This window comes from Theropithecus gelada, chromosome 10 (genome assembly GCF_003255815.1).
Source record: "Theropithecus gelada isolate Dixy chromosome 10, Tgel_1.0, whole genome shotgun sequence".
Taxonomy (NCBI): domain Eukaryota; kingdom Metazoa; phylum Chordata; class Mammalia; order Primates; family Cercopithecidae; genus Theropithecus; species Theropithecus gelada.
Window position 1 is genome coordinate 59,124,301 of NC_037678.1, and position 58,145 is coordinate 59,182,445.

Genomic DNA, 58,145 nt, shown 5'->3' on the forward strand with positions numbered 1-58,145 from the left:
AAAAAAAAAAAAAAAAAAAAAAAAAAAAAAAAAAAAGCAAGCAAGCAGGCAGGCAGGAAGGAAATAAATAAATCAGTTCATTCTTCAACTTTGTTATACTTTATCAAGATTGTTTGGGCCATCTGAGGCCTCATGCAATTCCATAGGAATTTTCCATTTCTGCATGAAAAAAAAATCAGCTGAGATTTTGATAAGGATTGCATTGAATATGTAAACCTCTTTGGGTAATATTGACATCTTAACAATATTAAGTCTTCCTAGCCATGAACACAGATCTCTTTCCATTTAGTTAGGTGTTCTTGAATTTCTTTCAGCAATGTTTTCTTGTTTTCAGTATACAAGTTTGTTCAGTTTGTTTTTGATATAAGTTGTCTTCTCGGTTAGAATTAGAATTTCTCTTATTAGAATTTCTATTAATCATCTATTTGGGCCTCCAACTAGTCCTCTGATACATTTTCTTCTTTCCCATTTCTTATCTTTTCTTTTTTCTTTTTTTTTTGATGTGAAGTCTTGCTCTGTCACCCAGGCTGGAGTACAGTGGTGTGATCTCGGTTCACTGCAACCTCTGCCTCTCGGGTTCAAGCGATTCTTCTGCCTCAGCCTCCTGAGTAGCCGGGATTACAAACGCATACTACCACATCTGGCTAATTTTTGTATCTTTGGTAGAGACAAGGTTTCACTATGTTGGTCGGTCTGGTCTCAGACTCCTGACCTCGTGATCTGCCTACCTTGGCCTCCCAAAGTGCTGGGATTACAGGCATGAGCCACCAGGCCCGGCCTTTTTCTTTTTATTCTACCTGCTGGGAAATGTCCTCAACTTTATCTTTTGACCCTTGTGTTGAATTTTTATCTCCGTAATCCCATTTTAAATGTCCAAAAGCCCCTTCTTGTCTCTTAATGTTTCTTTTCCTTTTATTGCAGCCATGGCTAGTAGAAGATTAGCTTCTGACAAGTGGAAGCATCAAGTCTTCCACTGTAATAGGAAAGAAACAGAATGAATGTGGGTGGGAGGAGACATGCAGATGAGATGGCAGAAAGCTGAAGGTGTTTCTTCTGATGACTTCCACTTTCTCTGTGACATGGATGGTGAGGACATCTGTCAAGACAATGGGGTAGGAGGTTTGAGAAGCATGAAAAGGGAAGTTAGAGCTAAAGCCCCCAAACCCCAGGTGCTTCCTGGGTGCCCTGAGGGTTCAGTTCACATTGAAGCCAGGGACCACCACTCTATCATGGCACCCGTCTCGGTAGGTAGCTTCCCAGTTACGGTGTGGAAAGGTGCCATTTTCCCACCTGCTCGTAGTCTCTGGGAAGCGTAACAAAATCTAACTGTTCAGGTTGACATTTCCCCATCTGAAAGTTTGATGTTTTCATTTCTCTTTTCTTTTTTTTTTTTTTTTTTTTGAGACAGAGTCTCGCTCTGTGGCCCAGGCTGGAGTGCAGTGGCCGGATCTCAGCTCACTGCAAGCTCCGCCTCCCGGGTTTACGCCATTTTCCTGCCTCAGCCTCCCGAGTAGCTGGGACTACAGGCGCCCGCCACCTCGCCCGGCTAGTTTTTTTTTTGTATTTTTTAGTAAAGACGGGGTTTCACCGTGTTAGCCAGGATGGTCTCGATCTCCTGACCTCGTGATCCGCCCGTCTCAGCCTCCCAAAGTGCTGGGATTACAGGCTTGAGCCACCGCGCCCAGCCTTCATTTTTCATTTGAGCACCAGGATAGAGCACATCGGTGCAATCACAGCTCACTGCAGCCTTGAACTCCTGGGCTCAGGTGATCCTCCTGCTTCAGCCTCCTAAGTAGCCGGGACTACAGGCATACGCCATCATTAAAAATAATTATTTTTTTTATAGAGACAGGATTTAGTTATGTTACCCAGATGGTCTTGAACCCCTGGCCTCAAGTGATCCTCCCTCCTTGGCCTCCCAAAGTGGCTAGGATTATAAGCGTGAACCACTGTGCCCAGCCTGATATTATTATTTTAAAATTTAGAGGTTTCATTGAATTTTCTGCCCTTGACCATTTACCAAATATCAAGGATCAGGCCCTTTTAGACACTGATCTCTGGGAGTTCCCACTGTTTACACTTTCAATGTAGACAGATATACCCATTTATCCTTATCTTTTGTTTGTTACCTTAAAAACTATAAGTACCCCTAACTAACAACAAAGAGAACACTTTAGTCTCTTCAGTAATGCCACTACTGATAATCATTTTGTGTTCTCTGGATGTTTTTATCATGAAAATAGAAACAGACTCTGGCTGAATCTCAGTTGTTCAAGTTTATTTATGTTGTTTTGATACACCGACAAATCACACCACATTTTGTTTGTAACTTTTTCTCCCTCAAGAGTCATCTTAGCTTAAGCCAGAAGATTCTCTTAAAAGACACACACACACATGTGCACACACAAAAGGCAAGTACAAAAATGTAACCCCACCAAAGTGCATGTGAATGAAAGTGCAAAAAAGGCTTCATTTGCAAACTCTGAGATCATTCTCTCTGCTTGAGAACATAAACAGAAAGGTCCTAACTGCCCTAGGCCTGGGCTGATCAGGGGCTGGGCAAGGCTGCCAGGGGCCAAAATATAAGTGGCACCTGTTGCTAAGAGGGCAGAGGGCACCAGGAATCTCTGCCAACTCCCTCCCCTCTCTGCACTCCCAGGTCAAGGTGCAATAATATCATTTGGGGACAGAGTAGGGGTAAAGGGGCAGTGGGGCAGACAAGAGGCAGATTTCTTTCTACTTTTTAATGATTTGGTTTCTTTCCAAAGAGTTTGACAACAGTGCAGAAAGTGCTGAGGCCTCAAAGTTCAGAGGCCTGGGAGCCCTTTTTTCCAAGGCCCTTGGTCCATCTTGCCTTTACCACAGGCAAGCATTACGCAGATCCGAGGGCAAAGGCCCTCCTAGCCCCTCTCCTTAGAAGCTGTGAGGTCCCACAGCACCAGCCATGAGTACTTGCTGCCTTCTCACTGCACAAAGTCAGTGAACACCTCTCGTCTTTTAGAGAAGCCGACTGAGGATAAGGAGCTGATGAGCTCTGCCACCACCCAGAAAACCAAGATAAAAGCAGGGCTTAGACTCGTTCTACTTTACTCTTGGCCAAGGGGGTACCAATGTCACCCTTGTAAACCCAACCTTTGCTGTGTGGCAGGGCTTGCCTAGCTTCCTTCCAGGAAGGCTGTGCTCAAAGCTGCCTCTAAGCAGTTGAAAGGGAAGGGACACCTGAAGCCCTGTGGGAGCTCAACTGTGGGAGCTGAATGGCTTCCTCAAAAAGCTGTCCAGCCCATGGGAGAGAGGGGCCCCTACTGGGTTGTGGTAGGAAATCAACAGAGCTCTGGGTTTTCCACTTCTAAGGTAAAAATAAAGCTTCAAATTTTAATAATAGCCCTTGGCATTTTCCCAACACTGAGCCTCACATCCGCACCCTGTCAAACACTTCTGAGAGTGCCACACACGCACACATACACGTGCACACACACACGCATCACACGATTGAGAGAAGGGGTCTGGGAGAAGGCACCGGCCCCACACTCTGCAGGCCCACAACAGCACCTGGGCACGGGAGGTTGGCAGTGACTCCTTGCCTCCATGTGGGGCTGGCTCCTGCCAGTGGCTCTCCCCCTTCCCACCCAGGCTGGGAGGCAGGTTTGGCAGTGACTCAGTGGAAGCTGGGTTCCTATGTGGACAGAGAAGTGGAAGTCCCAGAGCCCCAGCAGGGACCTGGCTGGCAGTGCAAGACAGATGGAGAGCGGCAAGGAGGGCTTCAGGGACCCGGAGAATTCAGATAGAAAAGTTGACCTTCCTAACTCCCAACTTCAAGACTCTGCAAGAGCTAGTGGTAAACATTTAAGGGACACGCTGAATGATATCATGGGGGTGTGTGCTACACAGAGTGCTACATTTTCATGGCAGAAGGCCTGGCAGACCTGGGGCCATCACCCCATGGGCAATACCTTGGCTGAGGTCCAAGGCTGCAGAGGACACTATTCCTAATTTCAGGCACCACTATGCCTGCTGGAGCTGCCCCTCTGGCCAAAGACCCGAGATTGTCTAACAAATTCTTATGCTGGTCTCCTAACCTAGGCTACTGACCAGGCTGGGCTTACTCCTTTCCAGACTCAACACATGAAGGGTGTGTGGAAAACAGCAGTGGAACCTCAACCTCTGCCATCTATAAAAGAGGCTCTAGCCACCTGCTCATTCTGCTGGAACTTGGACTTGGCATGGGATACTAAAATGTCAACTGGTCCAGAACTGGGCAAGTTCAGGAAGGCATCTTAGCTCAGAATCTCTCAATTCTGGGCAAAAGAGAGAAAGGCAGCTAGAGACTTCCAAGGGATCTTATGAAAACATGTTTCTGAGGTTCACATATCTCAGGGGGAAGAGCCAGTGGGGTCTGGCTGGGGGCACTGCCCAGGAAACGAAGCAGCAGAATGAGGGCAGCAAAACCAGCAGACAGAAAGGGAGGAGGTGCCTCCAGGAGTAAATACGTTTGTGGCAGGGTCATTCTTGGCAGGAGGAAAGGAGCCAAGAAGAGAAAAGCACACAGAGATACCAAAAAAGGGAAAGGGGCCTCAGATTGAAGGACTGCTGCTCTACTAGACTCTCCTCAACCGCTAAGAAAAAGACCCTTTGGTAATAAAATAAAAGTCCACTGGAGCTGTGGGGTTGCCACAGTCCCACTGACTCCATGAGTAATGCCCCTGCCAATCATACCCTCACTGACATGCCTGGTGGCGAATGAGCTCTAGGACTTGGGGCTGGGTGCCTACCCTCCCCAGGGCTCCTCGGCTCCCATGTACCCTCTAAGAAGGACTAGCCCTGGTCAGATACAGGTGGAACATGGGGACGTGGGGGTATGAGGAACTCAGGTCAGGAAGAAAGCATCAGCTGGAGAGGGAGACCAAGCAGGGGCTGCAGGAGGGCCCAGCCCTGGGCCAGTCACTTTAAGGTGTCATCGGCATTTTTGAACATGAGAATGGCGTTATAGATCTTCAAGGCTGGGCCCAGCTTGACGCTCATGATCTTCACAATGTCCGCCTGTGTCAGCAAAAGGAAGGCCTCGCCGTCAATCATCTGAGGGGTCGGGGGAGGGAGGTGGAAAGTGGAGAAGAAGGTGGAAGGGGTCACGGGGCAGGGGTGAAGGAAAGGGAGGGGTGCACATGGGGAATAGGGGAGGGGAGGAGGAGTAAAGGATATGTGGAAGACAGGGAAGGAGGAGAGAGGGGGAGAGAAAGGATCGGGAGAAAGGAGAAGGGAGGGAGAAAGGAAAAAAGGAAGACAGCAATGGGGACGGAGAAGGAAAGAAAGACAGCCACAGGTTTCCCCATCTTCACACACTTGTTCTCTTTCTCTCTTTCTGCTGACTGGTCTAAGGTTTAGTATATGTATTTGCAAAATGTCTTTTGAGTCCTCACAGACAGTGGCTTTGAGAAACCTGCTGTTGTTGTCCCCACATGACCTCATCGGTCAACCTTAGTGTTGCTAACAGCAAGACAAGCAGACACTGTGAGCATTCCAACATGAGGAATTATGAAGTACACAGTATCACCTAGGAGGTTGTCTTGCCAAAAGCAGAGGTGGGCAGGGGGAGAGAGAGAGAGAAACAGGGACAGTGACAGTGAGAAATTTAACCTAAGTCTAACCCAGCCTTTGGATCTAACTTTCATTTCTTGGGAAATACAGGGGATAGAGGAACAAGTTAAGTGACACCACAAGAAAGCAACAAGACAAATCCAAAAAACCACATTCTGAAAGACTTTTAAAACGTCATTAAAAAAGGAAAAACAAAGGATGGAGGGGCTCTTCTAGAACAGAAAAAACTTAAGAGACATAAAAACCAAAACCAATTATGTGGGCCTTGTTTGGATTCTGGCTCAAAAACTGCAAAGAGTATCCTAAGAACTGGGGAAATATGAATGCAGACTGGGTATTGGATGATATAAAGGAGTTACTTGCAATTTGGTAGTGGAATAACAAGATTGTGGTTATGTAAAGAAAGTCCTTAGTTTTTAGAGATGCAAAGTTATGTCCTCAGGGGTGAAATGTCATGATGTCTAAAATTTACTTAAAATTACTTCATCCAAATATAGGTGAAGCAAATATGGAAAATGTTGGTAATTGTTGATTGTAGCAGCTAGGTATGTGGGTAGAGTCAAGGAGTGAAGTCAGTTGTGGAGGAGGGGATGGAATGAAGAGAGCTGGGAGGCAGACTCTGGGGGTCAAGAGACTGAGCTGGGGGACGCTGTTTTTGAGGATATGCCATCCCTCCTATGCTCACCCCTCAAGCATCATAGCAATGAAAACACTTCTGTGTTGTTTCTTATGTGCCAGGCACTGCTCCTAAGCACCTGTCATGTATTAACTCAGTTAATCCTCACAATAACCCTATGAAGCAATACCATTATCCTGATTATACAGATGAGGAAACCAAGGCAGATAGGCTACAGAATTTGCCCAAGATATACCTTGCTTATAAGTGCTGACCTGTGTTCTTAACCACTGTGAGAGCTGGGTAGGGGTATCCTATGGACATGACTCATGCAGCTCAGGGGGTGATGCCGCCCAAGCCTGGCCCTGCCCCACAGTTCCGCGTGAGCCCTCCTCACACCTAGCTCCACAGACTGCACTACAGACCCTTCCCCAATAACTGGGTGTCTTCTGCCTTGCACCTCTGTTCCCTCTACCACCCCTGCCAGGAAGGCCTGCTCACTGTCAGCATGCTTCTCCCAGCAGTCAGAACTGTCCACTCCTTCCACTCTGCCTAGAGTTCACACAGTTCCACAAACTCCCCTGAATTCTCCTTCCGCTCAGCCTAGAGTTCACACAGTTCCACAAACTCCCCTGAATTCTCCTTCCGCTCTGCCTAGAGTTCACACAGTTCCACAAACTCCCCTGAATTTTCCTTTCACTCTGCCTAGACTTCACACAGTTCTACAAACTCCCCTGAATTGTATGTATTTCTTCATTTGCCTTCCAGGAGCACCACGGGGCTGCTTACCTGACATAAGTCAGGTGCTCAGTAAATCCAGAAAGAATGAATGAAAGGATCTCCGAGGTGTGGTGACAACAGAACTGTATCTCACAGAGGCTGGCAATCTTAGAGGTTAAACGGAGGCAGGACAGAGTGGGGGAATGAACCCTATATATCTGTCCCCCCAGCAGCTCTGAGGAAACAGTTACCTGGTCCTTCCCAATTCACTAACCAAGGAGGCTCCGAAAACTGGCACTTCTGATGGCTAAAAACCTTCCCCCTCAAAAGAAAATGGAAAGTCTAGTAGCCAAATGCACAGATGAGATTATGTGCATTAAGCTTCCTTTCTAATGCTCTAAAATGACCCCTCAAGTGAAAAGGGGCTTCCCAGGTCTAAGATCAGGGTCTGGTGAATAAGCACATTTCCCCCTTCCTCAAGGAGTCTGCCATTCTATTCTCTCTCCAGCACCTCCTCGATGGGGAAGCACTGGAGAAACTGCTTGCCTGAGACACTGGGAGCTATGAGGGGGATGCCAAGTGGTCATCCCAGGAGGCAGCTCCCTTGGACTTGAGGAGCTCTCTTTGCTGACCCCCAGCAGATGTGTCTGTGTAGAAACATCCAGATTCAGACACCTCATGCCAGTCTGGCTCTGGGGCTTGCTCTGCCACCCAGGCTGGAGTACGGTGGCATGATCTCGGCTCACTGTAACCTCCACCTCCCAGGTTCAAGCAACTCTTCTGCCTCAGCCTCCTGAGTAGCTGGGACCAGAGGCATGTGCCACCACACCCAGCTAATTTCTGTATTTTTCATATAGACAGGGTTTCACCATGTTGGCCAGGCTGGTCTCGAACTCCTGACATCTGGGATTACAGATGTGAGCCACCATGCCTGGCCTCTGGGGCTCCCTCTTGATGGTCCCACTGAATCACAGAGCCTGGCCAGGGAGACCTCGAAGTTCAGGATATGAAGGAAAGGAAACCCTGGCAGAGTTAAGTATGTACTCTTACAGGAGTTCATTTCATTTCTTTTCTTTTTTTTTTTTTTTGATAGAGAGTCTTGCTCTGTGCCTAGGCTGGAGTGCAGTGGCACAATCTCAGTTCACTGCAACCTCTGCCTTCCAGGTTCAAGCGATTCTCATGCCTCAGCCTCCCGAGTAGCTGGACTACAGGCATGCACCACCATGCTTGGCTAATTTTTTTGTATTTGTCATACAGACTGGGTTTCACCATGTTGGCCAGGCTGGTCTCAAACTCCTGACCTCAAATAATCTGCCCGCCTTGGTCTCCCAAATTGCTAGGATTACAGGAGTGAACCACCGCCCCGGCCAGGATTTCAGTTCTTATCATTCAGAGAACCCACTGGTATATGGCTCCTTGTGTATTGCCTGAGATTTCTCACCCACGGTAATTGCCAAGGCCCAGGTTTCAGGTTCTTCAAAGCAAAGGCCAGAGTCTGTGGTCTGGCAGTCTGAGACTAGGTAAGGGAACAATGGAATGACCTCAGAAAATCTAAGATGTTGTCTGTGTGCTGGTGGGTATGGGGAGTTTTGAGCCATATGATCAGGAAAAGGGTCATGTTCTGACCTTGAAGGTAGAGGAAAATGGATAAAATAAGTCATATAACAATCTACCCTAAGCAACAGCTTGCAGTGCTGTGGAGAGGTCCAGGGAATTTCCTAAAATTGAGATGATCAGGATAGATCTTGAGAGAGCCATACATGGAATGTTTAACATAGGTCAAGCTAAGATTTAATCAGCACTTTCAAGACCCCACTGGGACTTCTATGCTTTCACAGCAGAAAGGTGTGGTCTACCAGGAGCCCAAGAATATGGGACATTTGGGAAGCAGGAAGCTGCCAGTATCCATCTGGCTGCACAGTTAGCAGAGCCCATCGGCCCCTCTCTGTCCCCCCCTTCCTCTGGGCTCCAGGACACCTGCACACGTGTCTTTCATGGCCCTTACCACACTCTACCAGGAGCAACAACTTACAATTCTGTATCCCCTACCACGCAGAGAACCTTAAGAGCAGGGACCTGTTCTTATCTGCTTCAGTATCACATCACCTTATACAAGGCCAGGCACAAAGTAGACATCAATAATTATTTGCTGATGAAATGGCTACAATAAAGATGACAAAGAGAGGACTGGACAGACTACTCTTAGAGCCACCAGTAAAGAACAACCATAAGACCATCTATGCACTTTGCTCTAATTCCTCACTCATGAAGCAACCCTCTACCGGCTGGTCTGTGTCCCAGACGGAGAGCATCTTGATTGGTGTCCCTGAATACCCAATCATCAGTTAAGCCAGAGAGAGCCCACTCCTGGAGCATCGTCCTACCTGGGGAAACTGATGACATGGGCCAGACACTGGAGATGGCGATCCTCACATCCCATAAAGGTCCTGCTCCACTCCAAGACTCTATTTGATGCTGGCAGTCTACCAGTACACCTTCTCCCTTTGGCCACTAGTTTTCTGTATCACAGACCATGCTGAACCAAGAGACACAGCAGATGTTCCTGGGAGACATAGCCCTTGTCCTAAGATGAAAAGAATGCAAAGCCAAGCATAGGCTGGAGGATGAAACTCGGCTGGTTCTGTAGCTGGCTGAACAACTACACTTGAAGAGTGCTGACTTATGACCTGTGGTCAACCTACAGAAAGGTCTGAAACAGGGTGCCACATGGTTCTGCCTTCTCATAAAACACGTTAAGACTTGGACAAAGACACAGAATGCTTAGTTATCAAATGTGCAAGCTGTACGAGGTTGGAAAGCCTTATTAACATCACAGATGACAGAAGCAAAATGTAAAACAGGGCTTTAAAACCAACCAGATAACATTTAATAGGGTGGATGTAAAGTTTTACATTAGGTTAATTTAAAAAAAAATCTCAGTGGTGCAAGTACTCACTGGAAAATTTGGTTCGACTGTAGTTGACATGAAAAGCACCTGGGGGCTTTTATGAACCCCAAAGTAGTGTGATGTGGCTATAATAAAGCTAGAGCAAACTTAAGTTTTGCTAACAAAAAAAAAATAGAGTTCAAATCTAGGGGAAGAGAAAATAACCCTAATGTACAAGAAATTATGGTATACTCATAAAATGGAACACCAGTCAGCAATAAACAAACTACAGGTACAGACAATAACATGGAGAAGCCTCAAAAACATGACACTGTGCAGAGACAGACCTAGAAGATAACACGCCCTATGATTCCATTTATATGAATTGAAGAACAGGCAAAGCTCATCTATGATGCTAGAAATTAGAAAAGTGGTTGTCTTTTGGGGTGCGGACTGACTAAAAGGGGCTGAGAAAGAACTTTCTGGTATGATGGAAAGGTCTATATCTTTTTCTTTTCTTTTTTTTTTTTTTTTTACACTAAGTTTTTTTTGTATGACTTAATATGAGAGGAAATGTCTATATGTTGATTGAAGAGTTCAAGGGCAGACATGTCGTAAAACCTGTGAAATTGTACTTTTAACATGTGTGCCTCTCTCTCTATAGGCATTTTATCTCAATTAAAACACCTCTAGGGGAGCAGCACCCCAGCATGTTCTATGCCGGCCAGAGGCCATCGAAAACAGGGAGTTCAGCTCTGCACACATACATGAAGAGAAGAAGATCACCAACACAGAGGGCAAGGAAAGCACCTGGAAGCAGGAGGAGTTTGGGAGCTCCACCACACACAGCTCAAAGGAGGAAACTGGCTGTGCTGGGCCTAGATACAGACACTCTTCCAGGGCAAGAAGAGCCAACTACTTTCTTTTTTTGTTTTTTGAGACAGAATTTTGTTCTGTTGCCCAGGCTGGAGTGCAGTGGTGCAATCTCGGCTCACCGCAATCTCCGCCTCCCGGGTTCAAGTGATTCTCCTGCCTCAGCCTCCCGAGTAGCTGGGACTACCGGTGCAGGCCACCACACCCAGTTAATTTTGTATTTTTAGTAGAGACAGGGTTTCACCATGTTAGCCAGGCTGGTCTTGAACTCCTGACCTCAGGTGATCTGCCCGACTTGGCCTCCCAAAGTGTTGGGATTACAGGCATCAGCCACTGCACCCGGCCAACAAAGTTCTTTACTTAAGGGCAACTATGTACTAAAAGTCAAAACTGGTGTTTATTGTGTTCCCACCATATCAGTCATTTTGTATAGGTAAAGTGATTGGATCTACATGTTCCTCCATGATATTGCTATATTATATACTAGTGATACACAGCCATATACTACATAAAGACATTTCCGTCAATGATTCCACATTTAAAACCATGGTCCCATAAGATTATAATGGAACATATACAGAAACCTGATACATGGCCCTTGATATTGGCATTGCAGATCAAGTAGGGGAAATGACTGATATTCAGTAATAATGCTGGGACATTTGTTTTTTCATGTGAAAATATACATATAAATAAAAATACATATAACATCTACGTTTGTGTAAGTACATTCTATAATGTTTACACAATGACAAAATTGTCTAGTGACACATTTTTAAGAATGTATCCCCATCGTTAAGCAATGCATGACTGTAATTATACTAGACATTCTGGTATGATTCATTCATCATTTCCAGTGCTCACAATGGCTCTGCAAGGTAGACCTCATTATACCCACTTTATCTCCATTTTACAGACAAGAAGATGCAGGCTCAGAGACAGTAAACAGCTCAAATTGACAGAACTGGGATTTAAACCCAGACTGTCTCCAAAGCTGACATTCTTTTTTTATCTACAACTCACTACTCCTTGGCTCTTGATTTTAAGTGTGTGTTAGGATCCTTGCAGTAAATCACAGTATCTGTGTCATTCAAAATACACTTTAATTATCAGCTATATTGGATTAAAGGTTAAAAAAAGTACACTTTAATTTACTGACTACCACTTGCGAAGCTAAGTTTGGCAAGCAAATGAGTGGGTAGAGAGCAGAGGAGTGAATGGACTCCTGTCTCCAGGACGCCTTTTCCTTCCTGAAGATGATCTGAGCACACAGGGTCCCCAAGCTGGGCCACAGTCCAGACTAGATTCTTCCCAGAGACATGGGTCACTCTGACTATTCTTGCCCAGTAGGGCAACACGGGTCCCTCCCTAGCTGAGGCAGCGCCAGTGAGGGCACCTGCTTCCTGCTGTCTTAAGGACACAGTGACCCCGGCTCTGTCTCCCACTCTGCACTTGCACCTTACCTCGTCTTTGAAGAGGCGTGCTTGGTCCTCACAACCTGTCAGGGTCTGAACAAAGCCGAAGACCTTGGAAACCAAAGATGACATGTTGACCAGGGGACAGAGCTTGGGCATGTAAGAGGGCTGGCCTCCATGGCCTAGGTGCTTCTGAGCTGTGCCAATGCTGCTTTTTCTCCCCAGCCTAAAGGGATCCTAGGGTTTCTATGCTGGCAGATGTACCAAGTTGGGCCCCTTGCTTCTGAGGCCTGGGACTGAAGTCTGCCTCTCCTGTTGGATTTCTGGCGGAAATAGCAGCACAGCCCCCGCCCCCTCTGCCACGATGGGCCTATTAGGAAGTGTCTCACTGGGCAGCCGACAGGTGAGCACGAGGTAGTGCCAGGAGTGGTACCAGGTTCTACCTGACCTGGGCCTTTCCACCAGGGTATGGTGAGAGGGAGGAGGAGGGGAAGACAAGGATAAAGAAGGGCCCTCGCTCCTCACCTCATCGATGGTCCACTTGGCGACTGTTGAGGCTGAGATGCCCGCTACTCCTGGCAGGAGCTTGCAGTGCTGCTCCCAGCACACTGAGAGTGAGCGGTCAGGATGGGCCGACAGGGCTGACATGAAGAGGGACTGGTGCACGACATCGGGCGTGAGTGCTGGAAAGCAGAGGCAGAGGCTGGCAGGCCGACGCTGAGGGCTAAACTGTTCCCGAAGCCCATGCATACACCACTCAGGAGACTGGCTGGCAGAGTAGACAGGACCCCGGGCCCCTTCTGACAGCCTGTAGAGTCAAGAGGGTGAGCCATATCTCCTGACTCCTCACGCAGTGTTCACTCCTGCTGGTAAAGTGGCTCTCTCAAAGACCCTCAGGTCAGCTATTTGGAATGACCCTCACCCCATCTCTCTGAGGCTGCACCACCCTGGGCCCTGCAAGGATACTCTCTTAGAGCTGCTGCAGCATCTCTAAAGACACAATTTTCTAGATGCCATGCATCAAAAGGGTCCTTAACATCCAAACAAGCTCAGCCTTGACGTCAGAAGTCCACTCTGTTTACTCTTCTTCTCATGGGTCCTTTTGGGCTACGACCAACTTTCTCAGAGCTAGGGTGATTCTGCTTCAGAATCACAGTCCCCCTGAGGAGGCTGAAGACCACCCCTCTGGCCACTGCCATTGCCTCAAGCTCCAGTTCCCCCGCCTCCTCCACCAGCCCGGTCTGCACTACTGCCTACGCCAGCACTAGAGGGTGATCCCTGACCCACTCCTCAGCTCCATGTTGCCTGCGGCTTTGCTTCCTCGTCTGCCTCTGGGATCAGTGGCCCCAACCTCCTACCTCAAGCAGCTGTACTGAGCTGATGACTCATGCTGCTCAGCTTGGCCTCCTCCTTGGCAGGGCCTGGCACTTGCCAACTTGGACTTCATCCCCCTCTGGCTGCTTTGTCAAACCTGGCCCCACTCACTGCTACCAGCCTTGGCTGGCCTTGTGCAATGTGGCCACTTTCCCAAGGGGTTTTCCCAGCCTCTGTCCATGGTCCAGGGGCATTGGCTCTTTATTCTCCTCATGCTAATTCCAGATGCTCATTAGTGCAGCACCTCCAAGTGCCCTCTTGTCAAAGACCCTCCCTGTTGGTCATAGATTGTCCTGCCCTCTCTCCTTGAGTGTCTGCCTTTAAGCCTGGCTCTTCCACCCACAAAGCCTTGGGGATTCCATCCCCGGCCCTACCAACCACACTTCTGTGCCACTGCCTTCCTGCTGCTCTCTCTGTTCATCAGCAAAACCCTAATACCTGCCCATACCCCAGACAGCCCCATCTCCCTGCTCAGTCAGCTCCTCTCATGGCCCATCTGGGGCACGCCCAGCATCTCTCATGACAGCTACCACCACTAGCACCTTATCTACCTGGCCACAGGTTTGGCCTCTGGTCCACCAGGTACTCCCTCTTTGAAACCCTGTATCTGGTCCCCTTCATACCCTGGGGTGGGGTTTGGGAGACAACACCAAGTTTGTAGGGAGCTTTTCTCCTTATCTTGCTTCCCCAGAGCACAGGGAAGAGCACAGGCCAGGAGCGCTCACCAGCAGTTAGTGTTTTATCTAACTGCAGACCATCCAGCTGCAGGTCAGACATGTCTCCTCAGACATGGCTCCTCGGTTCCTTCAGCAGTTGACACTTCCAGGCCTAAAGACTAAGCCCAGCCAAGCCCTGTCCTCTCCAGGCAGCCCTTCCTATGGAAGTGTTCACCAGCAAACTCCAGAGCCTATGAATGACCAGTGGCTCCTCCGGGTGAGAGGAGAGCTAGAAAAGCAGGGGTGCCCTGCAGAAGTGAGATCTGGGAAATGGCCTCTGCTCTATCCTTGAAGTGCCTCAAGGCTCTGGGTGAGCCCTTCTTTGCCAGCTCCGGGACATAGTCTCAGTCCTGGAAAGATGTAGCTTCCCAAAAATTCTACAGCCTAATTCCGGGGTGAACACAGTAGGCAAGTGCCCTCTGGTGGTCAGAACTTGGTCCTGCAGTGGACCAGACCGTGGGTGCCACAGGTGGGTACAAGAAGTGCCCACTGCAGTTTGATCCTTAGGAGTCCTTACTCTGAGGGTCTAGGCGCTGGCCAAGACCCTCAGGTGTGAGACTGAAGAAACTGCCTCTGTTCCCGAAAAAAGGAAACAGTATGAGATGACAGCAAGAGGGAGTGAGCAAGAGACTCAGAATAATAATACTGGCAGGGAGCTGTGCTAAGCACCTCACATGGAGCATCTCAGTTAAGCCTCTCACCACATCATACGATGGGTTCGATTATTATCAGCATTTTACAGATGAGGAAGGTGAGGCTCAGAGAGGCAGTGTCACCCACCCAAGATCTCTCAGCCTGTAAAAGGTAGTCTGACTTCAGGGCTACGCTTTTTATCACTATGTTATTTACTGCCCAGATTACAAAGACTGTTCTTGAAGAACTGGGACAGCTTGGGTCTTGCCAAAGGTGCATTAAACCAAGTGATTCTCAAGGTCTCTTTTAGCCTTAAAACGACATTCATTCCATTCAACTGCCCTGCTGTGCAACAGGCCCTGTACTAGTGGCTGCAGATGTAAGATGAATTCACCACCCAGGGGAGGGCTCAGTCACTATGCTCCTCCCCTTGAAGTATGTTATGAGCTGAAATGTGTCCCCGCAAAATTCATGTGCCGAAGCCCTAACCCCCAGTGCCTCAGAATGGGACTGCATTTGGAGAAAGGGCCTTTAAAGAGTGATTAAGTTAAAATGAGGTCATTAGGATGGGCCCTAATCCAATTCAATTGGTATCCTTACAAGAAGAGACACTTGGACACATCACGAGACACCAGGAATGCTTGTGCACAGAAGAAAGACCACGTGAGAGCACAGCAAGAAGGCAGCCATCTGCAAGCCAAGAAATCAAGCCTGCCAACACCTTGATCTTGGACTTCTGGCCTCCAGAACTGTGAAAAATAAATTTCTGTTGTTTAAGCTACCCAGTCAATGGTATTTTGTTACGGCAGCAAGCACGCTAATCTAAGGGGAGTGAGAAGTGAACTGACATTTGGGTTAGGTGCTTTATGTCTCTTATACCAGCAGCACACAGCAAGAGGAGTCAGGTCAGATCCAAGTTGGAATGCCAACTCTGCCCCTTACAAGGTGAATGACCCTGGGCAAGTGACTTCATCCTCTGAGACTCATATTCCTCCTCTTGCAGAAGAACAATACACATGTTAGAGAACTCGTGTGAGAGTTAGACACAGTATGTGTAAAGCACCTGGCATACTGCCTGGCCCATAGTAGATGCTCAGTGAGCAGTGGTAGTAACCACTGTTATTTCAGGTATTGACAACGGAAAGGCAGGTTTTATCCAGTTATTCAAGTGAGGAAACTGAAGCTCAAAGATGTTAAGGGACTTGCTTAAGGTCACGCAGGTAGAAAGGGATAGCTATGGTCTCCTTCCCAGGAAGCCTAGAATCAGAGAAGAGCAGGGGCATCATCCTGCTTCACGGTGAGAACCAAAGGCCCCAAGAGGCTCTGTACCTTCCCCACAGACTCACAGCAAGGCCATGGGGGACATGAGACTGGAACCCAAGGTCACTCAAAGCCCCTCCATTGCTTTTGCCACTGCTCTGTGCTCTTAGTATCTCAAACGAAGAGGCACAGCCCTCCTTCTAACTTCTCCCACTCTGGGAAATCTGTCTCATCCCACCAATGACAGAGTACTCACTGTGAACACTCTGAAGTGGAGGACATACGAGCAGATAAGCCAGACTTACTCTGGAAATCTTCCTGTGGAATCTTTCGATACTTCGGAGGGCGTCCAATTCTGGAGAAGGAAGGACCAGGTCCATGGCAGGGAATCAGTGTCTGGCCCATTTCCAGAGGCTACGAGGCCCCACACCCCCAGGAAGGCCGGGCCCTGACTCCCTGGCCTCCATACCGGCCATGATGGCGAGGCTTCTTCCTTGGGGAGAAGCCTGAGAGGTTCTTCTTGCGAGCTGAGGCCTCTGAGTCAGACAGCTCTGCTTTCAGCCGGCTCTGGTTCCTCTCAGCCAGCGGGCAGCCTGAGAGGCAATGGTGAGCTGTGAACTTGCCTGTGACATGGCCAGAGCCGTCGCAACCAGGAGTGGGGCACTTCCTGGGGAAGAAGAGGCTTAAGTTGGGTTGAATCCACTGGTCCCTGCTGAGCCCTCTCCAGCCCTGGTCCCATCTGGAGAGTGTCTTGATGGACCCCAGTCGGCTGCACGCAGTAGGTGCAAAACAACCCTGAGGGTCTCAGCAGGAACCTTCACTCACCGGTGGTGAAAGCTGTATTTGGATGTCCTAGTGTGGGGCAGGCTCCTATAGCTGAGAGGGGGACAGCCCCCAAGGGAGGCAGAGCTGGGCTCTCTGGGTCCTAGAAGAGCAGAAAGGAGGGGGGTCCTCATGGAGTCCTAGGGGTGGGGAGTGCTGGGAAGGAAGGAGCAGTTTCCACTGGGGAGATCAGCACTAGAAATCCACTCCCCAGGGATGAGGGCCCTGTGTCAGTTGTGACACCATTCTCTGTTACTGGATATCTGCCCCTCTCTGAGTAAGGAGGGCTTAGCTCTCATATGTTAATACTTTGCTGACACCTGTAGACCATGCCCTCAGTCTCTGAGAGAACTCTAGGGGAGAAGAGCCACTCAGAGTTGGTTGGGTGAAGCCATACCTTAGAAGCCACATCGGGCAGATTCATGTTACTCTCAGTTCTTTTTCTTGTTTTCATTCCCAAGACTTTGGTAACTTTTTTATGGCTCTGCCCATGCTTGGAGAACATTCAAAAAGGATCAACACTCCATGTGAGACAAACACAGTTGCAGCAGGGAAATAAGGAAGGAGAATCCTAAGGGTGAAAATGGGGCTGAGCAGCCCAGTGACCTGAACTCTAATCCCTGCCACACAGACAATGAGAATTTACTTTAGGAAGCCAGCATGTCCTTAGCAAACACAGTGCATGCTCAGTGTGGCTCTGCTAGATGCTGAGAGAAATCCCTGAGTGCCTGACCACCTCTGAAGCACATGCTACCAAGTGAGCTAGCCCCTGTGCACCTCAACACCCCAAACCCCGACAACTGGGGTAGCCAGAAGCGCTGCTTAGTGTAGCATATAGTCCGGGGGTGGGGTGGATGGAGGATTCCGAAACTCATGGTAGGCGTCAGAGCCCTCTGTGTCATATTTGGGCATGGGTTGTCAGAGCTCTGTAGGCAAACTACAGGACTGTCAGAACCTGGGGGGAAAGGAAAAGATCAGAGTGCCCTAGGGGTACACACGGAGAGGAGGCTGCAGGGGATGTCCTGTCTTGGAGCACCAGCCGGCAGGGTGGATGTCTGGGTGGTCAGCGTCGATCCAGAAATCATAGCCATGACTCCAGCCATCAAAGTGGATCTGGGGAGGAAAGGCTCTTAGAAGTCAGGTGTTTCTCATGGAGCCCAGCTCAGCCAGGAGGTCCTCTCCCCATCCCTGGGACCCGTCAGAAGCTAGATCCTGGATTGGAAGAATCAAGGGGCCAACCCTGCAATAATCAGTCTTGGCCACCACATTTTCCAAGGGCATCACTCATCAAGTTACTGGCATCTCCCACTGGCAGTCCTCGGGTGGGACGAGGATTATTAGGCCCATCTTACAGATGATGTAAGGCTTAGAGAGGGAAAATGACTTGTCCAAGCCCACAAAAATAAGTCACAGATGAGGCAAGAATGAGATTCAAGATCTCTGGCTTCATCTCTCTCATGCCATGATGCCCTTGACCTCTAAGCAGTCTACAGAATTCCTGCCCAACTGGCCTGTCCACTTCCCAGCCCTAGGGTCCCAGAGCCACCTTTATCCGATGGTCCTCCACATCCTCCACGCTGGCCACGCGAATCAGGGCTGGGTTCCTGCGGTCCACAGCCTCCAGCTTCATGTTGACCAGGAAGCTGTGAGGGGGTCGCTGCAGATGGGACAGCTTCCTTCAGGCCAAGGCCCAGCTCAGCAGAGCTGAGGCCCCACAGAGGGAGCCCAAATGCTGTGCCTGGGGAAACTGGGGTTTGCCCAAAGGAGAAAACTAGGGCCCCAGCCTGGCTAGCTGAGTGCTCCATGTCTTTCTGAGCTCAGCTCTGGGGGCAGGGAGCACTGACTCACCACCTTGAAGGCCCAAGCGGGGACAGCAGAGGCCCCAGTTTCTTCCAGATATTTCTCCCAACAGAAGTTATCAGGGTCTGGGTAGTCTGGAGGAGAGGATGAGAGCAATGTCTAGCCACCCAGGTGTACTGGGGAAGCCCTCTGCCCCCAAGCACGACCAGGAACATGGAAGGGACAAAGGCCCTTGGAGTAGAATCTCCCCCACCATCACCACAGCCAGCTCCTTGCACTGGGCTCCTCAGGCAGATGGGTGCTAGTAGAACCAAGCACAGCACCACCCTAATAGTTTACAGGGCTGTCTGGGAACCCTGACTCCTGTCACTCTTGGTCTGTTGCTCCCACCCCAGACCCATCTGAATCTCTATTGTATTTGGGCCAATGCAATACTTCCAGGAGGAAGGACTCATTTTACTTCTGATTCCCCGCTTCCTTGCTGAGATGGTCATGTAACTTTCTTCCCCTAAACCCCAGTGGAGTCAGGGTTTGACAGGAGTCTCCTAAAATCAAAGGGTTCTCAACTCCCAGGCCAAGAAGCTGAGGCTTCAGGACACGTCTGTTCTCTCACCCTGACCCTAGAGAGCCAGCTACCGAGGCACTACTGGTAGGCGGTCAGTGGAGGGAAGCAGAGCCAGGCTTAGGAAAGGGGACGTGCTCAGGCTGCAGGGTCACCTTGTGGAGGGGTGAGGGGCTTTCCTTGCTTCTGGCACCAGCCTACTGGGTGGATGTAGGGGCTGCTGGGATCACACCTGAAATCCAAGAACACGTCACTGTCCCAAGAGCAACTTGAGGCCCTGAGCCTGCCATCCCCTGACAGCATGGCTCAGGACCCACCCTCATCTACTTCTTAGTGAGAGGGAGACAGATGGCAATGACAAAGTTAGAAAATTGCAACATGAATGACAAACTCTACCATCACCATGATATCTAAGGGAAAATCATGAATCATAGGGGTTTGCTCATCTTAACCATGGTATTTTTAGATGAAACATTTAATATTGAGCTATATTTCTTATGATAAAACTCAATTCAATTATCTTCCAACCTGAGGAAGATCTGAATGTCAGAACTGGACTGAGTGGGGCTACATGGTACCTGAGATATGAAAGCAGCTGCCCCCTGCCATCCCCTCGCCCCCTGAGACCACGTCTGGGCCCTCCCACTACCAGTAGTCATAAGTATCATCCCAGTTGTCGAAGTGCACCAGGAAGCGGCTGTCCACCACATCGGTCACACTGGCCACGCAGACAAGGGAGGGGTTCATGCGGTCAACAGCCTCCAGCTTCATGCCCACCTGGAAGCCCAGGGGTGGGGGACTCTAGGGGAAAAAGAGGGGCTGCCATGGCCAGGGCCAAGCTGGCTAGCACCAGCCCCGAGCCCATTGGCAAACAAAGGAATAGGTTCTCTAGGAAAGCCTGGGGTGTGGACAGTGAGAAAGGAAGGAGAAATAAGCTGGGAAAGAGGGCCCTCCAGGGCAGAATTATAACCTGAGCCCTGAGGCACTCAGGAACCTCTGGTCTCCAAGGTGCACTCAGAGGCCTGGCTTGTGCCAGAAGGTAAGTGCCTGGAAGGAGGCTATGCGTTCGCCCAAAGAACCTGGCGAATCAGGTATAAATCTTCCCTACCCAGACAATCCCTCCCAGCCTGTCCTGAGGCAGTTGTGGCAATAGTGGGGTGACCGGGAAGAAACAGTGGACATCTATGGCACAGAGGCAGGCGGGGAACCAGTATAAACTGAGTACCTGCCATGTAAGCTTCAAAAGACATCACCTCCCTGGACCTTTACAACAACCCTATTCCCATTTAAGAAGTTAAATCACTTGGCCCAGAACACAATGCTAGTCAATGGTGGCGCCACTATTTAAACAGTTTGGATTAGAAGTCGGCATTTGTTGTCACAACAGCAGATGGGACCCCACCTGTCACCTGGGAACTTGCAAGTATGAACTCTGGGGCTGGACTGGGGTGGGGGAGTAACTGTCTCTGCCTGAAGAGCATGGTGGAGGCCCGGGCCCATGGGGACTCTAGACATGCAATATGGTTGTTTTTTTATTAGACACAGGGTCTCACTCTGTTGCCCAGGCTGGGGTGCAGTGGTACAATCACAGCTTGCTGTAGCCTTGAATTCCTGGGCTCAAACAATCCTCCCACCTCAGCTAGCTACTGTAGTAGCTAGGACTACAGGCACGTGCCACCATGCCCAGCTAATTTAATGACATTTTTTATATAGATAGGGTCTCACTATGTTGCCTGCGCTGGTCTCAAACTCCTAGGCTCAAGTGATCCTCCCGCCTCAGCCTCCCAAAGTACTGGAATTACAGGTGTGAGCCACCGCACCCAGCCAGTATGATATATATATATATACAAACATACACTTTTCTTTTTTGAGATGGAGTTTCGTACTTGTTGCTGAGACCGGAGAGCAATGGCGCGATCTTGGCTCACTGCAACTTCCGCCTCCCAGGTTCAAGCGATTCTCCTGCCTCAGCCTCCTGAGTAGCTGGGATTACAGATGCCCAACACCATGCCCAGCTCATTTTTTCTATTTTTAGTAGAGACGGGGTTTCACCATGTTGGCCAGGCTGGTGTTGAACTCCTGACCTCAGGTGATCCACCTGCCTCAGTCTCCCAAAGTGCTGGGATTACGGGCATGAGCCACCGTGCCCGACCCAGTATAATATTTTTAATGGGGGCTCCCTATATATCCTAGGCCTTTTGGTTGGGATTATGTGAGATACTTTAACTGCTGGATAAGCTGCCAGCTGCCTTGAACAGAGGAAAGGACAAGGGATGAATTGTTGGAAATAAATGGAGGAATCTCAATGTTGGGCAAAAGGAAGAAAAAAGAAGCTCCCAGAATAGAGGTATTGACCTTACACCAAAGAACTGCAAAAGCAAACCAAAGCAAGAATACATGAGCAATGATATCTCAGTGCTCAGACTAGGGTAGTGGGTCAGGGGCTCCAAGGGGATGTGAGGACAGGATATCTGCAGTAGCAAAGGAGGGAAGGAAGTCGGGAAAAACCTATAACCAGCTTCCCATCCCTGGCCCTGGACCCTGCCCAGCTGTGCCCCTCCCCATCTGATATGAGAGATCAGAACAAAGCTGAAAGAACCAGTAGATTAACTTCCTTCTGATGAGTCAGATACCCTGGGCCAGCTGCAGTGACTCTGGGACTTGGGGGTGACATCCACTCTCACTCAGGGGCACTCACGTGGCTCTGGCTCACAAACAGGTGCTTGGGGGCAGCCTGAGCTCTTGTGCTGCGCAGGTACTGGCTCCAGCTGAACTCCTCCTCCTTGTAACCTAGGCCCCTCGAGGGGGATGAACAGAGCGCCGTGCAGAGTCTGGGCCACGGCGAGGGCACCCCACAGTGAAGCAGCAGAATCAGGCATGCCTGAGGACCACCATCCCCCAGCCCTCAAGAACTTGCCCAGGGATCCCCCACTACTGAAGCAGGACACGACTTGAGCGGACACTCAAATGGCAAGTGCAAAGCGGAAGTCCTAGGGCTCCTGGTCAACTTGGTCCCAGGGCAGACTCATCAGGATGCGATGAAGAGAGGCTGACTTTGGAACAGCGTACAGGGTCAGAAAACAAACGAGTTGGAAGCCAGGGGACCCAAGGGGAAGAAGCAAAGGGTCTGAGGACTCACTGCCTCACTGTGACCAACCCAGCTAGGCCTTACCTTTGGGAGGCTGCAGCTTGTGCCCCGTCTTCTCAAACCAGCCAGCAGGGTGAATGTCAGGGGAGTTGGCATTGACCCAGAAGTCATGGCACTCAGAATACCCATCAAAGTGCAGGCGTAGGCGATAGCCACATACCTGGCCCCATGAGGGGAATCAGGGACTCCAATGTCAGGAGATGCCCCACTCCCCATCTCCCTCACCTCTCCTGGCCCAGTCTGGTGGTCTCAGAAGCTCTAATGCTAGCAGGTTCCCCAACCCCACCTTTCTTTCCTCCCAGGTGTACCCCATCCTGTCCTATTCTGCAGTGAGGACAATTTGTGTACTCATGAGCCCTGAGTTCTGGATACAAGGGAGGTGGACCCTATGAGAGTCTCCTGCCCTTTTGAGCCCTGGACAGAATTCTGAGGGCAGCCACCAAGGCTCAGGACTGCTGAGGGCTCCTGATGACTGTTCCCTCTGCTACCTTCTCTCACTGCTCCCCACTCACACTCTGCTTCCAGTCTTGCTGAGCTAATAGCAATTCCTTGAGGGTAGCAGTCTGTTCCATGCCCCAGGGCTTTTGCCCACTTTGCTCCTTCTGCCTGGAGCTCCCTCCTTATTCACAACTTCTCTCTCAAGACTCTGCAAAGGAGGCCCTTCCTCTATGCTTTTCCTGCTCCTCAGACAGATCTGATCCAGCTGTGCCTCCCAGCTCAAGTCTGCTGCCACCCCCATGGCATGTCACTGATATGTTTATTTGGCTGGTTCCCCAGACAACTGTGAGCTCCTAGAGGACAAAGACCTTGTTTGACTCACGCCAACATCCCTGGCCCTCGGGATCTCCTCAAGCTTTCCCAGAGTGGACAGTATACGTTCATCCAGTAATAGGACTGACCCATGACACTCCATGTGGTTTTTTTCTTTTAAGCTTTCTGTGTATTCCAACTTAATCCCCTACTAGATTGTGTGTGCTCTGAGGGGAGGGAGGTGTTTCCTTCTATGTCCCCAGCAAGATCCATCAATCTACACTGAGAGACATCATCAGAAAGGTGGTACCAAGCCCCAGCTCACCTCAGCCACAGTGAGGATGAAGTACATGGACGGGTGTTGAGGGTCAATGCCTTCCAACTTCATGCCCAGTTTGAAGCCATTCTTGTTGTGAGTGACTGCCTGGGACTGTCAACGCACAGAGTGGAGAGGACCCAGCTTCCATCCAGCCTTATCCTTGCCTAGTGGGCTTGGGGTGAAGGAGCTGCCTTTAGGCCCCACCCGCCTGGTATTTCCAAAGGGGCAACTTATTTGGGGATCGTTACTTCAGGGATCTAGAGAGAGAGAGAATATCTCCCAGGTCCCTTGAAAAATGTGGGTGAGTCAGGGCTGGACTCACCAAGGGCTCCCTCTCACCAAAGTCATGGAAAGATCACTGCTGAATCGAGTAGAAGTCACCAGAACTCAAAAGTCTGCAGGCCCAGTGATGGGTGAGCCCAGCTTCCACCTCTCTATTTCTTCCCACCCTGCCAGCCCCTTATGGCGGGCCCTTTTCCACTCTGGGCCCCTAAACAGTCTCTCCCTTTCCATTCTGCCAGTCCACTGAGGCATGCCTGACACAGAAAACGCCAGAAGGCCTAAGTTTGGTGGTGTGTCCCTGGACTGGGAAGACAAGCTCTTCCTAGGGGGAAATTGTCCAACTCACGTCCTGGAAGAGGCTGACTGGGGCAGTAATGGCCTTCTGCTCCTCTAGGTAGGATTCCCACGACCAGCCTTCCTTCTTCTCACCTGTTGCTGTGGAAAGGGGACAGACAGGCTAACTCCTGGGCTGCTCCTGATGTATGACCTTCTTCAGCTTCCCCTGACGAAGCTCTACCTTCATCCCCAAAACAAACCTTTGTCTGCATTTACATGTACCCTCTGGTCCCACCCACCATGATGGTGCCAGACACAGGGGGCTGGGGGAAGGCTTGGTCTCAAGTGAGGCTAAACCAAATTCTGCCCGTCACTTCCTCCCTACCCCCTCAGGCCACTGTCAGCAGAACTACTCTGGATCATTCAGCAACTGACTGAAGTTTCAAAGTCTCGGCCACAGAGGGACCCTGTCCTCTGACATGACAAAGCTGAGTGACAAGTCGTGTGCCAGAGAACTTAGTCATAATGCCATCTAAACTCACAAGGAAAGGAGAGGAAAAAAAGAAATGAGAGGGAAAATAAGAAAATAGGAAGAAGAGGAACAGTTGGGAGAAATAAGAAACATGGTTGGGCATGGTGGCTCACGGCTGTAATCCCAGCACTTTGGGAGGCTGAGGCAGGTGAATCACTTTGAGGTCAGGAGTTTGAGACCAGCCTGGACAACATGGTGAAACCCCGTCTCCACTAAAAATACAAAAATTAGTTGGGCGTGGTGGTACATGCCTGTAATCCCACCTACTCGGGAGGCTGAGGCAGGAGAATTGCTTGAACCTGGGAGGCAGAAATTGCAGTGAGCCGAGATCGCACCACTGCACTCCTGCCTGGGCGACAGGGTGAGACTCCGTCTCAAAAAACAAACAAAAAACCAAAAATTATCCAGGCGTGGTGGCATACACCTGTAGTCCCAACCACTTTGGAGGTTGAGGCAGAATTGCTTGAACCCGGGAGGTGGAGGCTGCAGTGAGCTGAGAACATGCGGCTGCACTCCAGTCTGGGTGACAGAGGGAGCCCCCGTTTCAAAAAAAAAAAAAAACCCACTTTTTTTATTCTTCTTCCCCTGAACACTTACAGAGACTTACACAAATGTGCATATGTGTGCTTGGTGGGCGCCCCCCAGAGTGGATACACTGAATTCCACAGCCCTCCCAGACACACAGCCTATGTGCACACACATATACTCACACACATACACTATGGTCAGGGCCTAAGCCCAGGTCCTGTCCATGCCTCCAAGTCTCAGGGTCCTGGGGAGGGAGATGAACCCCCCTGCAGCACCTTCAATCTAACCTGAGGTGGAGTCCTAGCCTCTAACAGAGGACAAACACCCTTTAAAGGCTAGAATAGCCAGTCACATGTAGGTTGACCAGATCAGCATGAACTGTCTCCAGCTGAAGGCTACAGACAACTAAAGAGACAACAACTAACAAGAATCAATTCATATCCCTTAGGTAAATGGCTCCAGCTTCTTCTAGAAACTTCTACACTTCTATTTTGTCATCTGTGAAATGCAGATATCCACCATACAGGATCACTATGATGATTAAGTCAGATCTATGTATAAAAGATCCTTATGAAATACAGAACGCTGTATTTCTGTTACCAGTGCTTCCTGGGTCTTCACTAAGTCTGTAGGACTGGATCGTAGCTTTGCTTTTCTCTGCTTCTCTTGGCTACTGCCCTGGATAATTTAGGCTTGGAGTGGTCTGTCTCTCAGGAAGATGTTTTTTTTCCCTTTTTGCTTTAGTTGGGACCTAAGTGGCTAGAGGCACCTGTTTTTGTTTTTTTGTTTGTTTGTTTTGTTTTGAGACACAGTCACTCTGTCGCCTAGGCTGGAGTGCAGTGGTGCAATCTCAGCTCACTGCCTCCCAGGTTCAAGCAATTCTCCTACCTCAGCCTCCGAGGTACCACTACGTGCGGCTATTTTTAAAATCTTTAGTAGAGACTGAGTTTCACCACGTTGGACAGGCTGGTCTCAAACTCCTGACCTCAGGTGATCCACCTGCCTTGGCCTCCCAAAGTGTTGGGATTACAGGTGTGAACCACCGCACTTGGCCTAGAAGCACCTGTCTTGCAGCTGCCTAAATTCCTCAGTCACTGTACCAAACCTTGAGATCTCAACTGCCTGATCCAGTTGGGCCACAGAAGGTATTTTGTTCATCAACGGATCAAGCAAGCTACCAAACTCTCAGGGACCTATGTGGACACCAATCTGCAGCTCATCTCTTCTGGCTATCCTTTGTCCTGAGTAAAACCTGGATTGTCCCTTAGAACATATCACCTACTATATTCCCTCAAGAAACCCTCCAGCTCTCCACTCAGTCTTCATCCATTCTTACTGAGTAGGGAAAAGAGAAGAGAGAGTAGACTTCAGGATGCCATCATCCTGCTGTTTCTTGCCACTGGGATTCCACATCACCATGCATATGACAAGACGTCTTCACTTTTCCCAAATTTCTTCTACTATGACAGAACCCTTCCCAACAGTCATTTCTTCCTCCCTGGATGACTTTCTTCTTTTTGCCTCACTCTTCCCAAACCATAACATCAGTTAAGGGGCTGACTACCTGCCAGATTTCATGTCTCGGGCACCTCTGCTGCTCTTTGGTGCTTCAATTCTCAGTTTGCTTCCCTTTACCCATACTCCAGAGGCCAAGCTCTGAGACCCCCATGCCACAGCAGACACCTCTGACAGCACCCTCTATCTGCCATTATCTCTTACCACTGGTCCCCTGAAGATGTCCCTCCCTGGGTCTGTACTACCTTCATATTCACTCACTAGTCACAACACTTACCAAGCATACATTCTTCAGTTTACCATTATGCACCTCTTCATTTGACCTTAGCCATTCCTTTTACCATTTAGTGGTTAAACCTGTGTGCCATGTCTGGTACTAGACATTGGGGGTACAGAGATGCCTGAAACACTTCATATACATGGTCTCCTTGAATCCTCATAATGCCCTGAGATGATAGAGAGGGCTCATAGTAACCCCTTTCACAGGTGAGGACAGACATTCAATGTAATCCACTGGAAAGAGGCCTGACCACCAAATCCTTCAGCAATTACTAGATTCCTTCCCTGACCAAGCCCCCAGCCAAATTCAGTTTCCTGCCTCCTTTTTCTATTGGTAAACAGTGGGCTGAGCCCTTAGGCACATCCCCAAACCCAAGTAAGTCCCAAGGCTCCTGTGTATAGTTGTACAATCTGTGCACTGTATATAGGTGCCCAGCCAAGGGAGTGAACGGGGCTGAAATCCAGCCGGGACTTTCTACCAAGCCAAGTGGCTGACTCTATTGTGAAGAAAGGTTGCCCTTTTCTAACTGGTCTGCCCAGGAGAAGTACTTTTTTTTTTTTCTTTTTTCTTTTTTTTTTTTTTTTGAGACGGAATCTCACTCTATCGCCCAGGCTGGAGTGCAGTGGTGCGATCTCGGCTCACTGCAAGCTCCACCTCCCAGGTTCACGCCATTCTCCTTCCTCAGCCTCCTGTGTAGCTGGGACTACAGGCGCCGCCACCATGCCCGGGTAATTTTTTGTATTTTTAGTAGAGACGGGGTTTCACCGTGTTAGCCAGGATGGTCTCGGTCTCCTGACCCCGTGATCTGCCCGCCTCGGCCTCCCAAAGTGCTGGGATTACAGGCGTGAGCCATTGTGCCCGGCCGAGAAGTACTTTTTTTTATAACTTGTACAAAGGTACCATATTGGCTAGCGGTGGCAATGATCCTCTCTCCAGTTCCAGAAATGCTCCTTTGTTTATTCCTGCTTCCTTAGACCAGATGCTCTTGGATAGCACTTTCTTTGGCAAGCTCAGCCTGATCTAAAACGAAACTTGTAACTTCTCTGCCAAAGCCTGTAGCCCTTTCGGTATTCGTTACCCTAGTCAATGGCACCACCGTCCATTCATCCAGTCACGCAAGCCAGAAACTTGGAAGTGATCATTTATGCCTGTTTTTTTTTTTTTAACTCCCCAGGATCCTTATGTTCTACTGATTCCAACTCCTAGGTATCTCTTGGATCTATATCAATCTCTCCACATTTACTGTCCTTGCTTTGAACCTAGTCCAAAAGCCTCTTAACTGGTCTCTGCCTCACCCTTATTCTACTGCCAGAATACATATCAAATAAAAAACCTGTTTATTTTCTTTGCTTTAGGTTCCATGACTTCTCATTTCCAACCCAAAACCCAAAAATCTAAACACCTTTCCACACCACACACAGTGCCAGCGAACTAGCTACTCCCCATCAGGCCAGCTTCATCATGCATTTCCATGCCCCTGTATGTCTGTGCCTTTGCATAGGTTGATACTTCTGCTTTAAAATCCCACCCCCACCTTGTTCCATTATCCTATCTTTTTCACATCCTTCAAGACGTAGCCATAGTTCCAGCACCTAGCACAAGACTTTACATAAAATAGATGCAAAACCAATGCTTGTTAAATGACCATACGGATGGATGGATGGATGGATGAAATACCATCCCATCTACCCCATGGAGCCTTTCTGTACTCCAGCAGGCAGAGTGTATTCTGTGGCAGCCCCTTGTATTTACATACCCCACACATAACACTTTTTATACGGTTACATAATAATCTGTTCACATATCTATTTCTGCAACTAGATTATGAGCTCATTAAGTGCTAGTACTGTTTTGCTTACTCTGAACTCTTAGCATCTAGCCCACTATCTGGTACATAAGAGGCACTTAGTATTTGTTAAATAAGAGAACAATGATGGAAATAACTACATATCAAAAACCGAGATGCAGCCAAAGCAATATTTAGAGGAAAATGACAGCCTTAAATAAACATATTAGAAAAGGAGGATGGCGGCCGGGCGCGGTGGCTCAAGCCTGTAATCCCTGCACTTTGGGAGGCCGAGACGGGCGGATCACGAGGTCGTGAGATTGAGACCATCCTGGCTAACACGGTGAAACCCTGTCTCTACTAAAAAGTACAAAAAATCAGCTGGGCATGGTGGCAGGCGCCTGTAGTCCCAGCCACTCGGAAGGCTGAGGCAGGAGAACGGCGTAAACCCGGGAGGCGGAGCTTGCAGTAAGCTGAGATCTGGCCATTGCACTCCAGCCTGGGTGACAGAGCGAGACTCCGTCTCAAAAAAAAAAAAAAAGAAAAGGAGGATGGCTAAAATTAATGAAATTTAAAAATCAAAATAAATCTGTCTCATGAAGTTAGAAAAGTAAAATTAACCCAAAGAAAATGGAAATAAAAAATTTTAAAGACAAATAAAATTAGTACATTTCTGGAAAGACTGATTAATAAACAGACAGACTCTGGGAGGCTGAGGTGGGAGGATTGCTTAAGGCCAGGAGTTCCAGACCAGCCTGGGGGCAACATAGTGATATCCTGTTTCTATTTTTTTTTTTTTTTGAGATGGAGTCTCACTCTGTCACCCAGGTTGGAGTGTGGTGGCGCAATCTCAGCTCACTGCAACCTCCGCCTCCTGGGTTCAAGCGATTCTCCTGCCTCAGCCTCCCGAGTAGCTGGGATTATAGGCATGCGCCACCATGCCCAGCTAATTTTTTGTATTTTTCTTCTCTGCACTTCCAGAAATGTAGAGATGGGGTTTCACCATATTGGCCAGGCTGGTCTTGAACTCCTAACCTCAGGCGATTTGCCCACTTTGGCCTCCCCTGTTTCTATCTTTGAAAAAAGTTAAAAATAAAAAGAAAATCCGGCCGGGCGCGGTGGCTCAAGCCTGTAATCCCAGCACTTTGGGAGGCCGAGACGGGCGGATCACGAGGTCAGGAGATCGAGACCATCCTGGCTAACACGGTGAAACCCCGTCTCTACTAAAAAATACAAAAAACTAGCCGGGTGAGGTGGTGGGCGCCTGTAGTCCCAGCTACTCGGGAGGCTGAGGCAGGAGAATGGCGTAAACCCGGGAGGCGGAGCTTGCAGTGAGCTGAGATGCGGCCACTGCACTCCAGCCTGGGCGACAGAGCGAGACTCCGTCTCAAAAAAAAAAAAAAAAAAAAGAAAATAAGAGAAATTTAAAAATGTCCTACAGATACTAAAAGGATAAGGGGATCTTGCTGACCAGTGCAGACCTTCAGGAGAGCAGTCCAAGTGCAGGCCTGCTATAGTCTCCTGTCTGCACAGGTGAGAAGAGAACAATGTCGCAGGATACCGGTCCACAAGTGCCTTTGCACTGGTTTGGCTGTTGGCTAGGCAGCACTGGTTGCCTCTGGAGGGATCACTGACTATGCAAAAGCAGGTAGAATGCCATTCCTCTCTGGGGGTTTAACAGGCCTGGGTGCTTATCAGCTTTCAGGATCCAAGGGATGCTTGGGTTTTCCTAGCTACATCTGAGACCTTGGCTGGCATTATGGGAATGAGATTCTACCACTCTGGAAAATTTATGTCTCCAGGTTTAATTGCAGGTACCAGTTTGCTGATGGTTGCCAAGCTGGGAATCGGTACGTTGAACAAACCCCATCAGTAGTAGTCATTTCCCAGCTTGGACTCTTGAAGAATTAAAAATCTCCAAACTTCCACTATTTTCAAGGTATTAACAGAAATAAGTCCAGCATTTTTGCATATTCTGACATTTTACTTCATTTATTATTATTATTATTTTGAGACAGGGTCTCATTCTGTCACCCAGGCTGGAGCGCAGTGGCAGATCTCGGCTCACTGAAACCTCCGTTTCCCAGGTTCTAGTGATTCTCCTGCCTCAATCTCCTGAGTAGCTGGGATCACAGGTGTGCTCCACCATGCCCAGCTAATTTTTTTTTTTTTTTTGTATTCTTATTAGCGATGGGGTTCACCATGTTGACCAGGCTGGTCTCAAACTCCTGAGCTCAAGTGATCCACCTGCCTCGGCCTACTAAAGTGCTGGGGTTACAGAGGTGAGCTACCAGGCCCGGCTATCTGACACTTTACTTTAGAAAAGAAAAGACACTATTGGCCAGGCGCAGTGGCTCATGCCTATAATCCTAGCACTTTGGGAGGCCAAGGCAGACGGATAGCTTGAGATCACGAGTTTGGGCTAGCCTGGGCAACATGGTGGAACCCTGTCTCTACAAAAATACAAAAATTAGCCAGGCATGGTGGTGTGCGCCTGTAGTCCCAACTAATCAGAAGGCTAAGGAGGGAGGATGGCTTGAGCCTTACAGGCGGAGGTCACGGTGAGCGGACATCGCACCACTGCACTCCAGCCTGGGTGATCAAGCCAGATCTTGTCTCAAAAAAAAAAAAAAGACACCAAACTTAGCAGGGAAAAACTCAGTCACCATTACAACCCCACAGACACCCTAATACAGTTTAATTCTTGTGTATTGATGCTATATCTTCTTTCTGTATCATTTTTTTGAGACAGAGTTTTGCTCTGTCACCCAGACAGGAGTGCAGTGGCACGATCTCAGTTCACTGCAACTTCCGCCTCACAGGTTCAAGCGATTCTCCTGCCTCAGGCTCCTGAGTAGCTGGGACAACAGGAGCATGCCACCATGCCTGGCTGATTGTTGTATTTTTAGTAGAGATGGGGTTTCACCATGTTGGCCAGGATGGTCTCGATCTCCTGACCTTGTGATCCACCCACCTCGGCCTCCCAAAGTGCTGGGATTATAGGTGTGAGTCACTGCAGCTGGCCTCTTTCTCTATCTTACAGGTGAAATCTCAAGGAATAAAATGTTAGGTGGCAACAATGGGGGCTCTGAAACCTCATGCTGTGCTCAGAGGAACAGTGTGAAAAAAATCTCTTATGATATTTAGGATATCTGTTCTTTCGCTCATCTTAGGGTACAGAGCTACTTTGAAATTATGTTAAATGGAGTATCAATGAAAATAAAGTTTACTATAAATAAAAAAGGGGAGCCAGGTGCAGTGGTGTATGCCTGCAGTCCCAGAACTCAGAAGGCTGAGGCAGGAGGATCACTTGCACTCAGGAGTTGAAGGCCAGTCTGGGCAACATAGTAAGATCCTGTCTCTAAAAATAATGATAAAAAATAAAATAATTAAAAGGGGGTATTATGAATTTTCCACCCTTTTGATGACTTCCTTTACTTAATCACCTAGTCTCATGCCTACCTCTACACACTAGTGAAATTGCTCTCTTCAGTTACTAAGGTCAAAATCAATGACCTATTCTTATTCTTCAACCCTTGATCTTCATGTGCTGCCCACCACCCATTCCATCTTGTCATTTCTTTCTTACCCACTCTCTTCGTTCTATTCTTCTTCCTCCTCCTGCCTCAACCCTGCTCCTCAATGGTGCAACCCTAGAAACGAACACAGTACTTCCCTCCCACCTTCTTTCCTTTCTTCTCATTCCCTCAGGAAGCTTCTTCAGCATACTATCAGTTACTTCAGTACAGATAATTAAAAAATTAATGGTTCTAGTCAGACCTTTTGCTACAATGTCTACAGAAAAGACAGAAAATGTAAAGGGAAGAACAGAATGCCAAGATTCAAGAAGAACCAATGAATTACAAGCAGTCCTCAGGGTACTACTATGTGCTGGGTCTTTTTGCTCTCAATTTGCTACAGAGATATTTGTGTGTTTGCCTCTCTCCTATAGAACATGGTTAGCCAATTCATAATCAGTTCATTTTAAGACACTGAAAGTTTAACCAAGAGTCCGATATTTATGTTTAACATGTGCCTTATAGGGATCTACGCCTGGGAACACCAAACTGAAGAGGCTGGACTCCAAAATGTTATAGTCTATTGTTTACCTGGTGTCAGCCATTAAAATTACCTTTGGTTTCTAGGAAGTATAAATGGACCCTTTTTGAAAATGTAATGAAAGTCATGGACAACTCACATAAACAAGTCACAGAATTTTGCATGTAAACTTAGATTAAGGACCACAGTTAAGTCAGTGTTGCTTTAAGTGGCATACTGATCCATGTCTGGTACTGAATTACACACTCATATTCTCAACTTGCTCACCAACTCCATATGGCAGTCCTTGTATTTCAATATAAAATCTGTTTTTCACACCCAATTTAAAAATGGGCAAGGATCTGAATAGACATTTCTCCAAAGAAAATATATAAATGGCAAATAAGCACATGTAAACATGCTAACATCATTAGCCATCAGGGAAATGCAAATCAAAACCACAATGAGATACCACTTGATAACCTCTAGAATGACCATAATAAAAAAGATAATAACAAGCATTGGTAAAGATGGGGATAAACTGGAATCCTCATATACTGCTGGTGAGAATGTATAATGGTGCAGACACTTTGAAAAACAGTGTGACAGTTCCTCAAAAGGCTAAACATGGAGTTACCATATGGCTGAACAATTCCGCCCCTAAGTATATACCCAAGAAAAATGAGTCCATATGTCCACACAAAAACTTGTATACAAATGTTCATACTGGCATTATTCATAATAGCGCAAAAGTAGAAGCAACCCATATGTCCATCAACTGATGAATAAACAAAGTGTGGTATGCCCATACAATGGAATATTATTCAGCAATAAAAGAAGCACATACAGCCTAAAATATGTAAACCTTGAAAACACTGTGCTAAGTGAAGAGCCAGGCATAAAAAACCACAATATGTAATTCCATTTACATGAGATGTCCAAAATAGGCAAATCTGGTATACAGAAAGCAGATTGCTGGTGGCCTAGGACTGGAGGGAGTTTAGGGGGAATGATGGCTAATAGATATGGGACTTCTTTTGGGAGTGATGGAAATGTTTTAAAATTTATTGTGGTGATGATGGTTACAGAACTCTGCGAGTAAACAAACAAACAAACAAAAAACCCACTGAATTGTATACTTCAAATGGATGAATTGTATGGTGTGTGAATTATATCTCAATAAAGCTATTAAGAACCGGTACCTTATAAAAATGTACGGAAAAAGCACTAATCATTAAAAAATTGACAAATTGGGCATCACCAAAATGAATTTTCTGTTCCTTAAAAGACACCATTTAAAAAAAAAAAAACAAAAAAAAACCAAGAGCAGGTTGCCTGTAGTCCCAGTTACTCAGAAGGCTCAGGTAGAAGGATCCCTTGAGCCCAGGAGTTTGAGGCTACAATGTGCTATGACTGTATTGTGAATCGCCACTGTACTTCAGCCTTGGCAATACAGCAAGACCTCGTCTCTTTTTCTTTTCTTTTTTTTTTTGAGACAGAGTTTCACTCTTGTTGCCTAGGCTGGAGTGCAATAGCATGATCTCGACTCACCGCAATCTCTGCCTCCCGGGTTCAAGCGATTCTCCTGCCTCAGACTCCCGTGTAGCTGGGATTATAGGCATGCGCCACCATGCCCGGCTAATTTTGTATTTTTAGTAGAGATGGGGTTTCTCCATGTTGGTCAGGCTGGTCTCGAACTCCCGACCTCAGGTGATCCGCCCGCCTCGGCCTCCCAAAGTGCTGGGATTACAGGAGTGAGCCACCGAGCCCAGCTTTTTTTTTTTTTTTTTTTGAGTCAGGGTTTTGTTCTGTCACACAGGGTGGAGTGCAGTGGTGCACTCTCGGCTCACTGCAACCTCTGCCTCCTGGGTTCAAGCGATTTTCCAGCCCCAGCCTCCTGAGTAGCTGGGACCACAGATGCTCACCACCATGCCCAGCTAATATTTGTATTTTTTGCAGAGACAGGGTTTTACCATGTTGCCCAAGCTGGTCTCGAATTCCTGAGCTCAAGTGATCCACCCACCTCAGCCTCCCAAAGTACTGGGATTACAGGCACCATGCCTAGCCTTAAAGCGTATTGTTTTTTTTCTTTTATTCCCCCAAGACAGAGTCTTGCTCTGTTGCCTAGGCTGGAGTGCAGTGGTGCAATCTCAGCTCACTGCAACCTCCTCCTCTTGGGTTCAGGCAATTCTCCTGCCTCAGCCTCCGGAGTAGCTGACATTACAGGAGTGAGCCACCACACCTGGCTTTTTTTTTTTTTCCCTGTATTTTTAGTAGAGATGGGGTTTCACCATGTTGGCCAGGCTGGTCTCAAACTCCTGACCTCATGATCTGCCCGCCTTGGCCTCTCAAAGTGCTGGGATTACAGGCATGAGCCACCGTGCCGGGCCTTAAAGTGTATTATTTATCATACCTTTATTGTAGGTATGGATAGGAAAAAACACAGTATCTATAGGGTTCAGTACTATCCATGGTTTCAAGCATCCACTGGGGCTCTTGGAATATATTCCCTGCAGATAAAAGGGGACTACTATAACTGTCACCACAATCAGAATATCTATGAACGACTAAGTAAGCTTTAGAAACTTGCAATGGTGTGTGTTAGAAAATGATCATTTACGAAACATGGTTATCAAAAAGGAGAAGACCTATGAGAGAGAAGGCCCAAATGGGCACACAAGTCACACGTTTTTAACTCTTAAACTATTGGAGGCCGGGCGCGGTGGCTCAAGCCTGTAATCCCAGCACTTTGGGAGGCCGAGGCGGGTGGATCACGAGGTCAGGAGATCGAGACTATCCTGGCTAACACGGTGAAACCCCGTCTCTACTAAAAATACAAAAAAAAAAAATTAGCCGGGCGTGGTAGCGGGCGCCTGTAGTCCCAGCTACTTGGGAGGCTGAGGCGGAAGAATGGCGTGAACCCAGGGGGCGGAGCTTGCAGTGAGCCGAGATCGCGCCACTGCACTCCAGCCTGGGAGACACAGCGAGACTCCGTCTCAAAAAAAAAAAAAAAAAAAAAAAAAACTATTGGAGCACTCAGTCAGCTCTAGGTATGTCAGGTCTGCGTCACATGAATTGAAAAGCTGGCCATCAAACTGCCAAATACAGTATAGATCCAACATAGATACAAGAAACTCAAGCAATCCCAACCCCCATTCCTACCCCCTGGATTCTTTTGTCAGAAGACTCTGAAAATGAGTAGAAAACATTTCAGTCATAGATGCAAACTTCTGTCTACTGATAGAGTTTCTTTCCTTGGAAAACAAAACAAAAAAAAAAGCACTGGGGGAAATGTCACACTACTATTGACAGTTGAGGCGGTGAGTAGTGCGCATCCAAAGATAACTTCACACTGGTCAACAGGACCTCGCTGAAAGAATGCTGATTTACGAATCTATTTATCTAAGCAAGATAGAGCAGTTGAGCCAACAGTAGTTAACACACTGCTTCTTTCCTCTGCATAAGTCTTAAGAGGCCATAAACCAAAGCGAGCTAAACCTTTGCCTTCTGATATGAATACCATAGGTGAGACACAACAGTGAAATTCTGGTTTGGTTACAATGGGCAGAAGTTGGAAGAGGCACTATAAAGTTCAGAGCCGTGGGTGCAGATTGGGCTCCTCCAGCTGGTACTGGATCCATCAAGGCAGGATAATGTCCTAAGAAATGACCTCATCTGTCTGGTTCTCTGTAGGACGGGAAAGACAGTGACTGAGGCAACTAAGCCATAGTCCAAGAGAAACCACCAACATACAAATCATCCATTCCTCCACTGAACAAACACTGATTGAGAACCTATTCCATACCAGACTCTAGCTAAGCACCAGGGATACAATGATTAATAAAACAGATACAAGAACCAAGTGCAATGGCCCATGCCTATAATCCCTGCTACTCAGGAGGTTGGGGCAGGAGGATCCCTTGAGCCCAGGAATCCAAGGCTCTAGTGTGTCTGTGAATAGCCCTACACACCAGCTTGGGCAATAGAGTGAAACTCCACCTCTTAAATCCAAAATAAAAATTAAGAAAAAGGCTGGGTGCCTTGGCTCAGGCCTGTAATCCCACCACTTGGGAGGCTGAGGTGGGCAGATAACCTGAGGTCAAGAGTTCGAGACCAGGCCAGGCACGTTGGCTCACACCTGTAATCCCAGCACTTTGGGAGGCTGAGGCGGGCGGATCATGAGGTCAGGAGATCAAGACCTTCCTGGCTAACACAGTGAAACCCCATCTCTACTAAAAATACAAAAAATTAGCCAGGCGTGGTGGCAGGCACCTGTAGTTCCAGCTACTTGGGAGGCTGAGGCAGGAGAATGGCGTGAACCTGGGAGGCGGAGGTTGCAGTGAGCTGAGATTGTGCCACTGCACTCCAGCCTGGGCAACAGAGCAAAACTCCATCTCAAAAAAAAAAAAAAAAAAAAGAGGGTCAGGTGTGGTACCTCACACCTGTAATCCCAGAACTTTGGGAAACCTAGGCAGGAGGGTCACTTGAGCCCAGGAGATCAAGACCACCTTGAGCAACAAAGTAAGATCCCCATCTCTATTTAAAAAATTTAAAAAATTAGCCATGCATGGCGGTATGCACCTGTGATCCCAGCTACTCAGGAGGTTGAAGTGGGAAGATTGCTCAAGCCCAGGAGGTCAAGGCTTCAGTGAGCTGTGTTTGCACCACTGTACTCCAGCCTGGCCAATAGAGCAAGACCCTGTCACCCTCCAAAAATTTTAATTTAAAAAATTTAAAAAAAGAAAAAAATACTAGATACCATCCTTGTGTTGATGGTTTTGAGGGCGGAGGAGAGACATTAAACAAATTGCTACATAGTATCTATGTGATTACAAGTATGACAATGCTACTTAGCTACAGTTGACAGTTGTCATATGGGAATGTGGAGATGATAATAGAGAAGGCCTCAAGGTTGGAGATATGAATGACCTCTGTTCCATTTTTCTTAGAATCAAAGAGTGAGAATAGGGTTCCAAACAGGAATGTCAGACCAATGACCAGTGCAGGCTTGCCCTACCACTAAAGAGAAGCAATGACATGTGGTGCCAGTAAAAGCTACTCAAGTCTTCAAATATTGAGCCAAGATCTCCCTGGCACTGGGGCCTAGTCATGACTGGGTAATAAGAGGATAAACAAACACATGATATAACCCCCAAGAACACACATACACTAATACACAAACCCAAAACAGCCTCTCACTGTCTCTCTCTCTTTCACACACACTAACTCGCGCTCATTTATGTATATACAACCTACCATCACAATCATAACCCACACTCCCAGCCTCACACCTTCAAAGGCGCATACACACCTCACACGAATATATACACACAGGCCATCGTACCAGGCTGGCTGCTGCTCCACTCCTCTCTCTCCGGGGTGCTAGCGGTGGGTTGTCCCTCTGGGTCCTTTCCTTCTTCTTGCTTCTCCTGTAGAAGGCAAGCCTGATCCCAGCTTCTTCTCCTCATGGTTTGGGATGAAGTGCTAGCGTCTGATCCTGGCCCCTACCTGGCTCTCTGGCCATGTGGTATTCCGCCCCAAACAGGCAGAATTTCTTCTAGGCTGCCAGCAGGAGTGTGGCTCCAGCACACATCCCCCTATCACTTGAGCACAGACTCACATGAGCATGCATATCCTAATTAAACAGCCTGACTACAACTTTCCTTGTTATCTGGTACATAAAAACTTCCTTTGTGATGCTCTTACATGCCCAGTAGAATTCATGCTCTGTCCCTTCCAGCTTCTGCAGCTAGAGCCCTGGGTGTTCCTTGGCCTTTGGCCTAGGTACTGGACCCCAGTGATGGAGTTTTCCAGCTGCCTGCACATGTACTTTGGGTACTAGTTCGCATGACTATGTCTTAACCTTGACACTAAACTGAGATGGGAGCTCTGGAAAATCAGGAGAGTGATTAATTCATTTCCCTTCAAGCAGGTATAAGACCTGACTCAGGATGGGACCCCCAAATATGATGAGTGAGTCATTATGCGTGTCTTCTCTGGCCCAGCTCCATAATCTGGATCGACGGAGGCGACAGTGGGAATTGAGGCATAAGCTATAGCTTCCCCCTCCCTTCCCCACTGCTCTCTTCCTACCATGGCCTCTGGCTCCGACTCCTCCTCTGATAGGCTCTGGTATTCCCTGCGCTTCCTCTTCTTCACGGGTTTGAGGAGCTCAGAAGCGCTGGTGGAGCCTGAGGAGTTCTCCACTATGACTGACCTGAGGAAGGGCCAGCCTTAGAGAAAGAACCACCCGCCCTGCACCACCCAGCCCCTCTCCTAACCCCTGAACAGGAATGAGGCTTTGGGGGCTGAAGGCAGAGCGAGTAGGGCTGCGACCTCCTCCCCTTACCGCTCCTGGAACAGCTGAGGGCAGCCATCATTAGAGGAACCAACATCTGGACCCGCGGCTTGGTGAGGCCCGCACGCCTGGCACTGACAGGTGCTATCATCCTCTGGGGGGTCCTGATTGGGATCTTCTGGAGGATTCTGGGGGTGGTCCTCTGCGGGGGCCAAATGGGCCTCAGGCCTCCCTCCCCATTGCAGCCACACTCAGGCTCCGCCCACGCCCCCTCAGACCCTGCCTCCGCCTCAGTCCATCTCCGCATCGGATGGCCTCCTCCAGCCTTCTCCACCCCAGGACCACCCTGGGCCCCGCCCCCGGTCCTCCTGGGGCTCAGGCCTCACCCCACCCGCACAGGGCCCAGCTCAGGGCCTGGGGAGCGGGGCTCCTACCCGCTTGTAGGGGGCCCGCCTCGCCATCTCCAGCAGGGGCCCCGCCATCTTCGTATTCGGTCACGCCTTCCTGCCGCAGCTCGGGGCTCGGGGGCTGCTCCACTCCCGCCATGTTCAGCGGCTTGTACTCGCTTATCCGGAACTGGAGCGCGGGAGGGTCTGAGGATTGCGACTCCCGTACGGGCCCTTGACCCACCTCGGCGTCGGGGCCATGGCCCTCTCGTCGCCTCATGCCAGCTCACGCCCTCAGCAGGCCTCAAGACTCCATGCCAGGGCACCTCACTCCAAGCTATACCAGCCAAACCCTCACTCCAGGCTACGCCCCCAAGCACCTGCGGGGTCCAGTCCCACGGTGCCCCACTCTAAGCCACGCCCCCAAGCTACCACAGGCCCAGTCAGAGTGCCCCTCTCTAAGCCACGCCCCCAGACACCCATAGGCCCAGTCCCAGAGTGCCTCACTCTAAGCCACGCCCCCATAGTCCCCAGGGCCTAGGAGTGCTTCAACTCAAGCCACGCCCCTAGAGTCCCTCACTCAAAGCCCACCCCTAGGGCCCAACATTTTAGCCAGCTTCCCCTGCTTCCGCCTCAGGTCCGGCCTCCGGGCCTGCAAGCCCCGCCCCATGGCTGTGGTTTACGAGGTTTAGCCAATCCCCACAGACACTGACCCGCAGGCCGCCCCCAGGGGGCGGGGCCGCGGCCTCTGTCCATTCCAGAATCCGCACTGTGCTGGTGCTGGAGCTGGCCGGCCCGGCATTAAGCTGCGGCAGGACAGTGGCAGGAACCGGTTCGCTGCCGGCCACTTGCTCCGGGGTACCCACATGGATTGGCTCCCGGGGAAAGCAAGACACATCCAGGGCACTGCTGGGCAGGCCGAGGTTGGCCGAGCTGGCTGTAAACAGATATACAAATAGACACGACACGGGTGAGTCTAGTGCCCTGCCTCAATCCTGCCATGCATGTGTAGGCATGTGAAGGAAGGCAGGTGGAGGAGAGTGAAAACAGTCATCCCCTCTCCAGGATCCACACTTGCTTGTGCAAGTACAGAGATGCTCTTCCTCCCCAGACTCCTACCCTAGCTTGACTCACCTGGAATGATAAAGGCAGTTGCGGGCAGGTGAGGACCAGAACCGGGGCTGTCTCTGGCCATCAAGTGCACGCTGACCTCCCCTGTGGAAGGCCCCTTCAGTGTCCTCAGCATCTCCATTTCAGCATGCCCCTCCATCCTGGCAGGCCTACAAGCCAAACACAGCCCCCAGGGTGATCAGGTGGGGACCTCTGTTACAGAAGCAATGGAGATGTGAAGGGATGGGGCTTCTTTGAGAAGCTGGCCACCTTCAAACCCGTAACCTGCAGAGAAAGGCCTCAGTCCTGTGGGGAGTAGGGTGTCTTCAAGACCAGCATCAGGTCTGGCTCCTGTTCTGGCCAGGCCCTGCACCTCCCCAGTCTCTGTAAGGATGGTAAGGATGGGTAGGGTGGCATGTGTGAGGGTACTTTGTAAACTGTGATGTACAGCACTGACTCTGGGGAGCATGACTAGGGTCAAGGTTCTGTCTGGCCAGTTGTCTCCAGGACACAGCCCAGGCCACATCCAAACTCACCTTTTTCTTGACCCCACCTCTATCCCCACTAGAATCACTCCCTCCTCCCTCTGGGGATTCAGAGACCTCAAATACCAGGTATTCCTTCACCCACACAGGGTTCATCTTCCTGGGAGGTGGGATCTTTCCTGATCATGTTCTTTTATGGCCCTGTCCACCACTCCCTCCAACCCCAAGCACAGGGTGGGCACTCAGATATCTGCTGAACACATGTACGCATCTGAAGAGCAAAGATGTAGTGTACGAAAATGCAGTCAAGTCAGTACGTGATTTTGTTTTAATAATGCAAAGGCAGTAGAGGCATTTCATAGAGTTCATTCAACAGGTAAAAACATAAAGAAAAAGACCTAGAGATACAAAGAATATACTTAATATCTATTTACTCAGCACCTAAAATATACTGACCACTGTCCTACTTGCCTTACCAGCACTGTCCAGTAGAATTTTCTGTGATCATGAGACTGTCCAATACCTAAACTGTCCAACACAGTAGCCACTAGCCACATGTGGCTACTGAGCACTTGAAATGGGCTACTATGACTGAGGAACTGAATTTTTTATTTTATTTTATTTTAGTTAAATTTAAAAGTTACCAGAAGGTAGTTACAGTGGTGCATGCCTGTAGTCCCAAGTTCTCTGGAGGCTGACCCAGGAGGATGGCTGAAGCCCAGGAGTCTGAGGCTAGCTTGGGCAACATAGCGAGACCCTGTCTCTGAGAATAAATAAGAAAATAAATAGCGACAGTAGCCATGACTATTGTATTGGACAGCACAGCTTGGCCTGTCAGTGCTACCTCCAAAACACACTGAAGGTCTAACCACTTCTCTCCATCTCGACTGCTGCCATGCTGGTCCCAGCCAATAGCAGCTCTCTTTGGACTTCCGAAATTGCCTTCTAGCCCATTTCCCTGCTTCCTTTCCTGCACCCCTACAGTCTACTCCCCAGTAAGAAAAACTTTAAAAACATAAACCAAATCACATAATTTCCCTATCTAAATTCTTCAATGGCTCTCTGTTGCCCTTAGAGTAAAATCAAAGTGCTTTGCCCTAGAAAATCTGACCTCTGCTTTTCCCTCTGGCCTCATCCTATGCCATTCTTCCCCTGTTCTCTCCAGTCAACAGACTCTGGTTTCCTTCTATTGCTTGACCAACATTCCCACTCACAGCCTTTGCCCTTGCTGTTCCCTACCCCTGGAACGCCCTTCCCCAAGCTCTCTGCTTGACTGGCTCCTTCCCATCCTCCAGTCCTCAATTCAATAGTCACCTCCTCAGAAGAGGTCTTTCCTTACCAAGTAATTTTTTTTTTTTTTTTTTTTCAGATGGAGTCTCGCTCTGTTGCCCAGGCTGGAGTGCAGTGGTACCATCTCGGCTCACTGCAACCTCTGCCTCCAGGGTTCAAGCAATTCTCCTACCTCAGCCTCCTGACTAGGTGGGATTACAGGTACACACCACATAGCCTGGCTAATTTTTGTATTTTTAGTAGAGACGGGGTTTCACCATGTTGGCCAGGTTGGTCTGAAACTCCTGACCTCAGGTGATCTGCCCACCTCGGTCTCCCAAAGTGCTGGGTTTATAGGCGTGAGCCATCGAGCCCGGCCTGACCAAGGAATTTAAAGCAGCAGCATACCCCTCACCCCTTCCCACCACTAGCTGTCTCATTACTATTATATATTTCTTTCTTTCTCATCCTTCATTATAATCAAAAGTGATCTTCATTTATTTTTGTGTTTGATCAGTCATCTCCACATAAATGCTGACTGTCTGTCTTGTTCATTGCTATATCCCCAACACTTCGTACGTGGCACATAGTAGGTGCTTAATAAGTACTTGTGTTGGATTTCAGTAACTTGAACTTGTTAATAAAAAACAGTGTATGGGGCCAGCTTGGTGGCATGTGCCTGTAATCCCAGCTACTGGGGAGGCTGGGGCAGGAGAATCGCTTGAACCTGGGAGGTGGAGGGTGGAGGTTGCAGTGAGCTGAGATCATGCCACTGTACTCCAGCCTGGGAGACAGAGCAAGACTCCATCTCAAAAAACAAAAGCAAACAAAACACTGTATGGGTCCAATGCAGTGGCTCACACCTGTAATCCCAGCACTTTGGAGGCTGAGGTGGGAGGACTGCTTGAGCCCAAGAGCTCAAGACCAGCCTAGGCAACACAGGGAGACCCTGTCTCTATAAAAAATTAAAAAAATAAAAATTAGCCAGGTGTTGTAGTATATGCCTGTAGTCCCAGCTACTCCAGAGGCTGAGCAGGAGGATTACTTGAGCCTGGGAGGTCAAGGCTGCAGCGAGCCATGATCTCACCACTGTACTCTGGTCTAGGTGACAGAGCGAGACCCTGTCTCTAAAGAAAAAAAAAAATTAGCTGGGTGCAGGGGCTCACACCTGTAATCCCAGCACTTTGGGAAGCCGAGGCAGGTACATCACCTGAGGTCAGGAGTTCGAGACCAGCTGGACCAACATGGTGAAACCCCATTGCTACTAAAAATACAAAAAAATTAGCTGGGCGTGGGGGCAGGCACCTGTAATCCCAGCTACTTGGGAGGCCGAGGCAGGAGAATTGCTTGAACCCAGGAGGTGGAAGTTGCGGTAAGCCAAGATCATGCCACTGTACTCCAGCCTGGGCAACAGAACAAGACTCCATCTCAAAAAAAAAAAAAAAAAAGAGAGAAAAAAGAAAAAAAAGTTATAAAACATAATTCCCTGAATTTCAATTCCAATTTGCTTTGCACAGCTGAAGTACTTGTACTATTTTAAATACCTTTAAATAGAGTTAGGCCGGACATGGTGGCTCACGCCTATAATCCCAGCACTTTGGGAGGCCAAAGTAGGTGGATCGCTTTGAGCTCACGAATTGGAGACCAGCCTGGGCAACATGGTGAAACCCCATCTCTACAAAAGTACAAAAGTAGGCGGGGCACGGTGGCTCAAGCCTGTAATCCCAGCACTTTGGGAGGCCGAGATGGGCGGATCATGAGGTCAGGAGATCGAGACCATCCTGGCTAACACGGTGAAACCCCGTCTCTACTAAAAAAATACAAAAAACTAGCCGGGCGAGGTGGCGGGCGCCTGTAGTCCCAGCTACTCAGGAGGCTGAGGCAGGAGAATGGCGTAAACCCAGGAGGCGGAGCTTGCAGTGAGCTGAGATCTGGCCACTGCGGTCCAGTCTGGGCGACAGAGCGAGGGAAAAAAAAAAAAAAAAAAAAGTACAAAAGTTAGCCAGGCAGGCCAGGTGTGGTGGCTCACGCCTGTAATCTCAACACTTTGGGAGGTCAAGGGAGGCAGATCAGTTGAGGCCAGGAGTTCAGAACCAGCCTGGGCAACATCTTGAAACCCCATCTCTACCAAAAATACAAAAATTTAGCTGGGCAGGGTGGCAAACACCTGTTATCCCAGCTACTCAGGAGGCTGAGACAGGAGCATCCCTTGAACCCAGGAGGTGGAGGTTGCAGTGAGCCAAGATCGTACCACTGCACTCTAGCCTGTGTCACAAAGTGAGACCCTGTCTCAATAAATAAACAAATAAATAGAGTTAATCTTTTTATTTGAAACACTGACAGTTAAGAGTGAATGTGGTTATTTCTAAAAGAACTTCACTCTGTGTCAAAACCTGTCACATCTCAGGTCTATTGCAGAAGCTGGATTTAAAGATTGCCTTTCTGTTTGGGCTTGCTGCCTTTAGCAAGCATTGGAGGACCAAGTGGGTGTCAGCACCATTCTGTGCTCTATGGTTACAGTCACAAACATGACCAAATGCTCTCATGAAGCTTATACTCTGGAGATAATGGATGAGGTTGGGGCTGGAGGTATAAATTTGAAGACCAGCATGTGTAGATGGCATTTAAAAACACGGAACTGGGGTGAGGCCCGGTGGCTCATGCCTGTAATCCTAGCACTTTGGGAGGCCAAGGTGGGAGGATCACTTGAGCCCAGGAGTTTGAGACCAGCATGGCCAACACAGTGAGGCCTCAGCCTCAACAAAAAATTTTAAAAATTAGCTGAGCATGGTGGTGGACCCCTGTGGTCCCAGCTACTGGGGAGGCTGAGGCGGAAGGGTTACTTGAGCCTGGGAAGTAAAGGCTGCAGTGAGCTATGATCACACCACTGCACTCGAGCCTAGGCGACAGAGCAAGACCCTGTCAGAGAGAAAGAAAGAAAGGAAAGGAAAGAAGGAAGGGGGGGAGAAAAAGAAAGAAAGAAAGAAAAAGAAAGAAAAGAAGGGAGGGAGGGAGGGAAGAGAAAAAAGAAAAGAAAAAAGGAAAACGAAAAGGAAAAGGAAAAGAAAGAGAAAGAAAGAAAACTACATAACTGAATATAAAGAAAAAAGTGGGAACCTTGGAGCACACCCACATTTATAGGTTGGGAAGAGGAAAAGAGACTGAGAAGGAGTCGGCCATGAAGTGAGAGGGAACTCAGAAGAGTCTGGGTTTCTGGTGGACACTGAAAAAAGTTCTCAGCCTTCTGCCGTCAGCCTCTCCTGGAATTGCTCAGAGCCTAGAGAGCTACCAGGCTTGAACGCTCTCCTGGAAGCCGCCAGCCAATGATGAGTTGCTATGAGGTGTGGAGACCCCACCCCCTTGCCTTACTTCGGAACACCTCTGCAGGGCCATGTCAGTTCCAGAGCTTCCATTAGGTCAGGCTGAGGCCTCTGTTGAGACTACATCAGCAGTTCAGCTTCTGCCTCCGCCCAACCCGCCTTCATTCCCCTACTGGTGATATTCCCAAGAGCACTCCGATAAACCTACACTCAAATATTGCTATCGGAGTCTGTTTCCAGGGGACCCGACCTAAAACAACCACTGTAGCCCCAGCACAGAGCCGTGTACATAGCAGATGCTCAATAAATATATATTGGCTGAATGTATCCATGGGTATTTTCTCTTCATGTCTGACAAGGTTTCCTCAATCCCTTGCCTTCCAAGGCCTTGTGTACAAAAACGCCCAATAAATGCCCTTACTATAGGTGTTGGGTGGGGAGTAGAGCCCTCGACAGCTACCCCGAAAACAACACACAGCGAAGCTGAGATCCACAAACTTGGGGCCTCGGCCCCGCCCCTCGCCGCAGCTGCTTCCCGGACGCGGGAGGGGACGGTAGCGGCCCTGAGCGCAGGGTTCTAGGATCGGGAACCGTCACCAGCCTCCCGGGACTGGTATAGGCAAAGGCGGTCGGGGCGGTCACTGATCCAACAGTTCCGCAGAACGGTTACTTTTTAAAACGCCAAAATGGCGGAATTCTTTTTATTCTTTATGGCCAAAAAAAAAAAGAGAGAGAGAGAGAGAGAAAATTCCATATTCCATTATAAAAATCGAAAATTAATAATAGGAAAGTTTGCCACATGACTCATTTCCCAAGAAAACCAAAACCCCGCCCTCCACACCTCCTTTCCATTAATAAAAAACTCTTAATTGATTGCATATCTCCAAACACGCAGCCTCCACCCTCCTCGCCCCTCCTGATCGCAGCCCGAAGCCACGCCGTAGGGTCGACTGGGCCTGGAGCCCCGCACCCGCCCGGCCCCCTGCGCGCTCCGCCCAGACCGCTTTCCCCGGCGTTTTTCCGAACCTCCTTCCCAGCCCGCGCCCCCCGCCGGAGGCGCTCGGAAGGACCGAGACGCCGGAGCCGCAGACCCGAGCCCTCGCCGCCTTAGGCGGAGTGGGGTGGCGCGGCGCCCAGGGTCCGCAGGGTCTGAGCCCACGAGCCGCTGGGTGCTTACCTGCCCGGCCAGCCAGTAGCCGCCCAGCGCCGAGCTACGGTCCGAGCCCGGCGCCGCGCGCCTGCGCGCTCGGCGGGGCGGGTCCGCCTCCCTGCAGGACGCAGAGCGCGGGGCCCGAGCGCTGGGCACATCTGCCGGGCCCAGGCGCAGGCCCAGGCTTCGGTGGCGCCCGCGCCCTCTTGCCTGCCTTCGAGGCCCTGGTTGTGCGCGCCTCATGCCCCCTCAACCTAGGACAGGTATGCCGCACGGGCGTGGCGGGTCGAGATTTTTCCTGCCCCCGAACCCCTGCATCACAGTTAGCAGAGCAGAGCGGGGGCGCGGAGATCGCGGAGCTCGAAGAGACAGCCTGGAGGGCTACCGAGCTGAGTGGTTAGTGACAAAAGACGAGGCTGCACCCGGGCACGCACCCCAGCCGAGTGTCTGCTCTGTCCAACGGCTTCCCACCGCGCCTGCCCTCCCCCCTGGAGGAGGGAAGCTCAGGAGCGTCAAAAAAACGGCCTCGGAAAGGGTGAAGGGCACGTGCGACCGGAAAGAGGAACCCTCTTGCGGGGGCTCTGGTCCTGGCCCTGCCGGGCATAAAGAGCGGCATTAGAGGCGTCTACTTTTGGGTAACCCCACTGCCATGGGCTGGGTAACATCACTATCCTCCAGGTCCTCCATTTCGACATTTGTAAAGACTATCACCCACTTCATGGCGTATGGTCGTTTTGAGTTTGGGTTCCTGTGGTGGTGTAGCAGTCACTGCGCCTCTCTGCTTCAATTTGATCTCTTCGCCTCCACCTGATCTCTCTAATTAATCAAATCTCCTTGTTATTGGTTCTGGTAACACAGGATACCTGCCTCGCTTACACATACCACAGGTGGCACTTCACATAGATTTGAGTAATTCAAGAGGCTAAGAGGTTTCAAGCTCCAAGAGGGTAGGAAACATTAGTTTCTGTATTCCTAGTACCTAGCCCAGAGCGGGGCACAGAGTGGGTGCTTAATACATATCTGTTCAGTGACTAAATGATGTACGGTATACAGATGAAAACAGGGTAACTTTTGGTACAGTCCACCATCCAGCCCCCTCTCCCACACCAATGATTTAATTTAATCCCTTGTTTTTACAGAAACAATTATTTAATTTAATCCCTTGGTTTTACTTGGACTTAAGTCATGGCCACGTGTCAGACCTCCAGGCTCCTGACTCCTTCCCAGGCCAGGTGAGAAAAGGGTTCCTAATGAAATGTAGGCAAATTCTCCAAATTGCTGTGATCAACAGGTTTACATTTACGCAGAATTTAACTATTCTGGTTGCCACGCCAACGCATCGCATGTGTTCTTCCTTGCTGCAATGTCAATTTTTAATCACATCTCATATTATTGGGAACAGGATTGCATCAGTTAAGGATGCTGGTTGCCATAACAATGGATGCCTCTTTCTACACATTGATACACACACAACCATCCACTCAGTTTTCTCTCATCTCAACCCAGGCTGTGCTTGATCTAGATTTCAAAGGTTTATTTTAGGTATTCAGAAGATTAAAAGAAAGTGGTGAACCTACACAAACACATGGATTCTCAAAAACAAAGGCATCTTTTAGACGGACAAGTGGAATTTGAGCTAGCAAGACCTAGAAACAAACAACTAACATAGATGTGAGTTGCTAAGACATTATTTTTCTGCCTATCGACAGTATTTTTGTGGCTCACGCCTGTAATCCCAGCACTTTGGGAGGCTGAGGTGGGAGGATTGCTTGAGCACAGGAGTTTGAAACCAGCCTGGGCAACATGGCAAAATCCTGTCTCTACAAAAAAAAAATTAGCTGGGTGTGGTAGCGCACCACTGTAGTCCTCCCTAGTTACTCGGGAGGCTGAGGTGAGAGGATTGCTTGAGTCCAGGAGCTCAAGGCTGCAGTGAGCCATGAATGTGCCACTGCACTCCAGCCTAGGCAACAGAGAGAAATCCTGTCTAAACAAACAAACAACCTCCCTACCACCCAAGAAAAAAACAGTATTTTTGTGGTCTTGATACCTGGCTTGTTGGCTTGAACAGGGGTCAAACAAACAAACCAGGTATCAAGCCCACCAAATACTGGGATGAAGAGCTGCTCCCACGTAATATGATTTGGAGAAGTTTCTGCCTCGTGAAGGCAGAGTTTCCCCCTTCCAGTACCTGTCTGCCTTCAGGAGCAAGTAAGCAAGTCCGATCTTCCTCTCAAGTGATAGTCCCGTCTTCTGCAAGTTCACAGCCCCCATTGTCTTCTCCATGTTAACCCTCTGCTCAAGCATGGACCCAAAATATTTTGAAATGTTGATGAGTCAAAGCACTAAGAAGACTGTTGTTTAGGCTAGGCATAGTGGCTCACACCTGTAATCCCAGCACTTACGCCAAGGTGGGAGGATTGCTTCACGCCAGGAATTCCAGACCAGCCTGGTCAACATAGTAATGAAACAGGAAACGTTCCCTTATCCCTCTCGCAGGGTGTGCGACAGCTGGGGAGTGGCTCGCTTCTTCGGTGCCCTGCAGCTCAAACCCTAGGGGGAGCGTACAGACGGGCAGGTTGTGGGGAGCATGGGCTCCAACCCCACAGCAGCATCTAGGGTTGAGTATTTACAGCTCCAGAAGCCCCAGTAGGCGTGTGTTACTGTGTGCTCTTCAGTTTAGCCATCCAAAGACGGCTTGTTTTAATCAGCTCAGGTAGACCCTCTGCCTTATCGAAAGGACAGAGAGTTTTCTGTATCCTGGGTTCTTGCCCTCGTGTACCGGAAAAATCGGATGGCACGTGGGCTTGGAGAATGAGTGCAAGGTTTTATTGAATGGTGGAGGTCGCTCTCAGCAGGTGTATGGGGAGCCAGAAGGGGGATGGAGTGGGAACCTGGTCTTCCCCTGGAGTTGCCGGGCTCTCCTTCAACCACCCTCAGGTGAATTTACCTAGGCATCCGCATCCTTCTGCAGTTGATGGCCTGTCAGCATCTGTGTGTTCTTCTGATGTGTTCCTCTCGATATCCAGCCACTCGTCTGTGTGCCCACTAGGGTCTTGGGATTTATACAGGCACAAGATGGGGGTGTGCGGGCCACAGTGGTCTTGGAAAATGCAACATTTGGGCACAAAAACAGGAGTGCTTGTCTTCACCTAGGTCTGTGGGTGGGGCCCTTGCCGGGGACCCTGCCTTTCTCTACCCAGCACTTCCCTGCCCCCCTCCTCTATCAATGAGAGACCCCCTCCAGTCTCTACAAAAAATTTAAAAATTAGTTGGGTGTGATGGCACGTGCCTATAGTCCTGGCTACTTGGGAGGATGAGCTGGGAAGATTGCTTGAGCCCAGGAAGTCAAGGCTACAGTGAGCTGTGATCATACCACTGCACTCCAACCTGGGCAATAGAACAAGACCCTGTATGTAAAACAAACAAACAAAAGAAAACTTGTTTCTAAGCAGCCCACACCATTCTGTTCCTACAGTAGAGTTTCATTCACCATTGATACTGTCTGCAGATTTTTAGGGAAATTATCAGGATGTGCCCTTTATGTATAAAACCTATTCTGGTTCCAACGTCAGACTAAGCTAGTATGGAACCTTTTAAAAAAAATTTTTATTTTTATCTTTTAAATATAGTTACATAAAATAGAGACAGGGTCTCCCTGTATTGTCCAGGCTGGTCTCAAATGCCTAAGCTCAAGGGATCCTCCTGCATTGGCCTCCCAAAGTGCTAGGATTACAGGCGTGAGCCACCATGCCTGACTGGGAACCTTTTCTAACACAAACACCAAAAAACCCTGCCTATCATATTACAAGAAAGGAAGCAAGCAAGCACACAGGGAAAGAAAGTGAATTCATTGCTGACTGGGCACAGTGGCTCACACCTGTAATCCCAGCACTTTGGGAGGCCGAGGTGGGCAGATCACGAGGTCAGGAGATTGAGACTATCCTAGCTAACATGATGAAACCCCGTCTCTACTAAAAATACAAAAAAAATTAGCTGTGCATGGTGGTGGGCGCCTGTAGTCCCAGCTACTCGGGAGGCTGAGGCAGGAGAATGGCATGAACCCGGGAGACGGAGCTTGCAGTGAGCCAAGATCGCACCACTGCACTCCAGCCTGGGCGACAGAGCGAGACTCCGTCTCAAAAAAAAAAAAAAAAGTAAATTCATTGCTGAACATGTAAGAGGAAATCCTCAGGAGTCCAAACCAAAAAGGGAACCAGAGCAACAGGATGTGGCCTGATGTCTCTCTTGTCCTGGAGGTGGTTGTTGGATACAGACAGGACCCAGCTGCTAGAGAGTTGAGTTTTACCACACATGTAATGATGCAAGATGGAACCTTGGGTCCATGTTGCCCTGACAGTTGGAACTGAAGCCCATGTATAAAGACTGGAGGACCGGGTGTGGTGGCTCACACCTGTAATCCCAGCAATTTGAGAGGCTAAGGTGGGAGGATTGCTTGCGCCTAGGAATTCGAGACCAGCCTGGGCAACAAAGTGAGACCATATCTATACAAAACATAAAAATATTAGCCGGGTGTGGTTACATTCCTGTGATCCCAGCTACTTGGGAGGCTGAGGCAGGAGGATCACTTAAGCCTGTAATGAGCCATGTTTGCCCTATTGCACTCCAGCCTCAGCAACCAAGTGAGGCGCTGTCTTAAGAAAAAAGAGAAAGAAAAAAAGACTGGATACTCCTCCCAGAGTATATATTCACTAAAGAGAGTTCTAGAAAAACTCAATACGACAGTCCAGAGAAATAGAAAGGAAGCTTGTCTCTGCCTGGGATGCATAGAAGTGACGATCAGGGCAAGTCAACCATGGAAAATCAAAACTGTAAGCCTACACAACTGTAAACCTACAAATTTGGGAACCCTATTTGTAGATTAGATTTGCAGGGATTTGTGCTGCCCTCCTGATATTGATAGCTTCAGCTAGGAAAGCAATGCAAAAATTGGTCCTGGGCAAGTAATATCCTTGCACAACTTCTCTGTAGAGACATCGTTACAACCCAAGCCAAATGGAATGCTCACAGTAGAAAAACATAAAGTAGTCAGGGAAATGATCTACCATATTTAACCATCAGCAGACCTAATAAACAGGAAAATTAGCACCCACAATAACTTGAGACAATAGCATAATTTATAAAGAGATTGTAAAATAAATGTGGGCTGGGTGCAGCGGCTCCTGACTGTAATCCTAGCACTTTCGGAGGCCAAGGCAGGAGAATCACTTGAGGCCAGGAGTTCAAGACCAGACTGGACAACATAGCAAGACCTTGTCTCTCAAAAACCAGAACAAAAAACAAAAGCAAATGTGTTAAAACCATTTTAAAAGGAATGGGAGTTACATGAGGATTTGGATTTAGATTTACTCTTTCTACTGAAACAACTGAGAAGAGGGAAATCACATAGCAAATGTTTCTCAAGACACTGGCCATCAAGTAACAAAAGACATATTCTTCTTTCTTTTCTATTTAGAAACTGTATTAGTCCATTTTCACACTGCTATGAAGACATACCCAAGACTAGGTTATTTATTTATTTATTTATTTATTTATTTATTTATTTATTTTCCGAGACAGAGTCTTGTTCTGTCACCTAGGCTGTAATGCAGTGATGCGATCTCAGCTCACTGCAACCTCTGCTTCCAGGTTTCAAGCAATTCTCCTGCCTCAGCCTCCTGAGTAGCTGGGATTACAGGCACGTGCCACCATGCCTGGCTAATTTTTGTATTCCTAGTAGAGACGGAGTTTCACCATGTTGGTCAGGCTGGTCTTAAACTCTTGACCTAGTGATCTGCCCACTTTGGCCTCCCAAAATGCTGAGATTACAGGCGTGAGCCACCGAGCCTGGTAAGACTGGGTAATTTATAAAGGGAAGAGGCTTAATTGACTCACAGTTTATCATGGCTGGGGAAGCCTCAGGAAACTTACAATCATAGTGGAAGGCAAAGGGGAAGCAAGCAAGGCACCTTCCTCACAAAGCATCAGGAAGGAGAAGTGCCCTGTAAAGGGGGAAGAGCCTCTTATAAAACCATCAGATCTCATGAAAATTTACTTACTATCACAAGGACAGCATAGAGGAAACCACCTCCAAGATGCAATCACCTCCACCTCTCCCTTGACACATGGGGATTGTGGGGATTATGGGGATAATGGAGATTACAATTTAAGATGAGATTTTGGGTGGGGGCACAGCCAAACCATATCAGAGACAGTCTCACTCTGTTGCCCAGGCTAAAGTCCAGTAGCATGATCATAGCTCACTGCAGCCTTGACTTCCTGGGCTCAAGTGATCCTCCCATCTCAGCCTCCCAAGTAGCTGGGACTACAGGCATTTGCCACCACACCCAGTTTTATTTATTTAGAGATGGAGTCTCACTCTGTTGCCCAGGCTGGAGTGCAGTGGTGCGATCTCGGCTCACTGCAACCTCTGCCTCCCGGGTTCAAGCAATTCTGTGCCTCAGCCTCCCAAGTAGCTGGGATTACAGGTGCCTGCCGGCACGCCCAGCTAATTTTTGTATTTTGAGTAGAAATGGGGTTTCACCATGTTGGCCAGGCTGGTCTTGAACTCCTGACCTCGTTATCCACCCGCCTGGGCTTCTCAAAGTGCTGGGATTACAGATGTGAGCCACTGTGCCAGGCCCGCACCCTGCTATTTAAAAAAATTATTTTATGTTGCCTAGGCTGGTAGAATAGAAATTCTTGAAAGATGAGAAATAATCTTTCAAGATTCCCATGATTACTGGAGAAATTTTTAAAAACAGTTATTATAACTCTATTCCATATGCTCAAGAAGCTAGAGGAAGAATTGAACATGTTAAGCAGAGAAACATAAGATAATTTTTTTTTTTTTTTTTGAGACCGAGTCTCTCTCTGTCGCCCAGGCTGGAGTGCAGTGGCGTGATCTTGGCTCACTGCAAGCTCCGCCTCCCGAGTTCACACCATTCTCCTGCCTCAGCCTCCCAAGTAGCTGAAACTACAGGCACCCGCCACCACGCCCAGCTATTTTTTTGTATTTTTTGAGAGACGGTGTTTTGCCGTGTGTTGGCGAGTATGGTCTCAATCTCCTGACTTCGTGATCCACCCACCTCGGCCTCCCAAAGTGCTGGGACTACAGGCGTGAGCCACCGTGCCCGGCCAGAAGAGGAGGCTGGGTGCAGTGGCTCATGCCTGTAATTCCAGCACTTTCGGAGGCTGAGGAGGGTGGATCACCTGAGGTCAGGAGTTCGAGACCAGCCTGGCCAACATGGTGAAACCCTGTCTTTACTAAAAACACAAAAAAATTAGCCAGACATGATGGCGGGTGCCTGTAATCCCAGCTGCTCAGGAGGTTGAGGCAAGAAAATCGCTTGAACCCGGGAGGCGGAGGTTGTGCCGAGATTGTGCCACTGCACTCCAGCCTGGGTGACAGAGTGGGACTTCATCCTGGAAAAAAAAAAGAAAAAAGAAGATAATTTTTAAAAGACCCAAATTAAACTTCTAGATATAAAAAATACAATGTTTGAGATGAAAAATATACAGGATTCATCTTATAGTGCCAGAAAGGAAAAGAAAAACAAAACAAAACACAATGAGGGGCATTAATCAAAGGGTCAGAGGAAACAACAAGTGCTCCAAATGGCCAACACTGGAATAATGTGCACAATCAAATAAAGTAATATTGAATCATAAGCTAAAGATTAAAATAAATATCCAGGAGTCCATATTGATATAAAAAAGATTGAATAAACTAATAAATAGGGGAGATAAGACAAATCTCCCATGCAGAGGGATTCCAATGGAAAGGGATTAGATACTCCACCCTAAAGAAAAGGAAGCACAATTCACCACCTGTCTTAGTCTGTTTTCTGGTGCATAACAGAATACCACAGACTGGACAATTTATAAACAATAGAAGTTTATTTGGCTTATGGTTCTGGAGGCTGGGAAGTCCAAGAGCATGGCACCAGCATCTTGTGAAGGCCTTTGTGCTGCATCATAACATGGCAGAAGGGCAGGTGAACATGGACAAAGAGGAAATTTGGCTGATCTCAACTTTTTCCCTTTTTTTTTAAAGATAGTGTTTTGCGGCTAGGCACTGTAGCTCACACCTGTAATCCCAGCACTTTGGGAGGCCGAGGTGGGTGGATCATCTGAGGTCAGGAGTTCAAGACCAGCCTGGTCAAAATGGTGAAACCCCATCTCTACTAAAAATAGAAAAAAAATTAGCCAGGTGTAGTGGCAGGCACCTGTAATCCCTGGGAGGCTGAGGCAGGAGAGTCACTTGAACCTGGAAGGCAAAAGTTGCAGTGAGCCGAGATCACGCCACTGCACTCTAGCCTGGGGAGAGAGTGGCAGAGCAAGACTCTTTTTCAAAAAAAAAAAAAAAAAAAAAAAAAATTAGGGTCTCACTATGTTACCCGGCTGGAGTGCAATCACTATTCACAAGAATCATAGCACACTACAGTTTTGAACTCCTAGGCTCGAGCAACCCTCCTGCCCCAGCCTCCCAAGTAGCTGGAGCTGTAGGTTCTTACTCAGCTGATGGTCAGCTTCATTCTTTTTATCAGGAACCCACTCTTGTGATAACTAACCCACTCCTGAGATAACAGCATTAATCCACTATGAGGGCAGAGTCCTCCTGACCTAATCACCTCTTGAAGATCCTGCCTCTTAATTGCATTGGTGATGAAATTTCAACATGAGTTTGGGAGGGGACATTCAAACCATAGCACTGCTCTTCAAGTATGGGTTGCACAGCGCGACTTCCTTCGAAAGATTACGGTATGGCAAGGGATGGGGAGGGAGATTAGTAACTTTACAGTGTGGGTATGGCTGCACCTTATCCAGAACATCAGAGACTGACACATTTTCCAATGGGCTTTGGAAATTTACTGTTGCACTTACATTTGTGAAAAAATAGGTCTATATCCACTAGGAAAATTTGTGTCAGTCAGGGCCAGAGCCTCAATTATTTCCTTTTCTCCTACCCTGCTAAATATCTGAATCTTGCTTTCAACACACCCTTAGAATTCATGTCTTCCTTGCTGAGGAACCCAATGAAAAAAATTGAACTGTATCAGTTTTCTATTGCTGCTGCAACAAGTTACCACAAAGTTAGTGGCTTAAAACACCTAAGATACATTTTTTTTTTTGAGACGGAGTCTTGCTCTGTCACCCAGGCTGAAGTGCAGTGGTATGATCTTAGTTCACTGCAAGCTCCGCCTCCCAGATTCACGCCATTCTCCTGTCTCAGCCTCCTGAGTAGCTGGGACTACAGGTACCCGCCACCATGCCTGATGAATTTTTTGTATTTTTAGTAGAGATGGGGTTTTACTGTGTTATCCAGGACGGTCTTGATCTCCTGACCTCGTGATCTGCCCACCTTGGCCTCCCAAAGTGCTGGGATTACAGGCGTGGGCCACCACGCCTGGCCAAAACACCTAACATATTTTTGTTATGTCATAGTTCTGGAGGTCAGAAGTCCAAAATGGGTCTCATTCAGCCTTAAGTTGTCAGCAGGGCTGCATTCCTTTCTGGAGGCTCTAGGAGAGAATCTAGTTTCTTGTGTGTTGTAGCTTTGAGAGGCTGTCTACATTTATTGGTTTGTGGCCCCTTTCTCCATCGTCTAAGCTATCAATGGCCGGTCAAATTTTTCTCACATCATATCACTGTGACACTCACTGTATGGCCTCTCTTTTCATCTTTTAAGGATGCTTGTGCTTACATTGGGCCCACTCAAATAATCTAGGATAATCTCCCTATTTTAAACTCAGTTTATCAGCAAACTTAGCTCCATCTGCAACTTTAATTCCATCTTGCCATAAAACATAACATATTTACAGGTTCCAGGGATTAGAATGTGAATGCATTTGGGGGATCATTACTCTGCCTAGCATACAAGGTAACAACAAAGTTGGTGTGATGATTAATATTGTGTCAACTGGACTGGATTGAGGGATGCCAGCTGGCTGGTGAAACACTTCCTGCGAGTGTCTGTGAGGGTGTTTTCAGAGGAAATTGACATTTGAGTAAGTGGACTGCGAGAAGAAGACCTACCTTCAAGGTGGGTGGGCACCATCCAATGGGCTGCCAGCATGGCTGGAACAAAGCAGGCAGAAGAAGGGATATTCAGCTGGCTGTGTCCTCTAGCGTGCTCTCTCTGTCTTCCTGTGCCAATGCTTGCTTCATCTCCTTCTGCCCTTAGACATCAGATTCCAGTTTGTTGGATCATGGATTCTGCAACTTACACCAGTAGCATCCTGGGGGCTCTCAGGTTTTCAGCCTCAGACTGAAGGCTACACTTGGGCTTCCCTGGTTTTGAGGCTTTCAGGCTTGGACTGAGCCATGTTGCTGGCTTCTCTTTTTCCCCAGCATGCAGATAGTCTATGGTAGGACTTGCCTTGTAATCATGTGAGCCAATTCTCCCTAATAAACCCTTTTTTATATATACATATATCCTATTGGTCCTGTTCCTCTGGAGAACCCTGACTAATACAGTTGGTCAAATAACTGATTCTCTTATGAAATGCCTGGCATTCACATTCACTTTCATGGTGTTACTGTATACTGAGATAAGCTGATAAAAGTTATTGATCCATATACATTAGAAGTAACCACTCACTTAAAAAAAAAAAAAAGAACAAAGAAAAAAAAAACCCCACAGGAAACAAATAATTAAAATAACTTTTTTCCAGAATAGGCAAATTGTGCAGGCATTGGAAGGGTTGGTCATGTAAATGTCATAGTACTGATCCTAGGGTTATAGGCGGCAACTTGGAGAGGTAAATCCATGTGTCAGAGACATCTGAACCAGAGCAACTCCATCTTTAGTAGGGGCTGGGTAAAATGCCACTGAGACCTACTGGGCTGTATTCCCAGACTGTTAAGGCATTCTAAGTCACAAGGTGAGATAGGATGTCAGCCCATGATACAGATCATAAAGACCTTGCTGATAAAACAGGTTGCGGTAAAGAAGCCGGCCAAATCCCACCAAAACCAAGATGGCGACGAGAGTGATCTCTGGTATGCCTCGCTGCCACACTCCCATCGGTGCCATGACAGTTTACAAATGTCACGGACACATCAGGAAGTGACCCTATATGGTTTAAAAAGGGGAGGCATGAATAATCCAACCCTTGTTTAGCATATCATCAATAAATAACCATAAAAATGGGCAACAAGCAGCCCTTAGTAGGGTCGTTTTTTTGGTTTGTCTGTTTGTTTTTTTGAGACAGATTCTCACTCTGTCACCCAGGCTGGGATACAGTGGCGCGATCTTAGCTCACTGTAACCTCTGCCTGCTGGGTTCAGCTGATTCTCCTGCCTCAGCCTCGCAAGTAGCTGGGATTACAGACGCCCGCCACCACGCCTGGCTTAATTTTTATACTTTTATTTTTTTTTTTTTTTTTTTTTTTTTTTTTTTTT

The 58,145-nt window shown here is 48.4% G+C and overlaps 1 protein-coding gene and 1 pseudogene across 2 annotated transcripts; one reads left to right on the forward strand and one right to left on the reverse strand.

Annotated features, from left to right (window-relative positions):
- Positions 1-4,938: 4,938 nt before the first annotated feature.
- L3MBTL1 (L3MBTL1, histone methyl-lysine binding protein) lies at positions 4,939-46,834 on the reverse strand. Of its 2 annotated transcripts, XM_025400052.1 has the most exons (22): positions 46,770-46,834; positions 40,543-40,623; positions 40,122-40,345; positions 39,457-39,598; positions 39,074-39,224; positions 38,818-38,941; positions 38,069-38,153; positions 24,116-24,204; positions 23,494-23,598; positions 22,443-22,578; positions 21,969-22,060; positions 19,920-20,071; positions 19,426-19,502; positions 18,757-18,842; positions 18,455-18,565; positions 17,907-18,021; positions 16,912-17,011; positions 16,556-16,753; positions 16,392-16,441; positions 12,629-12,786; positions 12,147-12,214; positions 11,067-12,026 (listed from the first exon to the last, which is right to left on the reverse strand). In XM_025400052.1, the coding sequence occupies exons 2-22, from the start codon at positions 40,601-40,603 to the stop codon at positions 11,840-11,842; spliced, it is 2,511 nt and encodes an 836-aa protein (XP_025255837.1). In that variant the 5' UTR covers positions 40,604-40,623; positions 46,770-46,834; the 3' UTR covers positions 11,067-11,839. The 2 variants fall into 2 exon arrangements, with proteins under 2 accessions (XP_025255838.1, XP_025255837.1); XM_025400053.1 differs by lacking the exons at positions 11,067-12,026; positions 40,122-40,345; positions 40,543-40,623; positions 46,770-46,834 and adding an exon at positions 4,939-5,073 and having other exon boundaries at positions 12,152-12,214; positions 39,457-40,092.
- On the forward strand, positions 30,234-30,562 carry LOC112633427 (annotated as a pseudogene).
- Positions 46,835-58,145: the final 11,311 nt, after the last annotated feature.

What these genes read in the sequence shown, in the direction of transcription:
- L3MBTL1 (XM_025400052.1), bottom strand. Translation starts at nt 40,603, where the DNA reads ATGGCCAGAGACAGCCCCGGTTCTGGTCCTCACCTGCCCGCAACTGCC. An exon ending in TGTTTGTGAGCCAGAGCCAC is followed by an intron (nt 20,072 to 21,968) that starts GTGAGTGCCCCT and finishes TTTTTCCCCTAG; the next exon opens with AGTCCCCCACCCCTGGGCTT. An exon ending in CCGCTTGGGCCTTCAAGGTG is followed by an intron (nt 18,566 to 18,756) that starts GTGAGTCAGTGC and finishes TCCCATCTGCAG; the next exon opens with CGACCCCCTCACAGCTTCCT.